Source organism: Hydra vulgaris, chromosome 03, assembly GCF_038396675.1.
Source record: "Hydra vulgaris chromosome 03, alternate assembly HydraT2T_AEP".
In the NCBI taxonomy this organism is placed as follows: domain Eukaryota; kingdom Metazoa; phylum Cnidaria; class Hydrozoa; order Anthoathecata; family Hydridae; genus Hydra; species Hydra vulgaris.
In genome coordinates, this window is record NC_088922.1 from 7,765,388 (window position 1) to 7,837,476 (window position 72,089).

The following is a 72,089-nucleotide window of genomic DNA, read 5'->3' on the forward strand; positions in this document are numbered from 1 at the left end:
TATATATACATATATATTTATATATATATGCAAATATATATATATAGATAAATATATATATGTGTGTATATATATGTATATATATATATATATATATATATATATATATATATATGCAAATATATATAGATAAATATATATATATGTGTGTATATATATGTATATATATATATATATACATATGTATATATATATATATGTATATATATATATATGTATATATATATATATGTATATATATATGTATATATATATATATGTATATATATATATATATAAATATATGTATATACATATATGTATATACATATATATATATGTATATATATATATATATATATATATATATATATATATATGTATATATATATATGTTTACATATATATTCATATATAAAGATATATGTATATATATATATACAACCCGTCGATGTTGTCCGAAAGTTTTTTCGATATTTTGTTGACAAAAAGTAAAAATTAAAATGCAAGACCGGAATTATTTTATTTTAATAATGATAGACTGCCTGACCCAACCAAACCCTCAGTCGATGGTGCAGCACTCCCTTGCGGGTCAGGCTATTTGTCAGTCGATGTAGCAGCACTCCTTTGCGAGTCAGGCTATTTTTCAGTCGATGTAGCAGCACTCCCTTGCGAGTCAGGCTATTTGTCAGTCGATGTAGCAGCACTCCCTTGCGAGTCAGGCTATAAGATAGTCGATGTAGCAACACTCCGCGCATGATTTACAGAAAAAAAATAAAAATAAAAACATTTTATTAAAAAAAATAAAAATAAAAACATTTTATTAAAAAAAATAAAAATAAAAACTTTGTTTATATTGTTAAAAACATTCAAAATGTTATAAAAACATTCAGAATGTTTTTAAAAACATTCTGGTCAATTAAATTTGCGTTTTTGTGGTTTTTTTAAAAAACGATTAATTTGTAATTAAATTAATGGTTTTTACTTTCGTCCAACACGGAAATGTTGGACGAAAGTCAAAAGTAATTAAAAGTGACGTATGTGTTGGCGTAAGAATCACTTTTTTCCTTCCGCTCTTCCTAAAGCCAACAAACTATAGAACTATATATATATATATATATATATATATATATATATATATATATATATATATATATATATATATTATATATATATATATATATATATATATATATATATATATATATATATAATTGAAATAGTCATTTCAGACACATTGACTTTGTGCAGGTACTATCTTTGCATTTATTTGTATGTATGCAAAAATAGTACCTGCACAAAGTCAATGTGTCTGAAATGACTATTTCAATGATATATGAGGTATTCCATGAGAAAGTGGGACAAATTTTTAAGGTTTGTAACCCACCATCTCAGATTCCTTTCATACTTTGTAAAAATGGTCACCTATATAACATAGACTACCTTGCAAAATTTTTAGCACTGATATCGAAATGGTTTTGGAGATATTGTTACATTAAAATCAGCTTTTTTTAGCAGTTTTTTTTGTTCGGCGGCCATTTTGATTTTACTATAGTTTTTGTTTTACAAGTTACAGTTCAACTCTTCATGTGATTAGGGTGAAAATTAGCACCAGCATAGTTTTAAAGACGAGGAATCAGAATATGATATTTGCTTTTAATGAAAAAAATTAGAAGTTTATCAATATTGGGATTGTACTTCACCTAGAGCTATTTTTGAAATTTTAACAAAGGCAGAAAGGAGGTCTGGTAACCATGGTAGCATCAATTTTTTGAGAGTTTTTTTAAGTTTTTATTAAAATAGATATATTAAAGAGTTTTTTGGTACAAAATTGAGAGGTGGGTTTTTTGAGGATTTTTATAAATCATTAAACAAATTATAATGAAAAAGTACATTTGGATATTACTTATTAAGAAATTGCTAATTTTGAAAACGTCAATTATAAGGAAAAAAATCCATTAACCCAATAGTTAATATAAAAAATTCATATTAAATGTAATATAATGAGTCAAAATAATCAAACAAATACATGTTTTAAATAAAAAACTAGTCAATAAAAAACCAGAACTTGCGTCTGAATAATTCATAATTTGCTTATAAAAGAACTGGTGTAATTCAATCATGAGTTAATTTAAAGATTGAATTTTGGGCAAATCGTTTGTGTCTATCTGTTCTTGAAGACAATTGTTTTTTTATCATAATTAAAATATGGGGCTTAGGAACCCAATAACAATCATCTCTACTTGGCCAGTGTAATGAAGTGTTAGGTAAATGAGGATGCATGAATTTTACAAGGGCGTCTTCATTTCTTTCATTAACTTCAAATACCAAACCAACCCAGTTAAACATATCATATTTGCAGATATAATATTTTCCTGCAATGATTTCTTGAAGATATTGATTTGAGCCAGTAAGGTTGAATGTTAGATTAAATTCCTCCTGCTCAGAGACATCCTGCATCCTCCGGAATAAATTGGTGGAAACTTCTTGTACCAGGTAAAGTCTTTGCATTATTCAATCGGAGAGTCAAAGATTTACGTACTGATAAAATATTTTCGCCTTTTAAAATAAAGAAGTGGATGCCAAATATGTTATCTTTTGAAAAATTAAATATTTCTTCAGCGTTCTGAATTTGTAAGTTAATAGGACATTGAAGACTAACACTTAAAACAAGTCTTTTAACTGCTCCAATAATCTCATCACATGGCGACTTTCCATGTGATGTTGCAAAGAAATTCCATTCACATTGCTTCCCAAAATCTTCAACATGATGGCATAAATTTAAAAAATGATTGCAATTTTTGTATTGGCCAGCACAACCATCAGAGAAATAGTGGATTTTTGTGGTATTGGGAAATATTTCTTGTACAAATTGGACAGTTCTTTTTACTATACAATAAATAAATCCAACATCATGTGTTAAGTCATCAGATATAAAACATAAAGAAGTTGGTTGACTTTTAGTAGCGCCCTCATCGTTTTTGTTATAAATAACTACAGGATGTAGTGTGCATTGCTGTTGGTTCCAGTGGTAACTCTGGATTTCGTCTTGTATGACAAATTTAAAGTTTTCTGCGAAATCAACCAAAATAATAATTTCATTTATGGGTATAGATGATTTTAATGTATTTAAATATTTACTTTGTGCTTTAGCAATATAAGAGTGAGATGTTATGCTATCAAGTTTTTCACTAAGACTTTCAATGAATTCGCTTATTGTAGATGTGTAACTTAAAAGCTCTGCTCTATCTGTTGTACTCCACTGTTTGTATTCAATTATTTCATCTTCATCCACTTTGTCATTCTCTTCAAATTTTACTTAAATAGATTTGAAGTTATATAATTTATAATATTTTGAATTCCAGGGCAACAATTACATTTATGGACCATGCATTCCCTTGACTCTCTGCTACAAACAATCTTCTCAATAAGTTCTTGGTAATTCTTCTCCAATTTAACTGCGCTAAGCATAAGTTTTAGGTTTGGTGTATTACACATATACAAACAGCATGGGTTCCTTTTTGACCAGCATAAATTCACCATTTTGGCTTTAACTGAGCAAATTTAGAAAATCCTATTTTGGATTGAGGGTGCTCTAGTTTGAATTCGATAAATAATTCCTTTAAATTGCAAAGAAGTAATGGCTTCAATACATGTTTATTTTTGGATACGCTTACAAAATCTTTTACACCTGGCAACTGCCGCCTAAACTGATCATTACAATAGAAGCTTTCCACCTTATCAATGATATTTAATTCAATTCTAACAATGTTAGTTTTTTCTGGAAGTGTTAATATTCCTTTTGCAAATTTAAGTTTTCTTGCTTCAGTTATGGTTGACTTTGATATATTAAATACTTCAGATGCTTTCCTTAAAGACCACGAATCTGGAACCAATGTTAAAATCTGAATCTTTTCTCTTCTATTTGCTGTTTTTAGCTTTTCTTGCATTGAAAGTATTAATTTATCTAGATCTTCAGCTTTCTTTTGATGTTCAACATTGGGCTCCTCAGTAACATCCTTTTTCAGGTCTGTTACGTTAACATTGAGGATAACTGATAGCTTTTTTGACATAACATCAGTAGCTTGCATTAATTTTCTTTTCCCTAGAGAAATTTTAGCATGTTGCGGAACCCCATGAAATTTTACTGGTGATACGTCTAATTTATCAAAACTGGTGTTTATAAGTTTTTTTTCTTGCGCAATTTCTGTCTTTATCAAAAAATGTTTGTTCCAGAAAATTATCTTCACCATTGTGGTCCTGTAAAGTAGACCAATCATCTATTTTTTTTACTACTTCTTTTCGACATGAAGGACACATTTTAAAACCAGGTGTTGTTTCGATACCAATTGAACACATATTTTTTGCTAGTTGAATATCAATTTCTCGCAAACCACCTATAAACATATTATTAATGAACAAAATTTGTCAAAATTAGGGAATAATAGTTTAGATAATATAATAATGTTAGAAATAAAATTAAAAAATTAAAATTTTTCAAACTAATTGAAAGTGTACTAGCTGTATTTTTTGTAAAAAGACAGCACAATAAGTTGAAAATATATAAATTTACCTTTTATATTAGTTTTATGCCTTTTAAATGGGTCGATGCAATTTTTTTGGGAATTAGCAAACCGGTTAAGTAAAATTTGCTCATGATGTAAACAGATTTTAACATTAAAGTTTAATATTAATAGCCCAGATCTCCATAATAATAAATTTCTTTTTCTCTCTGAATAGCTTAACAAATCTTTTTATCCAATTGATTTCGTGTGCACCATTTTTTGACATTGATCATTTGATAAAATACCAACTGAACACAAAATTATTTAGCTATAAATAAACACAAAATACACAGGCATATACATTTATTAAAAATGGAAAAAACTTTTATCATTAGTATTTTTAAATATGATAATATGTATTTATTTATTTTTTACTTTTATTTTATATATATTTTTTAAATTATTGATTAGCTACAGTGAAGAAACAACAAATGGCAAAATATCATACTAATACAAAGTCTTAATATTGTTTTAATATTGAATGTTTCTTCTGTTTTAGTGAAAGATGACATTATATGACATTAATTAGAAAGCAAAAATTTATTTTAAAAAGAAATATTTATTTGAATTAAAGTTTCTTTAAATAATAGGTTAAAAAGTTTTCTTTTGTATAATATTTGATGACTAATGAAAATTGTCAATGTCAATTAATTTTAAATAAATTATGAACACTGACCTTTAAAACTCATTTTTTCACATATTACTCATATATTTTTACAAAAAATTTAAAAAAACCCACCTCTAAATTTTGCATTAAAACACTCATTAAAATATCTATTTTAATAAAAACAAAAAAAAAATTACAAAAAATTAATGCTACCATGTTTACCAGACCTCCTTTCCGACTTTGTTAAAATTTCAAAAATATCTGTAGGTGAAGTACAATCCCAATTTTGATATAGTTCTTAATATTTTTATTAAAAACAAATATCATATTCTGATTCCTCGTCCTAAAAACTATACTGGTGCTAACTTTCAGCTTAATCACATGTTCAGTTAAACAGTAACTTGTAAAACAAAAACTATAGTAAAATCAAAATGGCCGCCGAACCTAAAAAATTGCTAAAAACTGCTGATTTTAAAATAACAATATCTCAAAAATCTATTCGATACCAGTGCTAAAATTTTCCAAAGTAGTCTATGTTATATAGGTGACGATTTTTACAAAGTATAAAGAAAATCTGAGATGGTGGGTTACATGCCTGTCCCACTTTCTCATGGAATACCTCATATATATATATATATATTTTTTTTTACATATATATATATATATATACAAATGTGTATTTATATATATACACATATATATACATATATGTATTTATATATATATATATATATTTTTTTACATATATATATATATATATACAAATGTGTATTTATATATATACACATATATATACATATATGTATTTATATATATATATATATATATATATATATATATATATATATATATATATATATATACATATATGTATATATATATATATATATATATATATATACATACATATATACATATATATATATATATATATATATATATATATATATATATATATATAAATACATATATATACATATATATGGAGGATATATAATGAGAGAGTTTTAATATTTTTGAGAAAATTCTACCTGGCCTATCGTTGCCATTGCCATACGGCTTTACTATTTATAAATGCTGTGTAAAAAAAACAAAATGTAACTGTAAGTTTATTGTGTGCGTGCTTGTTTATCTTAAAAAATAAAACGGCATCACAAAAAGCAAGTTTTGAAGGTTTTTAGCTGAAGTTAGCAAAAAAAGAAAAAAAGTGAATTCAAAATAAAGAAAATAATAAAAAATTTCAAAAAAATAGAGCACCTTAGAGTGCGGCATTTGTCAGCATATGTTGACGGTAAGGCTCAGAAATATAGTAGAATGGGAGCTCTTACCATGATTAAATTTGATAGTCAAGATAACAAAAATAAAGAACTGATTATGGGCATAATAAAGCAAGCATGTATTTTACACTTTAATACATATGGAATGAGTTGCGATATTATAGCAGGAAATATATATATATATACATATACACACACACACACACACACACACACACACACACACACACACACACACACACACACACACACACACACATATATATATATAACTAAGTGACACCGAATCTGATTTTCACACACACGCAACACACACAGTTATACTAGGTATTTACATCAGTGTTAAACTTTATTAACAAAAATTATTACTTTAATAGTACAATAAAAAAAATTTAACTTAGAACTTTTACTTATGATTTCAAAACAAGAATTTTTATTCGATTTGAAAGGAGCATGATTCAAGCTGACTCAGTTGACAAAGTTTTTCACAGCTTTTTTTCCCTTCTTTTTTTTTTAATCATTTTTATACCAAATACAATTACTATACTTTTTTACTCATTTGTATGACATACACTTGTTGGATAACAAACAACAAGTGCATGTCATACAATTGAGTAAGAGTAATGTTGCAGAATAGCAGTGTAAAAGAATTTTATTTTTTTGCTTGTTGCGCTCTCGTCAGTGGAGACTTTAAATACTAGGAATATTATTGAAAATAATGAATTAAAAAGATTGCTGCCCCATGCCAAACCCTTATTTGATGTAGCGGCACTTCCTTGCAGCAGCAGGCTTTAAGATAGTCGATGTAGCAGCACTCTCCCTTATAGGAACAGGCTATAAGATAGTCGATGCATATATTGAAGCCAATAAATATTCCATTCATTTATATTAGAAACTGTTGCTAACTTGTTCAAAAATTAAAAAGTCTGGAGACTTTTTAATTTTTGAGCAAGTTAACAACAGGAAAGCGCAACAAGCAAAAAAATAAAATTATTTTATGCCCCTATTCTGTAACATTACCATGAGTAAGTATGGATAATATTTCAAATATACTTATTTCGAACAACTTTTATAAATTAAACAATACTTATATTTGTATATTTTTACAAATATAGATTAACTCAATTATGCATAAACAAATTATAATATATAATACAACTTTTTATTTTAATTATTTATTATAATAATATAATAATTTGTCATGAAGCCAGATTTATGAAAAATGGGAATTATTTATTGATACTTTAACCAACTCACAAGAAACTGGAGTTGATGACAATAGAGGAGAAGATGTCAAAAATATTGCACTTTAAATAGTAATATTTTACATTCGTTGGTTACTGTCATCCATCATAACACAGGCACCATCTAAAAATCTAAAGGCTATTGAAGTATCCAAAAAAAAAAAAAATTAGATTCATGTTTAAAATTCTCTTCTTAGACATAGATGTTACTTGGCTAAGAATGTTGTTATTGTACTAATTGCAGACCTAGACATAACTAATAAAGATGAATCCTTAATGATACAGGATTTTCATACTCAATCAATGTATGCAAGATATGCTGTCTTGAATTCCTGATGGAAAATTTGTAGATAATACTTCCAGCTTCAAGTTTTTCAAAGATTTTGTGCCACATTGAAAGTCAGTGACTTTCAATATGGCAGTTATAACAGCTGTTGTCAGATATTTCTGTCAGATAAATAGAATAAAAAAATTGTGTAGCTGAGGTAAATAGAATAGAAAAAGTGTGTACAAGTGAATAAAAAAAAAAATATTTCAAATGAAATAAAAATATTTAGAAATTCAAACAGCCATTTTTTTCAGATTTTGTTTTTCTATTTAAAAACTAGACATTTTTGATAAAAATGAAAATCTAGACTCAATAATTTTTAAAAAGTTTAGAAACCTAAAACTTGACATTTATCTTAAGGTGATAGGTAAAATACTAAAATGTTTCAAGACATTTATCTTAAGTTATTAAATTTAAAATATGTTTCGAGACATCTATCTTTAAGGTGTTATACTAAAATGTTTTGAACCTTTTGATTCTGTGAAAAAGTTGCATTTTTTGCAACTATTAATAATCAACTTTTTGACAAAAATAAAGTTTTTATTAAACCATGATTATTTGCAACATTTTTTATAATTTTTTGACTGCAAAATTGAAAAAAAAAATTAAATTTGCATAAACCAAAATGTTATTTATATGTGTTACAACCAATAATGCTAAAATTTGCTCTAAAAAGTATGAATATGCAAATATATCCGCTTAATAATGAAATATTTATGCCATAAAAAGTAAATCGTAAAATGAGTGTTTTTCTAAAAAAAAAAAATATTTGCATATTCTGACCTATTTATATTCATATTATGCGATATCTTTTAAGCACATTTGCATATTCTGACCTATTTATATTTATATTATGCCATGTCTATTTGCATATTTGCGTTTTCTGACCTATATTTTTATTCATATTATGCCATAAGCATCACGTGTTTCATCAAAATCTAATTACAAATCAACATCTAAATAATTTTTAACAAACATTTCATAAACTTTGATTAGATTAGTATATAAAGTTAAAACTTACAAAAGCGTTATTAAATTAAGATATATTTTAAAAACACCGTATTCTATGCTTTTTTTTTTGTAAAAGCTTACTTTACCTTTTTTTTCTTTGCCAACGCCGCTTTACTAACTTCGTCCGTAGGGAAAAAGAATGAACAAAATTTTCGATGTCAAAACAAAAGATTTTTATAGTTGTTGACACTTCAAAAGTTAAGTATAAACAAAGGACAGTGATTTTTGAAATTAAATGGTAAATAGTAAACATTTTAAACAACTGATTTTATTTAGTGCGTCAGAGGTTTTGTTGCATCCATGCTAAATTGTGTGCGTGATTTCACGTTTGTTTGAATAAAGTGACTCAAATTTTCTTTTTTATTTTGCGTCGTAAAAGTGGAATTGTATATTTTTCACCAAGTGTGAATAAACACTTTCACTAAGTGTAAATAAACTGAAATATTGTATAGTTTTTTTTTTAGCTTTATTTCTAATAGTCTTCTCATTTTATAAGTTTTCCCTTAAGATAAGTTGTTTTCACTTTGTGACCAATTATTTTAAATATAAACTCAAAAATAAAATATAAATAATTTACAAGTTTATATGTTATAAAACACAAATATTAAAATGGAGTAGGGTTACCAGATGTCTGGCTTTTACGAAGGAGAACACAGTAAAAAAATTTATTTTTACAGATTTGGCGCTGTATTCTCCTCCGTAAAAGCTGACGCCTGGCAAGCCTAAAATGGAGTTATTTTGGTTACCAAGTTTGCATAATTATAGGAGAGAGTGGGGAAAAGTGGGACAGTAAAAAATAGTTTTAGAACAACTTTATAATATTTTTTATATAATGTATCTACTGATCGAAACAAGTTTTAACAAATAAAGCACAGGACCGACGATACGGGTGAAAAGCACATTCGTCAATTTTTAAAAAAAGTCCTCTGTATTAAGTCCTCTATTCTTAAAAAAACATAAATAAAAACGAAAGAAAAAACAGTCATTTAGAAAAAAAGTTGAAGGACCCAGTGTCCGGTGTCGTCGGCCCTGAAGCATCATTTCGGGCACTGATTTAATTCCTAACAATGAGACCAGGTTATAAATAAAGTGGATATATTTTTGATTTTTGAGAAACCATGCCTTTGAGTTGAATAAGCGAGTATTTTGTATTATCTCGCAGGGAGATAATGCGATGTCTACTAATTAATGGAGAAGAAATCTTCGTGTTTATATTAGAAGCTTTTATTTTTCACAAAATGGCTCAACCTATAGATGAAACCACTTAGCAATTTTTGTTCGATTTCACGAACAAGATTTAAATGCGAGTTTGCTGATAAGGATAAAGAAATTAAACAACAAATTAAGTTTAGTGCAACACATTTCAAAACTACGCAAATACAGTTTCTAAAATCCTAACATAACTTTACAAAATTTGTTAACTATAGCAAAAACATTCGAGCTGATGGTCAATCAAATAGAAGAACTTGAGAAAGAAACGATAAAACAAAATGAAAAGAAAACAAAAATAAATTTTCACCTATCAGTAAACCACCACATCAGATAGAAACTAAGTCTCTAAAATGAATTTGTAACCGGTGTGGTAACGAATTTACGTTGATGAACGATGCGGGAACACTAATATATGTTTAGCTTTGGGGAAAACTTGCTACTCCTGCGAGAAAATCGGACATTTTACAACAGTCGGATTCAGGATATTTTGGTGTTTGAGACTTATATTTATCGATAGTTTTAAGTTTCATAGTATTATCTGTCAGCGTTCATAATTATGACTATGTAAAATTTGTAAGCCCTCAAATTGAGGAGGGTTTATACTTTACACGGTCATAGTTTTTGAATGCTCACAGATAATACTATGAAACTTCAAATTTATTGATGAATATAGTTCTAGTTGAGTATAGTGCAAAAATATTTTATCAACTTGTTGCCCCTCACGTTTGGGGTAGGGAGGTTGGATGAAGTCAAAAGGTTTTTTCGTTGCCAGCCTCCAATCATCGCAATATTTTGCAAAGTCTCATTATTTGACAGAAGTAAAAACATAAAAATGTTTGGAGTTTGCTCCATGTATGGAAGTTAGCTTACTCAAACACCAAAAAACCCTGGATCAGTCACTGCTAACGACGCATCCAAAAACTTCGATTAACATGTAAAATACCAATAAAATATACCAATAACAGTTTTAGTTGATACCGGAACTTGTATCAATATTCAAAATATTGTTAGAAGTTCAGGTATCTCTGAAAACTGTTATTGGTTTTGAATTTCTACTGGTGTCTATTAGAATAGTAATTGGCTTAGAATTAAGAATTTGGTTTAGAATTAGTTTGAAGTTTAGAATTTCTAAACTTTAAATTTATTTAAAAAGATAAACAATTTTCTTAAAAGACCACAGTGGTCTTTTGTTTGAATTGGTTTTGTTTAATAGTTTCTCATTGACGTCAGTATGCACGAGAGCTTTATTTAATTGTATTAAACCTAGTAATTTAGCGTCGTTTCAAGATTATAAATTATTTTAGTGGGTTGTAATCACGTTAAATGTGGACTGAAGGAATTTGGTTTGACTTTCTTCTTAATCTGCCCTTCTATTTTAAGCTTTGGATTAATTGATCCCCGTAAGTAATAATCTGCGTTTTAGATTTAAGTAGGCGAAGCACTTAGTGCAAAATAGACAGTACAAAATAAACATGATGACAGTAAAAAACAGTTTTACCATTCCAAAGCATTAGCAAGTTAAAAAATACGCTTCAAAACAATTACAATCACTTAAAGACTGATACAAAAGTTCTGTTTTTAACGGAAAATAAGAATTTTTTAACTACCAAGTAAATTTGAAAATTAATTAAAAATTAAAACCAAAAAGAGAAGGAAGAATTCGCTTTGCACTTAAACTTGCAAAAGTTGAAGCAAAAGGAATAATCGAAACTGTAATAGACGAAGCGACACCCTGGATAAGTCCAATGGTAATTGTTCCAAAAAGTGACGGCAACCATAGAATTTGCGTAGACATGCGAGCCGCTAACAAAGCTTTTGGAAGAACGCGCTTTCCAACTCCATCTCTGGGCAATGTTATTATAAAACTAAAAGACTCAGCCGTTTTCTGAAATTCAGATTTAATGAAAGAAATTTCACCAGCTTAAATTTGCGCTAGAATCCAAATCAGTAACTACTTTTCAACTCAAAACTCAAATTAAACGTTTTACAAGACTTAATTTTGGAGTGAACACCCGTGCACAAGAAACTACAAAACGCTTTACAAGAAGTTTTAAAAGATATATAAGGAACTTTGAACTTTGCCGAAGTTGTTCTTCAAATACAAAGCAGAACAAAATAATATTACACAAATTATTAGAAAGATTTAAGCAAAAAGATTAAAGTCTAAATTTTGAAAAATGCTTATTTCTAGTGGGCACGGTAACGTTTAAAAAAAGTTTTTTAGACGTGTATTGGAAACGTTTCTTTTAGGTGCTAAAGGAAATGGTGATAGACAACTTTAAGAAAAGTTCAGAAAATGCTTTCTAGACGTAATAGGACACCTTTATTTTAGATGCTTTTTTATCTAAGAAAAATGGTGATGGGACGGTTTTAGTAAATGTTCAAAAACGGTTTTTGGACGAGCAGTGGATGCGTTTATTTTAGGAGCTTTCTTTTATGATGCGTTTATTTTAGGTGCTAATTCCGTCCAAACGTAACCGTTTGACAATATTAAACCATTTATTTTCTTCTATTAATCAAGAATATTTCTTGATTCTTTATAAACTTTATATAAATCCTTATATACTTTAATAAGAACATGTTTTAATAAGAACATGTTTTAATAATACAGTCTATAATTATATTTCCATTAATTTCATCTGCTCCTGTTGTTTTTTTTCTTTTTAAAGTATTCAAAGCTACTTCAAATTCCTCAAAAGATTATTTTTAGGTTAACTCATCAGAACTAATTCAATTATCCATAGGTACGAAGAAATTATTAAAGGAAGCCGTCGTATTTGGAATCTTATTTGATAGGGAAGGACTTATCCCAATAAAAAAATTTATTAAATTCATGGGATATGGCTTTTGGCTCATTAAAACTTATGTTATCAACTTTAATCATCTGCGGCAGAAAACCTAAGCATGGTTTTTGTTTTCCAGTAATTTCTTTCATAATTTGCCATGTGCGTTTCAAGTCGTTTTTACATTTATTAATTAGTTCTGAGTAGTAATTTTTTTTAGGCTTTTACGTATTTTTTCCAATAGATATTTGTAGCTTTTATATATTTTTTCGCCAACAGGTGTTTTTGTTTTTAGATATTTAATATACAACTTCTGTTTAATTTTTGACATTTTTTTTAATCTCTTTGCTATCCAGGGACTTTTCGAGCTTTTGATCTTTATTATTTTTTCAACAATTGGAAAATTAGTATTGTAAACGGAAAACAATGTGTTATAAAATGTTTCGTAGATGTTATTTGCATTGTCATTAAAATCAATATGATTCCAATGGAGTAAAGATAGCTAATCTTTAAATAGTTCAAGATTTTTTTGTTTGAAAATACGTTTTTTTACAACTATTGGGGTGTTAATATATTTTTCTAAATTTGAGTTTAAAATCAGGAATATAGAAAAATGATCGGATATATCAGTTTTTATGATACCTTTTTGAATATCTTTATATATTGAAAATATCTGTTGTAATATTATCATCTATTAGGGTAGCCGAGTTTATTGTTACCCTAGTGGGGCGATTAATTAAGGATATAGATCCTGTTTAAAATATCATGTCATAAAAAATTTTAACTTTATGGTCATCGTTAAAAAGAAAACAATTCATATTAAAGTCCTCAATTACAAAACTTTTTTTTTCTGCGCCACTTGTTTTCACGATATGTTGTAAAAACATGCTTAGGTTTTCGCTCGCGCCGTCAGGTGGTCTATAACAACAGCTTAGAATAATTTTTTTTTTTCAAGTTCAGTTGTTATAATTTCTTTATCGCCATCGGAGACGCTTCCCAGTGGGCACAGGACCTAAATAAGACTTCTTTTGAACGTTCAAAAGACGTCCAAAACGTTCAAAAGACGTTCAAAAGACGTCTTTTTTACATCTTGTGCCCACTGGGTTAAAACATTTCTCATATTTTTAAAGATATTTTCATGAACATAAATTAGAAGTCCTCCACCCCGTTTATTCGTTTTTCATTCTCGCGAGATAATTTTAAAATGGGGAATATCAAAATTATTGTCAAAATTGTTTAATGTAACCCATGTTTCAGTTAAACAAATGATATTAAAAAGATTTTTTGTTTCTTCTAAAAAATTTAAAAGTTTTTCAAAATTCCGATTTAATCTTCTTATCTTGAGGTGAAGAATTCTAATTCGATTTGAACTTTTTTTAATTGCATTCTGAAAAAGAAAACCTTTTAATTCTTTAGGATTAAATAAATAAGCACAATCCGTGAATGTATCGCAAAAAAATTATTATCTGGATCTATGTTTTCATCAGAGGAAAAGCGGTTTCCTTTGAAAAAATTTAAAGTAATGGGTTCAAAGTCATTCAATAAAGCCATGGTTATTTAAATTAGGTTAAGTATATCTAGTTTTATACATAACTCCTTTTTATTAGATTTTTGAGCTCTTTCCAACTTATTTGCTCATCGATCGATTGTTGCTCGCCATTTTCTCTCTCCTGACTCCATTCTTTACCTCTACAAATATCTTATTCGCCCCGGTATGGAAACTAGATGATAAGTTCCTAATTAGATTATCACCTAGTTGTCGTTATTTATTATAAATACTTTTAATATAAATTTTAACCACTTTAATTTTAACAAAGAAACCCAGAAAATTTAAATGTATACAATTGTATACATAAATTTGTTTTTCAACTGTTATAATTTTTTTTTATAAATGATGCTTGTGTGTTGCCACCAACCTGTTTCAGTCAAATGACTTAAAAAATGCAATAAAGCAGAAATAAAACAAATTAAAATAAACAAGTTAGCCAATAAATAATGTTGTCGTTATCATTTACCTTGCCTTTATTAGTATAATGAAACAGTTACTTTTTTCAAAACATTGTTTTCAGAAATAGTATTTTAATTTTCAGAATAAAGTATTTTAATAGAATTAAAAAAAAAATCATATATAATATTTAATAACACATCACTTGTACTTACATAAACATTTACATAAGCATTTATCTATGTTAACAGTGGCGGATCCAGCACTTTTTGATCTTTGAGATAGCTAACTTCCAGATATGGAGCTAACTCCAAACATTTATATGTTTTACTTATGTCAAATAATGAGGGTTTGCAAAAAATTGCGATGATTGGAGGCTGGGAACAAAAAAGCCCCAAAATTTTTGCAACACCTGCCCCAAACGTGAGAGCAACAAGTTGATGAAATATTTTTTGTATTATTCTCAACTAGACTTATATTCATCGATAATTTTTAAGTTTCATAGTATTATATCTAAGCGTTCAAAAATTATGACCATTTAAAGTTTAAACCCCCCTCAATTTGAGGGGGGTTATATTTTTATATGGTCATAATTTTTGAACGCTGAGAGATAATTTGATTAGTGAACAAAAAAGTTTATCGAAATGTTCTTTTTCATTAGCAAGAAGTTATTTTAGAAGATTAGGTGCGTTGTCTAAATTTCTCTGTAGGGGAGATGGGGGCGCATTGATCGCCGTAGCAGTGTTTTGAAAATTGCGCAGAACCTGAAAGAGATGTAAAAACTTATTAACTACGAAACACATGTAGAACTATCTGGCTTTTGGAATATATAAATATTTTGATTTAAAAAAATGATAAACATGAATAATTTTAACTTTTAAACAACCCTCTCAAAAGATCAATGTACCCCAAACTATGGGGTACTATGATCTCCGACTTGGGGCACATTGATCTTATATGCGTAATATTATCTAAACGTTTAACACTTCTATAACTAAATCTTGTAAATAATTTAGTCAAAGGGTAATATTGTATAACATATAATACATCTAAATTTTTTAATTATTTTTTAAGTATAGCAGTTAAACCCACTAGTCTAATTTTTAATTAAAAAATGTATAAATCACAGCAGCTATAAGCTACCCGCTTTATATACGTTTAAAACTTTACAACAACTTGAAATTTATAAGAACTGAAATATAAAGACTGAAATAAGAATACAACTTTTAAGTTTACAAAACTTGTTAAAAGTACAATATTTTGATTAAGAATATTTCATCATTTGTGAAAGTCGAGTTGTGAAGCAGCTTTTGGTTTACATTGTTTTTTATTCCTAAGCAAGTAATTTTTAGTTTCTTTCTTATCTTTTGTGGAGACTTTTTGTTGATTTTTGGTTTGCTACAAAATTTTCTTTTCTTTTGACAAACGAATTTCATTTCTGACAGGAGTATCAGTCAAGATCCTTGTTTTTAACTGCCTACTTTTAACATTTTTTTTTCTGGCAGATGCTTTTGGGTAAGGTTTTAAAACCTCAGGTGAGATTATAGAAGCAACACTTGTTGACACTTTGTTTAAAATACTTGTTTCAATATTTACTATAGTTATTTCAGACTCTATGTGATTAACATGTGCTGGTATCATTTCAGATTCCATGTTGTTGACAGGAGTGATAGTAACTGTATCTGGAGCAGCTCTATATGTAACTAATGATGGTAAATATTCGTCATCTTTGAAAATTTCAGAATTGAATGGCTCAATGCCAGCTACTCTAAATCCTGTCTGTATATTAGATGGTGAGAAAGCTTTTGTATACGGTTCTCGAACTATTGAAACAATATCATAAATGGTCATTGGTCTTGGGTTTGAAACCATCCAATTATCACATGCAGAATTGTAAAACCTTTTCAATGGTCCAAAAACAGTTCTATCTAATGGCTGCAATTTATGGCTGCAATGGGGAGGAAAACTTATCATTGTAATTCCGTGTTGAATTGCAAGCTCCAAGCCTTTAACAGAAATATGACTTTCATGACTGTCGAGAAGTAACAAAACTGGAGATTCCTGAGAACAGTTTGAATATTTAACAAAATGTTTAATCCATTCTATGAAAATTTCTGAGTTCATCCAACCAGAAGGATTTGCAAATCCCACACATCCAGGAGGTCCTTCCTTAATCATGTAATCATGAAACTTTTCATGTAATCATAAAACTTTAAAAATAAATAATGGAGGAATGGAATTTCCAATAGCATTAGAGGCACAACATGCAGTTACCAATGTTCCTCGTTCTGCAGATGTGATTCTTCCAACTTGTTTGCTTCCTCTACCTCTAAGGTTTTAGCTACCTTTACCGGCTTTTGAACGGTTGTTAAACCAGTTTCATCAACATTATATATACAGTTAGGATTATATTTATATCGATTTCTTACCGTTTTAAGATTTTGAAAAAACTCTCTTACAGTGTGTTTGTTAAAAGCTGTTGATCGAGCGAAGCTCGTTGCTTCAGGTGTTCGTAGAGACAACTCTGGTTGTTTTTTCATAAAACCTTGCAACCAATCAATGCCTGCAATTTTATTTTTGATCCATGATGATTGGCATATCTTATTGTTTTTTAAAGCAAATTCATATGCCAATAATCACGTTGACCTAGTTGAAAGGCCATAGTTCATTTTTGATGCAATTAGTAAATAACTTGATAGACTTTTTTCATCTTCTGCTGTAAAAACTTGTCTATTGTTGTAGTTAGGCTTGAAAGCTTCATTTGGATTAAGCCTCTTTTTACGACAATATCTTTTTAAAGTCATTCTATCTATGTTAAACTGACGTGCTACAACATTCAGTTGTGTTCCTTCTAAAACTTTATTAACAGCTACTTTCATTGTTTCACTTGGTATAGCAACTTTATTTATTTTTTTAATTCTATTTCTAACCATTTTAAGATCTGTAAAAAAATATATCAATAAAAACATATGTTTTTAATAAATACTAATATTTAACATAATAATATTATGTTAAATATTTTTTAATTATTATGTTAAATATTATTCTTTTGATATTATAAAATAATAGTATTATTATTACTAGCTTATAACATAAGTAGATTTAAAAAATGAAATGCTAAAAGCTATTGTTTGTTTATATATAGTTTTTTTTTAAATTATAAATACAATTCCATTCTTTTAACTGTATTGCTTACAAACAAAAAACTTCACTACAATAATAAGTTCGAATTTCAAAATAATAACAGCAAGGTTAGACAAAATGGACGCTGAAATAAACAATAACAAGTTAAATATCAGAAGAGTTGAAAATGAAGTTGAAGAAATAAAAGTCAGCTTAAATTTCCAAGAAGAAAAAGCTAAGGATGAACTTATTCATATAAAAACAAAATATGATAATGAAATTTTGATGTTAAAAAAAAAATCTATTGACTTAGAGAATCGCTCGAGACGTAATAACTTACGTATCGATGGCATAAAAGAAAACCCTGAAGAAAATTGGAGTGATTGTGAGAAGGCTGTAAAAGACATCTTTAAAACAAAGCTAAATATATTAAGTGAAGTAGTTGTGGAACGAGCGCACCGAGTCGGTGCAGTTAAAGATAATAAAACACCAAGATCAATCGTTTTAAAGCTTTTGAATTATCATGATAAAAATAAAATATTAAGCTCAGTAAATAAACTTAAAGGAACCGGTATTTATATTAATGAAGATTATGCAAAAGAAACGATGTTAGAAAGAAAGAAGCTTTGGGAAGAAGTTAAACGATTACGAAACGAAGGTAAATTTGCAGTTATTAAATTTGATAAAATTTATTGTAGAGATTTTAGAAAGTAAACGCGCGAAGTTTTATTAAGCGAACCGCTATTTTAACGATTTTAATTAATGACTAACTTAAAAATAGATTTTGAAAAATTACACTTTAATGTTTTCAATTCAGCAAATGTTTTACTTAATGATATTTCTGACGCTGATTTGCATTTTTTTAACGAAAACAATTTTAGTTCGTCCTTTTTTGAAATAAAAACTTTTAAAAGTGAACTAAAAACGTTAAAGAGTAATTTTACTGTAATACACATTAACATAAGAAGTATAAATAGCAACATGGATAAACTAAAACATTTTCTTATCGAATGCGATTATCTATTCAGTATGATATGCCTAACAGAAACGTGGTGTTCTGACGAATCATGCAGAATAAATTCAAGTTTAGAAATTCCTAACTACAAATTATTATCATCTGAAAGAAAAACTAACAAAAGGGGAGGTGGAATTATAACTTATATTAGGAATGATCAAGTTACCAAAATTAGAGATGACCTTTCGATCTCAGATGCCGATAGTGAGGTTTTTACAATTGAAATAACTAGCAACAAATCAAAAAACATACTGGTCTCCACATGTTACCGGCCACCTGAAGGTGATTTATTTAAATTTTCCAATCATTTAAAACAAATTTTTATAAAAAACAACAATGAGCAAAAAAAAATATTTTGTATTGGAGACATAAACATAGATTGTTTACAATATGATAAACATGCCAATACTAAACTTTTTTTTGACGAAATGCTTCAACATTACATCTTCCCAATTATTAACAAGCCAACTCGAGTAACTCCAACTTCAATCACTGCAATAGACAATATATTAACTAATTCATTGTTTGATACTTCTCTAAAGGCAGGAATAATAAAGGCAGATATATCTGATCATTTTCCTATTTTCTTCTCCTTGACGCAAGATATAAAATCTAATAATAGTTGTAAAATTAAAACTTATAAAAGAAAAATCAACAAATTTGCTATTCAACAATTTAAAGACTCACTGTCGGCAGAAGAGTGGGATAAGGTATACCATGAATGCAATCTTGGGCACACTAACTCTGCTTATAATAACTTCGAAAAAATTTTCCTAAAAAGCTATAATATGCACTTCCCAATTAAAGTAAAATTAATAAAAGAAAAACATTTAAAATGTCCATGGATCACCAAAGGTATTAAAAAATCCTCAAAAAAAAAACAAAAACTTTATATTAAATACTTAAAAAATAGAAATGAGGCAAACCTAAATGTTTACAAACAGTATAAAAACTTGTTTGAAAAAATTAAAAAAAATTCAAAGAAAAACTATTACTCAAATAAAATAAAAAACACAAATGGTGATATTAAGAAAACTTGGGATATCATGAAAGAAATAATTGGGATAAAAACCTGCAAAATAAATAGTTTACCTGCTCAAATTGTCATAGATAATAAAGAGTATGACAATAATAATGCAATTTCAGAAAAATTTAATAGTTTTTTTGTCAACATAGGCCCAAATCTAGCTTCAAAAGTCAATTGTCCAAACAACTCATTTGAAACTTATCTAACTAGTGTCAACAACGAAATAATATTTAAAGAACTAAAAATTGATGAACTCGAAAATGCAATAAACTCTCTTAAAACAAACAAGTCCCCAGGTATAGATGACATTTGCAGTAATATCGTCGTCAATGTTTTTTCGGAGATACGCAAACCTATTTTCGAAATATTTAAATCATCAATTATAACAGGAACTGTACCAGATAAATTAAAAGTAGCTAAAATTGTACCTATTTTTAAAACCGGTGAAACATTTCTAATAAACAATTACAGACCAATCTCAATACTTCCAACCTTTTCTAAAATACTTGAAAGATTAATCTATAATAGATTATATGAATACCTAATTCAAAACAAGTTCTTAAATAAAAAACAATTCGGCTTTCAAGCACAGCACTCAACAGAACATGCAATTTTAGATTTAGTTAATAGCATAAGTGATTCTTTTAATAAAAAGCAATTTGTATTAGGAACTTTTATAGACCTATCCAAAGCATTTGACACAATTAATCATGATATCTTACTAAAAAAAATGGAAAAATACGGAATAAAAAATACTAGCCTAGATTGGTTTAGAAGTTATCTGTGCAACAGACAACAATGTGTTATTTCGAACGATAATAAGTATTCTAATTTACTAAAAATAAAATGCGGAGTTCCCCAAGGTTCCATTCTTGGTCCTCTTTTATTTTTAATTTATATTAACGATCTTCCACAATCACTAAAAAAGCTTGATGCAATAATGTTTGCTGATGACACAAATTTATTTTATTCATCAGCATCAATTGAAAATCTCTTTGAATCTGCAAATGATGACCTTGAGAGTCTAAACATTTGGTTTAAAGTAAATAAATTATCTTTAAATCAAGAAAAAACAAAATACATCTTGTTTCATTCCAACCAACAAAAAAACAAAATACCAAGCATGCTACCATTACTAAAAATTGATAACATAAACATCGAAAGAACTGAAACTATTAAATTTCTTGGGATAATTATTGACGAAACGATTTCTTGGAAACCCCATATAAAAACATTAAATACAAAAATATCAAAAAGTATCGGCATACTTTACAAAGTCAAAACTATACTTTCCCAGGAGAATCTGAAAGTTCTCTACTTTTCTTATATACAAAGTTATCTAACATATGCTAATATTGCCTGGGGAAGTACAAATAAATCTAAATTAAGTTCTCTATATACACACCAAAAACACGCATCAAGATTGATTTATAATAAAAATAAATTCACTCATGCCGATCCTTTACTTAAAAACTTGAATGCTTTAAATATCTATCAAATTAACATCTACCAAAATGTTTTATTTATGCTCAAATATAAGCTCGGACTTGTCCCAACTCATTTTACTAATAACTTTTTTCAAACCAACGCCAACAGATATACCACACGAGGAACCGGAAACTTTACATTGCCCATAAAAAAAGCAAAATTTTCGAGATTTTCAATTGTATACCGTGGTCCCTATTTATACAACAAAACAATACCTCAAAATATAGAACTTACTAAATTGGATAATCTTATTGCCCTGAAGAAAAAACTAAAAGATCTCATAATTAACAAAACCAATTTTATCGATATGTATTAAATATAAAAGAACAATTAATATAATAAAATGTAAAAAGAACAATTTAAGCTATAAAAATAAATAAAAAAGAAATAAAACATAAAATATAAAAAAATAAATAAATAAAAAATGTTAGCAACTATACATATTTAAATTTTTTCTGAACAGTAGACCTCAAAAAATTAATGTGTGTCTTTACTCTTTAAATTTTTAGTTTATTTTGTATTTTAAAGGTTCTCGATGAAAAGACTTTTCTTAGTCTTCTGCGAGTTTCCTTACAACTACATAGTACTACTAATATATGTTGATATATATTTTCAACAAATAACATATATTTTCAACGACAACGACAAGCAAGTCCCTAGTAGCCCTGTGGTGCGACGGACTTGCGTATATTTTTTAAATGCATGGGTTAATAGCCAGCACATTATATTATAAACCACGAATTTATTATTTTAATTCGCATGAGTTAAAATGTCAAAAGCGCATGCGTTAAACAGCATTGTTAACGCTCTTTAGATATTGTAAATATTTGTGGTGGACATTTATATAAACTGGAGACATGTAAATATTATTTGTTTTTGAAATATATAATAATGATTGTTGTAAAAAAAAAAAAAAAAAAAAAAAAAAAAAAAAAAACAATAACATGGGGCACTTCGTCTTCTATGGGGCACTTTGATCCTCCGATCAATGGGCCCCGCATAGTCAAAGATCAATGTACCCCAATAGGTATAGGTAACATATTGATAGCAATATCTACTGTATAAATTGCAGCCAAATAAAAATTATATATTATATTATACACCTAACACTTACAAATTTAAAATAAAATTGTTGTTAACCCATACAGACATCTAAATAAAAATATATTTGAATTATAGTACGATTTAAAATTTTCACTTTTTATGACGAAAAACAATATTTTCTTTATTTTTTTTGACGCTGATAACCTTATGAAAAAATATTACGAACAATCAATTAGGGAAGCATAATGGTTAATTAAATTGCAACCTCACTTCTAGTAAGGCAAAAATGAACGAGTAAAAGCCAAAAGATCATACTGCCCCGGCGATCAATGCGCCCCCATCTCCCCTAATCATTATCATATAAATTTCTAACAACTATTACAAAATTTAAATGCCTATACCTAGGAGCACTCAATACAAAACGTAGCTCAGTCGCTTTCCACCTATTTAACTAAAAAAGACTTCTTGGTTACCTTGAAAATTTACTGGGTAATTTAGCATTCAAACGAAATAGTTTATCAAAAATCTTATTAATCATGATACGAGACTCATTCTGTCTCATGCTTAGTTCCATTAGTATTACCATTTAAAATATAATTTACTATAAGTGTAAATTCTAAAAAATAGCAATTCTTGTTTGGCCACAAGAATCGCTAGCCAGATAAGTTAAAGACTAGTTAGCTATATAAGCTAGCGACTAGCTAACGACAACTAGTAACGATAAAAACAACGATTTGGTCACAATGATTGCAAGCCAGATAAGTTAACGATTAGCTAGCTATATAAACTAGAAATAATTTGTAAAAATAACGACAGTGATTAGCCAAGGCAGGTCGCTAACTACTAAGTAGCAACCAATCATAACAATAAAAATAACTATTTAGCTAGAAGATTATGCAAGACAAATATGTATGATAAAAAACAACTCTTGAATAAGCATTTAATTAAAATTACTTTTATAATTTTAATAGAAATGTTTAATTAAAAGATATCCATTAGATTGCATAAAATGAAATAAAAAATGTAAAAACTCTTTTAATAAGAAGATTGAAATTTCTGTCTGATTTCTATAGAATATAAAATTATTTTGTTATTTTTTTAATATTAAAGCTAAATAATTTAGCTTACATTAACTTTGTAAACACTTTTAAAAAGATAATAAAAAACATTTTGTGGATATTAATTTTTGGCTTTTTTATTTACTTCTAACTTTTAAAAATAAATGGCAAAAAACTTATAACAAATAAAAAAAACAACAAGCATCAGCAAAAAAATAAGTATAAATTGTTTGCCGGAATTATTACACGGTCAATTGTTTAAAACATTCTTATTATCTAAACAAGACTATCCATTAGGGATATGACAATTTTGCAACCCTATATCCCCATACTAAATTTAGTGGAGATTTTGTGCAAAAATCAGAAAAATAACAAGCATTTTTACTATATGTCAAAAAAGTTCAACCCCCAATTAAAAAATATTTGTAAATTTTTTAAAAAAAATGTAGTTTTGCAACACATCTTCCACTACTTTATAGAAACCAATAAACATGTATAATTAAAATTTGTCTACTTTGTATTTGACAATAAGTATTTAATATTTAGTTTTTCTATGCTATGGCATAATGGCATTAAGTCTTGCATCACTTTCACAGCACGTTCTGCACATATATTTGAACGTTGTGTTGGTATTGGTGTTGGCTCAGTGGACCAAAACCTTTTTAATGATTTCAATGCTTTAGGATGCTCATTGCATGCTTCTAATAGATTAACAAAGTCTGCAGGATTGAAGTAGTGACCCCCAAACCATATATCACCCCATGAACCACAGATGAAGTCACATGCTGCTTGAGCTGATTCTGATTCTTGGTATTCTGGTACTAAAATGTAAGCAAGTAGAATAAAAATGGCTCTCGAATTCCACATTGCATTGCTTATAGCAGGAAGTGATTTGAAATTAACTTTTGGAAAGTTACCTGTGCTTTTAAACTTTCTATAACATGCTATTAAGTGATTCAGGAAATCCATGTCATCTCTCAAGCGAGTTCGCTTCACTTTCGTCAGGGGATTTCCAATATTACTAAACAATAGCTTCAAGTTCTCGTAATCTTGCTGCAACCTTGTCACAAAAGGGTAATGGAGATATGGTGACATTGTCGATCCTTCAAAAAGATCATTCATGACATGTTTCAAAAGAGTATCTAGAATATGGTGTTGGCATCCAATAAAAACAGGCTTTTCTAGTCCAATGGTTTTAAAATGTTTCTGTAACCGTGTAACTACACCATTTCTTAATCCTGTATTTGTAGATGTTGTGTCAGATACAATCATTTTTATGGCTGGCCACAGCTCATACTCATCTAGCACATGCTTTATCCCATTATATATTGTTTCACTTTTTCCATTCATCATTTCCAGAACTGCAAGCCTAACCTCTCTATTTTCATTTTTCAAAACAACTACTTGATGTTCCATTTTCTTTATTTGTTTTCCATCAAAGTGCAAAGACCACTTTTCATTTTTTAGGTTTTCCATATAATTTGCTTTCAACTTTTCTCCTTCTTTCATAACACCTTTGTAGATACCACTTTGCGTTGGAGTATGAATAGAAATACCACTTTCTGAAAGAGTTTTACAGACTTTATGTGCTTTTTTGGTACTAATCTTAGCAGAAATCACTAAATTTACTGCTGAATTTGTTTTTTGTTTTTTAGATGATGATGAAGAACCTTCAGCTTCAATATCACTGCTGGAACACTGCTCTTCACTTTCTGAAGGTTCTCGTTCACCAGCTGATTCAACAAAATCTTGTCCTTGACTGATGGACATTTGTTTCTTTATCAACACTAATTTTCTTGGATGAATACCTTCAGCATCTTTAATTGTGGTACAATATCCAGCTCTTCCATTTGTTGACTTTTGAAGACAATAAAATTCTTTATCTTCCTGACACAACCATTCACCTTTCTCATCGGTTATGTCAAACAATCGTGTAAAATTTTGAGTTCCGGGTTTTCGACTATCTTTGTCAAGTTTTTTCAATACATTTTCTATTTTTCTTTCTGCTGCCGATTTCCCTTGTTGAATAGGAACATTTAGCTTTCTCCATAGCAATTTAGTTTCTTCAGCCACAATTGCAAATCTCTCCTTTCTACTTTTCACATTTGATGACAAACTTTTAAATCGATCAATGATACGCTGTTCTGTTGGCATCTTATTCATTTCACTAATACTTTTAACAACAGTAGTACATTTTCTGGAAGTTTTAGCTTTTTCAAACCTTACTAAATTTGATTCCCAAACTTTCTTATTCTTGTTTGAAGCAATTCTATTTTTGGACATAATGTTCAAAACACAAGATAACAGTTTGACAAAGTTAAAGAAGACAATTCAGGTTATATACAAAAAACCAATTATAAAATGCTGAAGCACTTCCGCGTGGTCCAACAGGGTTCAAATCGAAAATTGCAGTTATTAAAAGTTTCAGTTATCTCGTAAAGAAATCTGTAGAATTTATGATGTTTGTGATCACAGTCGTATATTGAGTAAGATTGGGTTCTCTATTATATTTCTAATTTATAACTCACTAAAAAGATAAGAAAAATTATTTTCAGCTTGAGGGGTGATCTTTTTTGACAATTTACATAAAAAAAATATATTTTATGTTTATAAATATAATTTCTCCACTCATGGTTACATGGGGAATAAAAAATTCTTAAATTTTTTTTTTAGTCATACCCCTACTATCCATGCTTAATAAAAAATAATTTCTCTTACTTGATGCAAAATATTGACCTTTTGATTTTTTACGCAAGTATTTATAGCATATTTAAAAAAATCATTTTTTTAAATTCCACCAATTTACTTTCTCTTTCAGCAAAAATAAGATTTTTATCATTTAAATAACATATTTTTCTTTCAAGTAAGTTAAACTCTCCAACCGAGTTCGCAAGGAAATAATGTAAATTATGACTTTTTATGGTTGTATTTCAGTGCGTTTTAGGCATTTAAACGGTTTTCGAACTAATGAGATTCCAATTAGAGAAATTAAACTATAATATCAATATTACATTAATAGCAGTAATAATACTAATAATTAAAATAATAGCTATATTTATAATAAAAATCATAAAAATATTACATTACCATAGCAAAAGTATAAAAGCAGTAATATAACAAAAGTAAAAATAGTATCACTATTGACAAACAACAACAATATATATATATATATATATTTAAAATAAAACCAACGTTATTTATAAAAAGTTAGTATAAGTATATATATATATATATATATATATATATATATATATATATATATATATATATATATATATATATATATATATATATATATATATATATTTATATATATATAATTAAAATAAAACTAAAGTTAATAAACATACTTAAATTATATTAAATAAACTGTATTTCGTTGGTATAAAAGAAAGTCCAAAAACATAATTTTGAAATAATGAACAAATAAGTTTTTGTGTAATAGTTGAAATAAAAGTTGAAATAAAATCGTTGTTTACAAAAACAAACAAACAAGGCTTCTGAAAGAAGATCATAATGATCTTATCATCAGAACCTTTTACTAGTTTTTTACATTAATACATAAACTAGACTAAAAAATTACAATAAATCGTGATATAAATTGAAAATATAAATTAAACCACTTATGCAAGGCCTCCTACATTCTAAATCAGGGCCCTATGCTGGGCTTGTCTGCTGACCTTCTTTTTGCGGGAAAACTTTTTTTTTCCCACAAAGTATTTTTTCAAAAATATTTTTTCTTCTTAAAATATTTTTGCGAAGAAAAATATTTTTCTTTGACAGATAAAATAATGTTATTAATTAACTCCTATAATTAAAACAATTAAAATGACCTGATTACTTTCAACCAAACAAGACAGATTTCTAATTGGTACTAAATTTGCATTTGTCAAAAAAAGTTTTTTATCAACAGATCGTTTAAAAATGTTATTTTAAAAAACAAGTTATATTGACAGTGTACCTTAAGTTATTTTAATGTACTTTGCCTATTAATTCCATCAGAACTAAAAGCCAAAATTTAGGATTTATAAAAATACTGTCTTCATGACAGTAAAAGACATTTAAAGACTGTCTTAATGATAAGCTAAAGTTAAAGAAAAATTTTCAAGATTTATTTGAAAGAGAATATATTTAACAACATTGGTAATATAAAGATTACAAATATTATCTTTATTGATATTTTCGGGTTTTTTTCAAATAAACTTTTCAATGACAACACTAATATCAACTTGTTTTGCTAAATCATTTTCAATATATAATATGGAAAGATGATTTAAGCAATTTTGACAGGTTGTGCTTCTTTGCCATGATTTCAATTTATTTGCCAGTTTGCTAAATGATCTTTCTGCTAATGATACAGTTAAGGAATTGTACAAAACAGTTTAATTGCCAGACAGATGTTGGTAAAAATGCCTTGAAGTTGTTTGTCATAAATTGAATTCAGAAGACAATGGGGAGAATTTTCAACTCCAAAAACTGTATTGTAAATACTTTTCAGATGAAGTATTTCACTAATTAAGTTTTCTGACAGATCTTTCTTGTATGCATATTCAAGTTTGTCTGCTTTTAAATTTAGGTCTACATCCTTATATTTCTGCAAATTCAAAATGGGTGAGAATAAATCACATATTGCATTGGATTCCTTGAATCGTGTGCTCAAATCATTAATTATAAAATAATCTACAGAAGGTAGACTACAGAAGTTTTGAAATCTTGTTTTGGTTCAGTAAAAGAATTTCTTTTTGTAGAAAATTGAGTTTTTTTTTGTTTTTTTTAGTTTATTTCGTCATTTTCATAATAAGTTATTTACAAAATATTTTGAGTTAAGATATGACCGGAGCAGGCAGAAGACAAAAGTCTTATCATCTAGCCCCAGTGTATCGTTTACACTATCATAAATCTATCATAAATTTTTACAATATCAATAAAATAATATAAATACTTTTAAATAAACATTTTACATTTTTTTATACATAAAAAAAAATATTTATACATTCATAAAAATATATATGTATAAAAAAAAAAAGAAATAAATACAAATTTAGATAAATAAGCAAAAAAAAAATATGTTTTACTTTTAAGCAAACGAAAGAAAAGTTAAGAATTGAAAAAGAAGATATTAAAAATAAAATAGAATTTGAGATATGTCATAATCAAGTAACTGTTTTTTTAAAATAACTTTGAAAGTTTGAAGTGAAATTAAGTGTTTTACTTTCAATTGGAGGGAATGAGTTCCACAAATGTGGCCCTCGGTATGCTATTGAGAAATTAGGCTGTTTTAATAAGGTTTTTGGTACCTGATAGTTATGCAATGAATGCTTTGTTTGATATTTATGATTTCTAATAGCAAAAAAGTCGTCAAAAATATTTGGCAGCATACGATATTTAAATCTAATCATGAATAAAAGAACACTGTAGATATTTAATTGATAAACATTAAGTACTCCAAGCTTTTTAAGCAGTGGATTGGCACTGGTGTATTTATTAGCATTTAATATAAGGCGGCTTGCTTTTTCTATTGAAATATTTGGGAGTTTTAGGGGCAAAGTTTCAGATTTGGAGAATTTAGAAAAAAGAATGTATTTGCTTTTAATTTTATATAGAGAGAGTTTGTTGGCTTTCAACCATTCATTGAAGTTGTCAAGCTCACGATTCATAGTGATAAAGATTGACTCTATGTTTGAGTGGGTATAAAAAACCTGAGTGTCGTCAGCAAAAAGATCGAAATTTAATACACTAGAAGTTAAATAAATATCGTTTATATAGATAATAAATAATAAAGGCCCTAGAATAGATCCCTGTGGAACTCCGCAAGAAATGTTTTCTAGTTTCGTACAGGTTTTGTCATAAGATACACATTGTTTGCGATTATTAAGATAGGAAAAAAACCGTTTATAATTATTATTTTTGACACCATAATTTCTGAGTTTGTAAAGAAGAATAGTATGGTCCACAGTATCGAAGGCCTTTGAGAGGTCAATAAAAACCCCAAGAGTATATTGGTTGTTTTCAAATTCGTTTAAAATTTCTTTAACTAATTTAATTACTGCACGTTCTGTCGAGTGCCCTTTTCTTAATCCGTACTGATTATTATTAAGCAATTTATGTTTTATAAAATAATTGTATAGCCTATTATGCATTATTCTCTCTAGAATTTTAGAAAAGCTATTGAGATAGATTTTAGAAAAGTATTGAGATAGGTCTATAATTAGATAATTTAGAAATATCACGGTCTTTAAAAACTACTCTTGCTAGTTTTAAGAGGTTAGGAAAAATACCATTATTAAATGAAAGATTAAAAATAATTAGTAAGGGGTTTTCAATAATATCAAAAACTTCTTTAACAACCCTTGGGCATATGTCATCAAGACCTGAGCTTTTGTTTGGTTTTAACATATTAAAAGCAAACCGAAGTTCATCAGGAGATACTTCAAGCTCGTACATCACACAGTCCTCGTCTTTAATATATGAATTAAAATTTTTATTTCCGGGAGTTATTTTATTTGCTAGGTTTTGACCGACGTTTATAAAAAAATTATTAAAACTCTCTGCAATAACTTTTCGCTCATTAATTACTGTTCTTTCATCTTCAGTGTACACATATTTTGGTAAAGTATTACCATGATCTTGTTTATTTTTTCCTATCACTTCCATTATTATATCCCAAGTTTTTTTGTTATTACCAATATTATTTTGTAGTGATTTTTTATTCTAATAACTTCTGCAACAACTTTTGCCTCTTGAACAACACTTTCCCATGACTTACCTATGTGAGTTATCTACTTGTTAGCTACTTGTCAACTTAACGACTAATAACTTGATAACGAAGATGAGTTTAGCTTCAAGAATTGCTTTAAGAAATCAGCGTAAAAAAACGGCAATATATATGAAATAAGTAAAAAACAAGAACGTTACCTAACTTTTTTAAATTTCTGTTTGTTTTCTACTTTTTAATATTAGACAATATTTTTGGTTCAAAAGTTTTTCTTTCCTTTTCACATTTATTTTTAATTCAAAACAATAATATTTTACTCGGATTTTTCCGGTTACTACCACTGAGGTCCTCTTTACCTCCGGGCTCCAGTGCAACAGTACCGGTATTCATCGCCCCTCCCCATGCGCTTATGTTATATATAATAAGTTGGATCTTCGTCAGAACTTATAATACCCCAAATATATAAATACATATAGGGTAGGGTAAAATAAGCACCTTGGTAATATGAGCATACTTAAGGATTTCTTCGATGTAAGCAGTGAAGTTAAAGTTGCTTTGTATTTTTTTTAATTGACTTTATGTGGTGGTAACAGGAATTAATACAATTAGCGTAAATCTATATGCGTAAACCCTGTGTTTTTCATTGAAATTACCTAGTTTAAAGTCCTAAAATAGCAGTGGCATTAATTACTTTTTGAATAAAAACAAAGCATAGTAAAAAATTGTAATATTTTAACAATAATAAATAATCTTTTGTAATTTAAATTCAAAAAATTTGAATTTTTATCGTTCAAAGGTTTGATTTAATAAAATTGAAAAAATAACGAACTAATTTTTTTTGTTGTTGCGGAAAACATAGTAGTATTGTTTCAACAAAAAGTGGTTCAAAATTTGACCTTTTAATGATAAGTTTTATTAATAATGAATCACTACATTCCAAAAATTAGTTTTTATTGTCAGATTGGTATTTTTTTTACTTAAATAATGTAACTTTTTTGAGCTAATATAAAGTGCTCATATTACCAAGTAGTCTGGTTAATACGAGCACTTTTGCTACTTTTTTAAAACTGAGTGTTTTTAAGAAAAAATTTCGGGTGCTTAAATATCTAAGTGAATCGTGAGTAGGGATCCCTTAAAATTGCTTATTTCTAAAAATTTTGGACCCAGCATAATTATTTATAAAAATATTCAATTTTTGCTAAAGGTGCTTATATTACCCTTATTTACCCTATAAATTTATATACAAAGTAAATACAGGAAGACATCTCTTTATAATAGGAAAGAGAAAATTCAACAGTCAGGCTCCAACACACTAGCCACGGCACTGCGTCAGCATGATATTAAGCAAAATCTTTGTATTTAATCTACTTATTTAAGTGGAACCATTATTAAAGTATTTTGCTAACACAAGTCTACTTAAATAAGTAAATAATGTTTTATAATTCTAAGTTGGTCGTCTGTTTTTGTGGTTTTTGTGTCGTTTTGCAAAGGAAACGGCTTTATTAAATATTTCGGTTGTTATAGATGGATAAAATTCATTTATGTCTGTATGTATTTATGTTTGTAATCATTATTATTTAAATCAATTTATGTCGAATTAGATAAAGAAGCAACTTCATCTAATTCGACATATTTTTATTTGCGATGCTATTAAACCAATTAATAATGTCGGTGGTGTTTTTCCATTGGTTTACTTGTAGATAGTGTTTCTTAAGTGTGTGTTAGTAATGTTGCAATTTTAAGTTATATTATAAACATTAGCATTTAGCCAACCCCTGATACTACGGGTAACAATTACATACATACTATATAGCTCTCGTTTATCTGTTGAGCACTCTTTTAAGTATACAGTATTAGACATGATAATATGAAGATGTTTTCTTTATTCATGTATATACACATTTACGTATTACGCTCCTAGTAGTTGTTAGTTAAGGACTCTTTATTTGTATATTCAATAATGGAATATACAAATAAAGAGTGCCAGTTTGATTATTCTCTTTAAAAAAATACCCACTACGGGAAAAACAAGTTAAAATACAAATTAGTTGAAAAAGGAACAAAAAAATGAAACGAACAATTTTAACGATCAGTTTTAAACAAAAATAATTTAAGATATTTTTAAAATTTTAACCGACAAAGAAGTTCATGTATTTGATGATAATATTAATGATCTATATAAAATTCTACTCTTCAACTTCTACACTTCAAGTCACAATAAACTAACACATACTTAAGAAACAGCCTACAAGTAAACCAATTGAAAAACACCACCGACGTTATTAATTGGTTTAACGGCATCGGAGACAAAAATAGTTGCTTCTTTATCCAATTTGACAAAAATGAATTTTATCCATCTATAACTACCGAAATATTTGATAAAGCCGTTTTCTTTGCAACACAACTTACCACAATAACAGACGACCAGCTTAGAATTATAAAAATAGTCGAAAATCCCTACACTACTACAACAACAACAGGTGGATAAAAAAACTGAATCATGAAAGTTTTAACATATCAAAAGGCAGCTACAATGGCGCTGATATTTGTGAACTTGTAGGGATCTACATACTCAACGAACTATTTAATATAATTATAAAATCCAACATAGGGCTTTACTGTGATAGTGGCTAATTGATAATACGTAGTTCTAACGGCCAAGAAAAGGAGCGAATGCAAAAGAACATAATCCAAAAGTTTAAAGATAAAGGATTTCAAATAGATATAAATACAAATCTTAAATTAGTTAACTTCCTTGATTTCACTTTCAATTTAGCCCAAAACACCGATAGGTCTTTCAAAAAATCCAACGGTAATCTTCAATACATCCACACGTCCTCTAATCACTCACCACAAATTGTTAAGTACTTATCTACTTCAATATGAAACAGACTTTCGCAAAATTCCTCAATCAAAGTTATATTTAATCAATTTAAAAACAATTATGATCACTGTATAGGTAAGCTACAGCTGCACTGAAAATAACAAAACAATTATAAAAAACTACAACAAAAAAATATCTTTTCAAGAATTGAAAATAATGAACCAAAATGCAATTGTCAAAACAAAGCAGAATGCCCCATGAAAAGTGCAAATCCACAAACATTATATACAAGAGCATCATCGCAGCTAAAAACCAACCCAATAAAGTTTATATTGGATTAACGGAAGATGAATGGAAAATCTGATATAACAACCACATATCATCATTCAGTAATGTTAACTACATAAAGTCTACTAAACTATGTCTGGGATTGAAAAATAATTTTCACCAAACCCCTATTTTAAAATAGTCTATTCTATAGTCTCTAATATTTCTAAAAGATGCCCATTATGTCTATTTGAGAAATTTGCTATTATATCGTATACGAAACCTGAGGGACTGCTAAGTAAAAGAACTGAAATTATATCAAAGTACCACAACAAAAATAAATACTTATTAAAAAAATTACAAAGCTTGCCACAAACCTAACTAACAACTAACAATAACTGTTTTAATCTATTTCATATATCTCCAACCTACTATTAATTATTATCACTCTACTTTATATATCTCTAGACTAACTAATAAATTACTGACATGCACAGTTATTGTAATATATTTCATAACATTATTTATATTTTTATATCAATTTTTAATTTTATATTTTTTAATATATAAATAATGCACATTATCACATTATCATAGCAAAATTAAATTTTTACTACTTGCCTGAAGATTGTGGTAACACTTAAAATTCAGAGTTGCAATATTAAATTATATTATAAACATTAGCATTTAGCAATTCCAGGTACTGCGGATAACAGTAACATTTATATAAACTAGCAGTAAGCAACTCGTAAAACGGGTTAGTAATAAATAAATAACAATTTAACTTGATATACTATCTAAAAAATGTAAAATACATTTTTTACATAGTATATGTAATATACTATGTAAAAAATGTATTTTACATAGTATATTATGTGTAAAAAATGTATATAATATAGCTGTCATTGTGCCGGTTTTTCCGCTGAAGAACGCTATAAAAGTTTTAATAAGTTTAGCGTTGCTCTCCTCTCCTCCGTAAAAATCAGGGCAATGGGAGCACTATACATATAATATAATTTTTTTGGTATTGCTCGCTTTTATCGGTCTTGGCATTTAGTAAAGACCACGTAATATAAGATCTTAGGTTCTTTTTAATAGCAGCAAGCACCAGAGAAGGAAAGCCAAGAACAACTTACCAATATCTAAAAAAATAAAAAGAAAGAAAAGAAAGATTGTCTGAAATTACAAAAGCATTATTGTAAATATTTGTTATTTTGTTCATGAATTAGTGACTCATAAAACATTTCTTAAAGATGATCATTATCAATTACGGTACCAAAAAATACATAAGAGCTTAGTAATAACAGAGTGTTCCAATTATGCTCTTCTCTGTTAATAAGCTTTTGTTAAACAATGAGGAGACAGATGTGTTTTAAAGGCATTGTGTTAAAAAAAAGTTACAATTAATTATTATATTCATAACTTAAATTATTGTTTTAATAACAATGACAAAAATATATATATTTTTATGTAATAACACAAAACAGCTATAGCACGATTAACCATTAAAAAAAGGCCTTTTAATGTTACCAATAAAAAAAAATTCTTTTTACCCCAATAGTTTAGAATTCCAATCTCTTCATATCTGCGAATAATGATTAAAAAAGGAAATTTCATATCATATAAATTTACTAAATTAAAACCATGTTTCAACAGTAATCAAACTAATAAATCAATGATAACTAAAAAAAAAGAATACAATGTTTGAACTTCAAAAAAAAAAAAAACTAAAAATATATATAACTAATCTGATAATAGTCTAATTAATTACAGTCATAAAAACTTAAGTTTAATAAAAGTTATTATAATAATCTTTAACTTATCAGTCGTGGTCATGATATCGTAGAATACCTGAACGTATTGAGAAAGTGGAGTATAATAAAAAGTAGATATACAGAAGGTTGAATTTCAATTAAGATATAAATATTAGCGCTTATCTGATGGTTCTAAGAAATTAAAATTGGTAAATTTGAAATAAATAAAAAAAGAAAAAAAAAAAGATTGTATCTTAACAAATTCTAGTGCTTATATTTTGATACTAATTATTGTAAGATTTATAGTTAGTCTTAGTTCCAAAGTGTCTTTATTAAAAAACACTTAACAGAAATAAAGACCACCCGGCACTATAAAGTGCCGAGTAATACCACAACTTAGTAACATCTCTTGACAGGCAAGAAAACATACTTATCATAAACAATTAATTAACAAAATTCGAAAATAAATTTGCGTAATTTTTTTTTACCACACACCGCTATATTGGGTTGCAGGCAAAGGTAATAAAAAGATTTGGTTTACCAGAACTTTTTATTACTTCTAAATGACCTTTTTTTATAACTTCTAAATGACCTTTTAAGTAAATAACTTCCCTGAAACCAGGTGGAACACCATCTTCTCCTATAAAAGTGCAACTTTACTAAATAAAGTTAGAAAATAAAACATTAATCTATGTAAGAAAAGTTGATCGCTATGTTATTGTTTTCTAAGATTTACTGCTGTAAGCTGGTCAGAAATATACAATTGATAATGTTGGGGGAACATCTTGATCTGGCCCAAGATTACCTACACAATGAAAAAACATTACAAAATGTTTTAAAACAAAGCAGCTTATGATTCATAGGTTAAACCACATAATCAGTAAGCAAAAAAAGGCATTATAAATTCTAATATATTTAAAAAAATTGATATTGGAATTATTATATATAACTTCCTGTAAATCTTGTAAAACTTGCGGAAATAGTGAAAATAAGCAAAACCATTACGGCAACATAAAAAATGTGTTTCATCAAATTCGTCTAACCATGCTGTTCTAATTTAGGTATAGATTAATTTCTTCTTGCCAAACTTAAAATAATTGTAAATAAAATTATTTGCTATTATTTTAAGTTTGGCATTTATTAAACTTATGTCAACCAGTACATAATTATCTAAAGTAATGAAAAAGATGAAACCATTAAGTAACAAAATTAAAAATTTTTAATAAATATATATTTAGATACCATAAAATGAAGCATAATACAACATTCTTTTGACAACTTCCAGCAGAATTTTTTTTACTTTGTCTATTCCTTATTATTTTTTCTAAGAGAAAATATACATACAGATATAGAGAAATATAAAATATACTGAAATATAGGCAAACTTATTTATATAAACTTACATGCCCACAAATAACTTTTTCATTTTATTAAACTTTTCATGTTAAATACATAAATAAAGTTTTATTCTCATTAATCCTTCTACAAACAATAATCTTAATCTATAAATAATAATGTTAATTGAATTTACTAAAAAGGTCTCCAGCTTCTTGAACTGAAGCTGAAAAATAAAATAATGCTCGGTTAAAATGCTCTAAAAAGAAAAAACTGAATGAAAAAATTTTTCTAAAAAGACGAAGCTGAAACACTTTACTAAAAAAGAAACTAAAAAAAACTATTTTACAAGTCATTTTATTTCTAACTTCTTCTAAAAAAAGAAAACAGGCTATAAAAATTAGAAAAATAAAAACAACCAACAACAAACAAACGATTATTTGAATTTTTATTTTAATTTTTAAACAATGAACAACATCAATTCTTCTTGAAACTAAAAGTTTTTCAGCCCTAGTTTGCTTGCAGTTCTTCCTTGAAAAACTGCGTGGAATATAGATGCGCGTAAGGAAAAGCCTAGAAACTACATTAAAATGACGTAAGACGACTACTAACTACAGTATTAATATTAATATATATATAAATATATATATATATATATATATATTAATATATCTAGGTATCAATGTCGTAACGATGTCGCGAGTTAAAACGCTGCGATATGTAGGTATCGACTAGCTATAGATTTGTTATTATATTATAGTTAGCTAACTACGACCTGAAGTTATAAAGTTATAAAGCTATAAAGCTGCAATATATAGTTATCGATTAGCAACAGATTTTTCGTTATGTTGTTGCCAACTACACTGTTACGATATCTGGCGATACATCCTAGTAACATTGCTAAAAAGCTGCGATATTCAGATAGCGACATTTCGTAATAAAATCGCAATGTTACAAGTTTACTTATTCTTATAAGTTTATTAGATCCAATGCTAAAAATTGAATTTTTATGACGTAAAAGACAAAATAAAACAATGAGAGAAAAAAAAAATCGTTATCAAGCTAGCTATTCGCCAGCTTCCCACCGATTGTTTACATTGTAGAGAATATTTTTTATAAAATTTATTAAAATATCAATTACTAAATAAGAACTAAAAAAAAACAAGAAAAATTAATTATCAAGCCACTTATCTTGGAAACAACAAACAAGTTCTCAACCTTGCATTGGCAATGTTTGATAAAACAACTGCAACTGCAATATTGAGTAACTTTCCTGAAAAAATAATCCAGCACAATTTTTATCGTTGTTTTATATGTTATTTATCACTCTTAATTCATAGCAGAAACTCAATTCATCCAATCAAATCAATAATGCTTATGTAAAAGATGATAACAATCCACATTTTATAGAGAAATAGCCAACTGTACTGAAATTTGATCAAAATTTAAATAATTTACGTTAACCAAGCAAACCTCTCATGCTCTATTTACAACACTACAAGCAACTGTCTTATGAATGATTTGCTCGAAGAAGGCTATACATTTTTTTTTACTTACAGTTTACAATGTGATCCTTTGGAGCTAGGTTTTAGTAAGTGTATTTAAATGACCAGTGGTAGATTTTTTGTGAGTCTTTTAGAAATATACAATGGTGAATAAATTTTGGCAGAAGCCTGCTCTATAATATTTAGTCAGACATATGATAAGACATTTATCAGACATGACAAACCTATGTATCAGACATATAATAATGCAAGATTCGCTTAGTTGTCAACATAAATACTAGTATCAGCTTTCTGAAGATAGCGTAGATGTATATACTATTGCAAGTTTCAATGGTAAAAAATTAAAAAACGGATTTGAATCAAATTTATAATCAATAAACGTTGTTTTATACAAAGGAGAACCTATATATACAATGCAATATAGACCTATATATTCAGTCTAATTTTGTTATCTTTTTAGTATTTTTTTTTTCTTTTTAGATTTTATTATCTTTTAATATTCTACATGTTATTTCTCCTATTCTAATCAAACATTGCAGTCATTGCTTTTCAATTAAAAATTTGTAAAACAAATTTTAAAGATTTGTTATAGCAGTGCTGATTTTACTAGTGAAAACCACTAAAAGTAGAGAATCAAATATAGATCTCGTATTGATTGTAGTACTTATTATTAAAGTTTGCAAAAAAAAGAAAAAAAGCGAATAAATATTCCTGGTAAAAAAAATTAATTTTAGTTTTAATAAATACAAAACTGCAAACCTTTGACTTTACTTTTAATGGAAAGTTTTAGGCAATCTTAGCAACAAGTAAGTTTAATTTTAGTAGCATGTTGATAAATGAAATAGCTATCTGAAAACTTATTTCCGTATTTTGTTATTGGAATTAACTGAAGCAGGCAATCAGTTAGCAAAAAATCACAAAATAATGTAATAATGTAAAATCTAGCACAAAATAATGTAAATACTCAAAGAAAATCTAACTATTAATTAACTATTTTAATAAAATAAGAAAAAAACACGACTCTTAACAATAACTCAAGCTTTTATACGTAGGCCGTAAAAAACTGACCTCTAATTTTTTTTATACGAAAAATGTAGTATGTCATGATCAAAATTAAAGAAATGTTGCCGTAATGCAATTTTCAAGTGAAAGTAAAACTGGATATGTTTCAACGTTACATAGTTTGAAGTTTATAAGTTTGTTTATAAGAAAATGTGAGCTTTCGTTCACATTTTCTTATAAAAATAGTGCTGCGACTCTTTCATGCCATTAAATCGATTGCAACGGCTGCCAAGAGTTCTGTGTTTTTTAAATTCAGAACAATTTTTAATTTGCAATGTCACTTCGAACTTACAACTACCATAAAATATAAAGTAATTCAAACCTTCTAACTTACCTAAAGTATGTAAAATTGCTTAAATGTGAACTTTAAAATTTGCTATATATGCAATACTTAGTAACAATTATTGGCTTTATTATTATGTCAATAATAAATTAATAAAAAAGGGATAATGTTAAATGAATATAAAAAAAATATATTCTTGTTTTTTATACTATTCATAGATTAGGAATATAAAAATTTAAAATTTTTAACTTAATTTACTTCAAAAAATACCATGTAAACTTGTTGGAGAAGCACTGACTTGGCTGTTGGTAACCGAAAAAAAAGCCACATTAAAAATACTTAGCGTATATAATGGTCAAGTACCACCAGAAAACTTGATCATTTCTGTATTTCCAGCCAATTTATTACATATAAAAAATCTAGATGCCTCTCTCTGTATGTGTGCGTCTCTCTCTCTCTCTCTCTCTCTCTCTCTCTCTCTCTCTCTCTCTCTCTCTCTCTCTCTCTCTCTCTCTCTCTCTCTCTCTATATATATATATATATATATATATATATAGACACGCAAAACTCCACAAATGTTTGGTATAATAAAGGTAAGAGATTCTCAAAAAATAATACAAGGTGGGGCAGAAGAAGTTGCTTATTTGAATTAGCCTTCCTGAAGTGTGATTTGTTACGATAACTGTAAGGAGGGGCTTATACAAGAGCGCAAACTGTAAAGTTTAGTTTATATGATGAGCCGCATTATTTTATTTTTTCTTTGCAGTAGTCATGGAATGGATGAACGTGGAACGTGCTTTTGCGGTTGAGGCATATTTCTCCTGTGGTAAATCAATCATCGCCACACAGCGTGCATTTCGTCGGCACTTCCATGTTGCACCTCGTGGCCGTGTTCCAGGACGACAGTCAATCGCTTCGTGGGTGAAGAACTTCAGGGAATCTAGAGATGTGAAGAAGCCTGGTCTCCAAAGGACTGCAAGATCTCCGCAGAACATCGATGTTCGTGAGGCTGCGCGTAGGACCCTTCTCGACTTACCTGATGACACGCTTGTGTTCTTCAGCGATGAGGTGCACTTCCATCTTTCTGGGGCTGTGAACAAGCAGAACATGCGGTATTAGAGCGCTGAAAACCTACGAGAACTTCACCTACGACCTCTACACTCGCAACGTGTGACTGTTCGGTGTGCAATATCCCGAGTTGGAATAATCGGTCACTGGTTCTTCGAAGAAATTGAGAGGAAAGTTTCGGTGACATCTGAGCGTTACGTGACGATGTTACAAGATTTCTTCCTGCCAAAACTGAACGAGATGGGCTTGGACGATTTGTGGTTCCAGCAAGATGGTGCAACTATGCATACATCAAGAGCATCCATGGTTTTCTTGAACGAAGCCTTTCCTGGGCACGTGATCTCTTTGAGGGACAACCTTCATCCGTCGCCAACATTCCTATTGAGAAGCTGGAAAGAGTCGACACCAATTTCCGGGCACGACTGACACAATGGATTGACAATAACGGACGTCATTTGCGTGATATCATCTTTAAAACTGGCAAATAGTAAAATTTACTTGTTCTAGATTATGCTATTACAAAATTCATTTGTATATATTCGTTACTTTTGTTATAATATATGTTTCAAATAAGCGAGTTTCTCTTCCCCACGCTGTACTACAATCTTGAAGAACATAGAAATAATAGGCCTTCGCTAGCGAACTCAGAAAATCGAATTTGCACATCCTTTCAAATATTAGTCCTTCATAGAGGCTTAAAAAAAATATTTTAAACGAGTTTTTATATCTACACTAACAATTTAAATTTGGCCCAGATTAACAATATATATATATATATATATATATATATATATATATATATATATATATATATATATATATATATATATATATATATATATATATATATATATATATATTTAACTTTATTTGCAACATAAACTTATAATTTATGTTTGTTTCTTATATGACTTAAGTCATATAAGGAACGAACATAAATTATAAAAAATCTACAACTAAAATAATAATGTTATGTTTGACTTTTGAACGTTTTATTCAAACTAAATATTTGATACTATTATAATAATAACAAAGTATTTAATGTTCATTTACTTTTGGAGGCACAACAATTATTGGGATGTGAGCATGATGCAGAATATAATCACTTGTGCTACCAAGGAACACACGACTAAGTGCACCAAGTCCTCTCTGTCCAGTTATTACAATGTCGGCATTGTTACTTTTAGCCAAACTACAAATTACATGTCCTGGTGAATCATGATTATCAGCAAGAATTGTTTTTGAAGTAACTTGGCAATCCTTGCAACGTTGCTCATAGCTAGCAAGCAATTGGTTACTTGTTTCAATACTTGTTCTGATTATAGCTTCATAAGTCTGGGTCATTGGAACAACCCCAATCATCAATCCCATTGTGGGAAGTTCAGGCATTCTATGAACATGCACTAATAACAACGTATCGTCATTTCTGTGAAAATTTTTCAAATACCAGTTAAACGCATTCAAACTTGTTTCACTGTCATCCACAGCCAAAAGAATTGTACGACTAGCAGTAGACATAACTGATGATTTACAAAATAAACTTAAAAAAACAACAACAGTATATCATAACTAAAAAAATTGTATATGACACTATCAATAAATGTGTGTGTGTGTCAATATATGCACACACACACAAGTAAACAAAAATTAAACATAAATAAAATTATACAAAACATATATTATATATAGGCCTCGGCGGGAAGCGAGAGCTTTAACTTTAGGGGAGCAATTTACAGCTCTCGCATAATAATTTTTATTTCATAAACATATACCACCTTTTTTGCTTTTTTCTCTATTAATAAAATTAAAAATTCATGTGCAAACTGCACTGGAAACTGCTCTTTATTTTTATTTTGCTCAAACTCATATATATATTATGAAAATATTACGCACTAGGTTATTGTGTATTACACAATATAAAAACAAAATATAAAAACTATTAGAAATGTGTAATAATAATAATTTATATATTTTGTAATGAATTATATATTTTATATATTAATTATAATAATTAAATAAATTATATAAATATATATGAATTCGTCACAATTTGAGCGAAATAAAAAAAACATAATGCACTGAAATAACAAAAACATAATTAAATGCTCTGCTTAAAAAAATTGTAATTGTATAAACACTTTTATTGTGGAAACTTTTACTGTCTTAAAATAATTTTTATAAATACTAAAATATATAATATTAATAATAAATTAATATTATATATTATAATTAATATTATATATCAATAATAAAAAAATATAATAATAAGTACTAAAATATAAAATATTTTTTATAAATGCTATAAACTTATATAGCTTTTTGTTTAATAAATTTTCCATTGAATGTACACAGTTGTTAACGTGTATATATATATATATATATATATATATATATATATATATATATATATATATATATATATATATATATATATATATATATATATATATATATATATATATATATATATATATATTCTCACGAGACGCGTGAGCACTAGGGTGGTTCATTTTAAACTTTTTGTTTTTTGAAATTTTAACCGAGATTTTTACCAGTGATGACATTATCTAAAAACGCTAAATACCGAAAATTTCGAATTTAGAACGAATTTTACATCCCTTACAAAACATCGGAAGTTCAAGTAATGGATTGCGCAAGTGTTGCGCAAAGTTTTTACTAACAAACTGTTTGTTTTTTTTAAATGGGGTTCACACAATTTATTTGACAATCACTAAGGAATAATTCTACAAAAATTTATTAATTTACGATTTATTGTACTTATCCCACAAGAGATTTGTTTTAATACACCACAGATATTACGTAACATAATTCAGTTTAGTTACTGTAATTCCAATACATTTCAAACATTATAATACCAATACTTTTGTTTTTGCAATTTCCTTAATGCAATTTCACAATATTATGAATTTAATATTGTGAAATTGCATTAAGGAAATGAGTAAGTCTTAATTCTCTTGAGACAACAAATAGTTCTTAAAAACATGCCGCTAAGTTAATAAGTTTAATTTACAACGTTTAAAACGAACCTTATTCTGTATTATTTTAATGTTGCAAAGTTTATATCTAAACGTATAGTCAATAACAGCGCTTATATATTACAAGCTTCAGTTTTGTACTAAACCACGACAATGGCTCCCATACTAAAGAAGATTGGTAGACCTAGTAAAAGTTTTGGAAATAATGCATCTATTGATGCAGAAGAGTCAGTACTTAGATCAGGAAAAAAACGTTTACTACATTCGATACATATTCCAGCTGTTGCTATAAAAAAAAATATTGCCGATAAAAAAAGCAGACCATCTTCCCTTTAAATCATTGGATTGTTGGTTTTTCTTTAGAAAACTTTAAAGGAGGAAAGCTACCATTGAATAGAGCTATATTGAAAAAATATCTTTTTGAGAGAGAAAACAATGGTAGAAAAGAAACAAGACTCATTGCAAATCATCTAGTTAGCGAAATTGTTGAAAACTTTTGGTTACCTGATCGTATTCCAACGAAGCATAACAAGAAGGACTGTGCTGATCAGATTATTAGTCCGGATCCGGACTAATAATCTGATCAGCACAGTTTTTCTTGTTATGCTTCGTTGGAATACCATCAGGTAACCAAAAGGATCCGGTATTAGTGAAAGATAACAGCTACTTATTTTGGGAAAGACTTTAGCATTAGGTGGAGCAGCTTTTAATGATGTTACACTTTCTAAGTCATCAGTTCATAGAGCAAGATCAGCTAACAGAATTGAAGAAGCTAAATTAATTGAAGAAACTTGGATTCCACCTGAATATTTGGAAATTCATTGGGATGGAAAAACTTTCAAGCAAGCTACTGGAAAAAAGGAAGAGCGACTTGCTGTGTATGCAGGGATACCTCCTAAATTGCTAGGTACTCCTAAAATTGCTGACGGAACTGGTCAAACGCAGCTGTTCAGTGATGAACCTAGTTGATAAATGGCAATTAAAAGCATCTGTTGTTGCACTTATCTACGATACAACATCTGCAAACAGTGGAGCATATAATGGAGCTACAATTCTAATTGTGAAGCAAATTGGTCGTTCTCTACTCCAACTTGAATGGAGACATCATATTCCAGAGCTCTTTATAAAAGCAACATCCAATGCTATTTGTGTTCCAAAAAAACCACCAGGAGTTCAGTTGTTTGAAAGGTTCAAAGAAGAATTTCATAACCTTAACAAGAATATAAAAGAACTTAGAGTGTGGGACTGGCCTCATGATCAAAATAGTTTTTTATTTCAACAAGCACTTGAAGTAAAGAAATGGGCAATGGATTGCTTGGACAGAAAAACATTTCCATTTGAAGACTATCGCGAACTAGTGGATATTACTCTTTTTTTTTTTCGGTGGACATATTAAAAGAGGTTTCCGCATTCGGTATGCTGGTTCTGATCATTATGCAAGGTAGATGTCAAAAGCCATTTGTTATACAAAAATATTCCTACTATCTCGTACTTTTGAACTTACTGATGAAGAAGCAAGGAAGGTTGAGAGATTGGCTGAGTACATTTGTCTTTTTTACGCAAAGTACTTTCTTCAATCTGCTGTAACTTCTACTGCTCCAGCTAATGACCTGCATTTCTTTTATTTAATAAGGAAATTTAAATCAATCGAGCTTGAATGTGCAGAGGAAACCATCAAGTCTTTCGAAAGACACCTTGGATACTTATCTGAGGAGCTAGTAGTCTTTTCTTTTTTATGACTCAGTGAGTTATGCAGAAAAGACTATGATGGGTCAGAAACTTATAAACTTATTAAGACCTAAAGTATTTACTCCATATAAACCAAAGACTCCGATTATTATTTGGCGTGATGAAGAAAACCCTTTTTTATTGCCTTTTATTGGCAAAAAGTCATGGTTGTTTTTTTATTTGTTACAATTAAACAGACCCCAAGAATGGCTAAATATTCCATCAGAACATTGGAACAAATTCGAGGACTTAAATGCCGCAAACAATTTTGTTAGCAATCTTTCTTGTGTCAACGATATTGCAGAGAGAGGTATCAAGCTTATAGGAGACATCAAAGACAAATGTTTTGATCCAGAAGAGAAAAACTTGCTCAAGTTGTGGAAAAGCATCGAAACAGCTTTAAAGATGCATATTTCTCAAAGAAATCAATTGAAATTAATTTTCAACAAACAAACAAAATTTCAGTGACGTTATTAATTGTATATTTATTAATATTTTCATAAATCTTTTGTGGGATATGTATAAATAGTCGTAAATTAATAAAATTTTGAATAATTGTTATCTAATGGTTAATAATTAAATTGTGTAAACCCCACTAAGTAACTATAACAATAAGTGGATAAAAAATTTGCGCAACACTTATGCAATCCGTTATTCTAACTTCTAATGTTTTGTGGGGGATCAAAAAATTGTCATAAATTCAAAATTTTTTGTATTAAGGGTTTTTAGATCAAATTTTATTACTGGTAAAAAACCCGATTAAAATTTCAAAAAAAAGTTTAAAATGGACCACCCTAGTGAGCACGCCTTATATTACCACGCATATAATATTTTGTTTTGACAACTTGGTCATGGCTTCTTTCTAAGTTAGCACTATTAAAAATGTGCTGAATAAACAAATGCAATCTGAAACTAAAATTAAACAAACTATAAACTTGAAATAAATAAAAACTAAAACAAATTAAAACTAAAAAAATAAAAATCTTAACGATGATAAAATAAATAAACAATAGAAAAAATAAAATTAATATGATTTTATTATAAATTAAAATTGTTTCACTATAGAAAAAATCGAAGTTTCAAAGCTATTTAATACAAATTTGGGAACAATTAAAAATTTGGTGTTTTGCAAATTCTGTTAGTTTTATTTACTTGCTATAAAAACCAGCGTTCCCAAATCAGAACATTTATTTATATTCTCCAAAGACATTATCAATACTCTTGTTTTGCGAAAATATTTTTTTCCCCTGTGTTCACATACGTGGATTCTAATAGAAAAAAAAAAAAAATTTACAAAAAAAAGGTTCCAAATGGGTTAATTACGTCGAAACTTAGTTAAATAAAAATTTGAAACTATATTTTCTGTCTACAAAGCAAATAAAAACACACACACACAAAAATATATCCATTAGTTGAATTTGAACCTTCATTTAATGCCAATGTAACAGTCGCTCCTCGTGAAGGGTAAAATTAATTGACCTAAGGCGCTAAATCAATCCGGCAATTATTAATAGAAACGCTAAATTAATTATGTTTGAACTATTGAGACGCTACAAAATTAAAAAATTAATTAGTTTTATGCTTTTATTTTCTCTGGTTTATCCTTTATTTAATTTATCATTCGTTAAATTCGTTTCTTTTTTCAGTTTATGTTTTTTTATTTATTTTTAATTTTCTCTTTAAATTAGTTTCATTTTATTTTCTCTGGTTTATCCTTTATTAAATTTATCATTCGTTAAATTCATTTCTTTTTTCAATTTATATATATATATATATTTTTAATTTTTATTTTCTCTTTAAATCAGTTGGTTTTTTTAGCGCATTTTTTAAAAACAATTATTAATATCTAGAAAAAACAGTGGTCAAGTTGTCAAAAAAATTGAAAAAAAAAATTAAAAAAAAAAATGCATGTGGGTCACATACATATGAATAAGAATAATAAAAATAATAAAAAGGGTTCTATCACTATTTTTTAACGATGTGAGAATTTAACTTTCGGTTTTTAATTATTTAAATGTTTTACAGACGTTAGAATAATAGGGTTCTATTTCCCTTTTGTAATGCTAAGAGAATTTAACAAAATTTGTTAAACCCTCCTAATTTTTTAAAAATAAAAGTAAAAATTTGTCAATTCGTTAAAATAAAAGATCAAAATATCAAATTTGTTAAATTGATTGCTTTTAACACACATTTATTATTTATTAAGTAATATAAATTGATATAAGACAAAATAGCATATTGGTAGATGAGAATTATAAGGTTCTATCTCCCAATTTTTATGGCAAAAAAAAATATAATTTTCTGTTTTTATTTATAACATTATTTTTGTGTTTAAAATGATATAACTTTAGTATATTAATCTTATTACTATTATATATATATATATATATATATATATATATATATATATATATATATATATATATATATATATATATATATATATATATATATATATATATATATATATAATATTTAAAAACGTGTTTGTTTTGTTTTTGTTTTTCATTGTTAATTTTAACCTTATTTAATAAAGTTGGAATTAACAATTAATTTGTAAACAAGCAATTTTAAAAATCATAAAACTAATAATGTAAAATTAATTATAAAACATAAATATAAAAAAAAAAACATATTTTATCAATATAAACAACAACAGCTGTAAAATATATAGAGATAAAACCCTATTATTCTAACGTCACGAGTTATTGTTATTTATATTAATAAAATATTTTTTATGTTATTTATGTTTTCTATTTAATCTAAGATTATTAGTTTCAAAATTTTTAAAATTGCTTGACCACAAATTAGTAGTTAACTTCAATTTTATAAAATAAGGTTGAAATTGACAAAAAAAAAAAAAACAATTTTTAAAGTTATATAAATAATAATAAAAAAATTAATATATTAAAACTATATAATTTTGAACACAAATATAATATAATTAAAAACAGAAAAAAATAAGTGGATAGCTAGTGTGAAAACTCAAAGACAACACTCATCTAAATAATTTTTTCACAGCGCAGTAAATGACGCTTGTTACGTATATATTCGTGTAACTTTTACATTACAAACATTTACTTGTAACAAGTGTAAAAGCAAATTTTGTATTTAATTTTTTTTAATGAATAAACAGATAGCTCATGCAAAAACCAAAAGCTCTTGTAAGAAGCTGTTTAGAGGAGCAGCTCGCATGGCTCGCCAAAGATTTTCTCAGCTCTCGTGCTCATTTACTCCCGCCAAGGCCTGTATATACATTTTTTACGTTTATACCATTGACGAAAAGATTTTTAAAAAAATTACTGTGGTAGGAGAATGGGAAGTAGAAACCCTAAAATCTTAGCCCTCCCTACCTTAAACATGAGGACAATGAGTTGAATTATTTATTTTTTCATAAATATAAACTAGTTATGTATTCATCGACAGATTTCAAACTTTTTGTTAAATTATTCAGTATTCAGTTTTTATGACCATGTAAAGAATAACCCTCTCCCCCCTCGATTCGAGAGGGCTACAAACTTTACATGGTCATAAAATCTGAACACTGAATAATTTAAACATAAAATTTGAAATCTTTTTTTTGTGAAGAATTTTTTTGTCACACATGAACGTAAAAAAATTTAGAATTTTTTATTTGTATATATATATATATATGTATATATATATATATATATATATATATATATATATATATATATATATATATATATATATATATATATGTATATATATATATATATATATATATATATATATATATATATATATATATATATATATATATATATATATATGTATATATATATATATATATATATATATATATATATATATATATATATATATATTCCTAGTCAGAGCCGGATTTACAGGCAGGATAAATAGGCCATGGCCTAAAGGCCCCACAAAAAACATTACCTTCTTTTACGACTGTCATGTAGTTTAGCAAACTCTCCTACACAATAGAGGATGTATGGTAACCCTAATTAATGTTTACAACAGTTGTAAACATTATTTATTTGCAAAACAGCCCAACTAATTTTCCAGATTTATAATAAAAAAGACACCATAATTAATAAATTTGTTCTTTTTTTCATTCGTGCATGTTTTAAAATGTTCCATTTAAAATAAAAAAAATGAGTTTATTTAAAGAAAAATTTTGCACGCTTTTAAGTAAAATAATGAAGTAATCGAAGAAAGTAATTGTTTTAAATTTTAAATTGCGTTAAACTTTAAGCAAAACTTTGCACGCTTTTAAGTAAAGTAAATTAATGCACTGCGAAAAAAGTATTCATAATTTTTTAATGTTCATTTTCCTGTTTATTTTTAACAAATGTTTGCTTAGCTATGTAGGCTATTTTACTTAATTTTAATAATAAAAAGTAGTGTGTAATCTATTAGTAAAATCAGAGCTCATAAACAATAGCAATTAAATTAATTAAATGTGTCTATTTTCAGAAACTTTTAACAAATATGGGAAGAAGCTATGAAAATGGAGTTGCAAAAAGAAAGAATTTATGAACGGTGATGTACTCGATGAGTCATCTACTCTTTATCTTCTAGGATCAACTCTTACTTCCAATCTTTCTTGGAAATCATATATCAAATCCATTGCAAAAATAGCATCTCCTAAGGTTACATCTCTTTATCAAGCTTGACACTTTCTTACTCCGGATTCTATTGTCTATCTCTATAAATCTCAAATTCGGCCTTGTATAGAATACTGTTGCTATAACTGGGGTGGATTTTCTAATGATGTCCTTTCTCTTTTAGACAGGGTGCAAAAACGCATTGTAAACATAGTTGGATCTGCTCTTGCAGCCAACCTCCAACCATTATCACATTGTCTTAACGTTGCTCCTTTTTCTCTTTTCTACAAACACTATAATGGGCACTGCTCTAAGGAGCTAGCATCTCTTGTGCCATCTACTAAAATTCATTTTAGTGTTACTTGTCATTCAAGTCTCATCCTTTACTGTGACTGTTTCTAAGTGCTGCAAAAACTCTTATTCATCTATTTTTTTTCCTCGAACAACAGTTCTTCGAAATCCGCTTCCTTCATTTTGCTTTTCTGATTCATATAATTTGCAATCTTTTAAGTCGTCTGTTAATTGTAATCTTGCTTTACTAACTTCATCTTTTCTCTTCCAGTAACTTCCAACTCTTATAGTGGTTGCTTGCAGCCTTATTGGAAGCAAAGATGTAAAAAAAAAAATATCAAAAACTTGATAGTTTTTTTATTAAAAACAGAATATCATGCTAATTCACCAATTTTAGCTAATCTTACAAACTGTGGCATGAGTAAAGAAGCAAATGTGTTGGATGTTTTAGAGGATTCAATAAATGAAACTCAAACTTTAAACAAACAATGGGAACCCAATGAGGAGAGGATATGTTTCCCTATCAATTTGCCATTGTAAAGGAAAAGTGATCCAGGACTTTGGAAAACTCTTTCAGCTGAGGATATTCAATTTTGGATAGAGAACGGTCCGTTAAAATGTCAAAATGCAGATTATGACTTTAAATCCTCTAAAATAACGTATCAAGATTGTGATCAATATTGCTCAAAAAGCTTGTCTGTGGGGCAAAAAGTAAATGGTGAAACATTTAATAGAGAATAGCTGATATATTCCCCAGCATTGGGTTGGGTATTCTGTTTTGTCTGCAACCTTTTTAAACCCTCAAAATGTGCTTTAGCTTTAACGAAATGTAAAGATTGGAAATATTCAGGGGCATGAACACTCACCAGACCACAGAAATGCTTCCTAAGCATACTTTCACAGAAAAAATAACAAGGTTTTATGAAATGATCAACTTCTAAACAAAATTCGCAAAGAAAATAACTATTGGAGAGAGGTTCTAAGAAGAGTTACAGCTGTAATTTGCACATTGACGGAAAGAAACATAGCTTTTAGAGGTTCAAATGAAAAATTTGGGTCCGAGAGCAACGGAAATTTTATTGGTTCGCTTGAGTTGATTGCACAATTTGATCCTTTATTGGCTAAAAAAATAAAAAACTATGGTGACAGCAGTTCTGGAAAAACAAACTACCTCTCATAGAATACATGTGAGGAATTAATCGTATTGGTCGCAAAAAAAGTTTTGCAATCAATCAGCAACGATGCTTTAAAATCTAAGTATTATGGATTATCAATAGTTTCAACACCTGTGAGTCAAAAAGATCAACAATGTGTGATCTTGAGGTACATTGATCAAATTTCTAATGAGCCTATTGAAAGATTTGTCAAATTCATCGACATCAATAGTCACACCAAGGAAAATTTAGCAAATACAACCGTGGACTTTTTAGATGCAAAATTGAACTTGAAAATCAGCAACTGCAAAAGCCAGTCTTATGATAACTCAAGCAATATGAGTGGAAAATATAAAGGCATGAAAACTAGAACTTTTCAATAAGTCGGCAAAATTCTTGCCATGTTCAGGTCATTCTCCTAACTTAGTAGGAGAGGCTGCTGTAGATTGCTGCATCAAGGGAATTAATTTTTTTTGGTATTGTTCAAGAACTGTACAATTTTTTCTCTGCTTCTACAAAGTTATGGAGTGTTTTGGAACAGTTTGCAAGTAGTTCATTGAAATCACTATTGAATACTCTGTGGAGCACTCATGCTGACTTGGTCAAAACCATTCACCAGAACTACAATAAATTAATGGAAGGATTGGTCAAAATCAATGATAGTAATAGTTTTGAAACAGCAAGAGCTGCGGCTAGAAATTTACTATCAAAATGGAAACTTTTGAACTTGCTTTACAAACAATATGGGATCAAATTTAGCAACGAATGAATGCTGTTTCCAAATCATTGCAAAGTGCAATTATTACTCTAGATACATGTGCTGAACTTTATTTATCTTTTGGTGATTATTTTCTTGGATTAATTAACACATTTAATTTAACAAGATGCGAAATTGTTACCAGACATAGATTATTTACAAAAGAGACCGTAATAAGAATGTGCTTCTAGGCGAAAACCGATCAGAAGAACCTAAATAAAGTCCATGTGAAGAGTTTAAGACAAACATTTTTTTAAAAACTATCAATAATTTTACTACAAACTTAAAAGAAAGAGATCAATGCTATCAGGAATTGAATGATAAATTTGTATTTTTAATAGACATGAGATTCAATAAAGATAAGCTGAAGACTTGTGTTAATCATCTGGTGGAAGACTTCACGAAAGACATTGATGATAATTTGACATTTCCAAATACTGAAATCATTCTTAGAATTTTTGTATATTTCATGATATCCAACTGCCCTGGAGAAAGGTCATTTTCAAAATTAAAATTAAGAAAAAATGCAGACAAAAGAAAGTCAATTTGTTTAGATTCATTGTTAACAATATTGATAAACTTGACAAAAAAGTTGTTTGCTTTATGATAAACAGTTTCAACGAAGACATTCCATACATTAAAAAAGCTGTTCCAGTTGTAAAAGTTGATTGTAAAAATGGTTAAAAAACGAGATCATTTAAACTTTGAGTCTTTTTTTTAATAGTCTTTTTGTTGAGCAAGCTATTGTGTGTAATAATCATGTAAGTAGTGTTTCTGCATTTAACAAACTGTTATTAGAATATGAAATTGGCTTGATAGCCTCTCAATTTTATTCAACGCAGAAAGTTTACTTATTCTATGATGTTGTACATTCAATTAAATGTAAGATATAATTTGCTAAATCAAAAGAAATTTTTGTTTCCCCCATTTAATTTGTTCATTGAATTTAAATGACATTTAAACCTGGAGAAGTATCCTGCAAACTATTTCATGATGCCTATGAAAAAGTTCTGACTTTAGATGTAAATTTAGGTAAAGTTCTAAGACCTACATTCAAGGTGCTGCACCCAGGAGAAATTTAAACAAAATATTTAGATTGCCCTTTACTTATTTAGTGAAAGTACAACAGCTTGTTTGAAATCATACTTTTCTTTATGTAAAGATGCTGTTAGCTTTTTAGGCTTGTTTAATAAATGGTGGATTATTGCTAACAATAAAAACTAGTTTTGCTCAAATAACTATTTAGGAAATAGCATCTCGAATGATAAAAAAACTGAATTCTTATAAGCAATAGCATTATGGATAGGTAATTGGGAAAAAAATTTCAACAAACACTTAATTGTCATGCCTCTTTGATTAAAGATATTTTAAATGATTATAAATTTATTATGATTGCTATATTTCAAAGAGATTTAATAGAGAAGGCTTGAAAAGTACCATAAGATTACAGGCACCAAGTTTTTAGTGAGCTTACAGTTTGTTTTGTGCTTAGAATGAATTATCAAACTAAAAAGTTTAGTTAAGATTTTAATTAATATTTGCAATAAAATGTCAAAAATTCTCTATTCTCTTGACTCTCCAGATAAACAATATAACAAAATTTAATCTAGGGGAGGATCCAGCACAAATATGTTTGTAATACTTTTGCAATATACAACTTTACTTTTGATACTTATAGCAACACTGATTTGCCATTCAGAACAACTGCTCAATTTGTTTTGAAAAAACATAATTACTGATGGAAGTTATGTGGATAACATAATTAGTATATATACTAGTTACATATACTTATATAAGTTATATACAATTATATATACACTGTTTAATGTATGTAAATAACAATGCATCATAAGTATTTTAGCACTTTTTGTCCCAACTAAAGTTATAACAAAAAATTGGTCTTCACTTTACCATTAGTGGATGAAAAATGTATACTTAAAAAAAATGTTTTGTACACAAATAATACCTATAAAATCTTTCTACACTATTATAAACTTGAAATTGTATAAATATAAATATAAAAAAGTCACTATATGATAAAAACTTGTGTTAAGATACTGTATTTATATGATAACAATTGTATTGTTGAAAAATTTTATACTTTTTTTTGCTAAAATTTTGTAAAAAAAAATAATTATAATTTCATGTTTGAAACATTATGCATATGCATACAAATTTTAAATATAGCAATCGTAATTAAAAAAATTAAAAAATACAATTTTGGCAACAAAGCACAACTTTATCCAACAGCGTGCATCAAATCAATTTTAAAATCAGATTTATTAACTTTAAAAACTATGGCAGATGAGATATTAGAAGTTTGTTAATTTAAGACTCTTGCTAACAATAGCAAAAAGACTGATTGGCTGATTGGGCAGAAGAGTTAGGGCAAGAGGTCACCAAGAAGGTCATTAGATTAAGGGGGAAGAAAAATTAGAGGATAACTTCTTTCCCTTATCATTGGGAGAGATTATAAGATTAAATCCATGTATAAGAGGTGCAATGTTAGACTTGCCTTTACCAAAGCTTCAATGCCTTCCTGAATACAGGAGATTACATAGGAGGTGCAACTATCAGTAAAGAGACAAAAAACAACAGTCCAAAAACCCTAAAGAAGAAAATTGCAAAAAGAGTTTTAATTATAGTAGTAGAAAGAAGTGTGATGATAGGGTGAGTCTGATAAAAAGTACAAAATTTTTAGTAAAACCATGATGTAGAACACCTAAATAAAACCATACCATGATTTAAAACACCCAAATAACAACAATGAGAAACTAATCACAAGCTAGGGCAAGAAACAAGACACAAATTAAAGTGACTAGGATTGTTTGGCAAAAAAGTTACAAACTAAATGAGTGGTACTAGAGCTAAGCCATTCATTGGGATGAGCATTAAAGTCACCAATAATAATAATATAGCACTATAGGAGCTAATAGATAAAAGCTATCAACACTGAGAATACTAATTTAAAAAAGCCAAACATATATATATATATATATATATATATATATATATATATATATATATATATATATATATATATATATATACATATTACAGCTTCATTATGTTGTTACAGTTTAATAAATTTTATGCGCTAAATAAAAAACAAAATATAAGGAGGACCTTTTTATTTTATTGTTGTTAATTATCTTTTATAAACAGATACGAACCAGTCCACACCTTTAAATGCCAGTAAATTTAAGAAATAGATCTTATGACATAAATAAATCAATAACAAAAAAAAAAAAATTTGTTTTTCTTTTGAAAATTTTTTTTCTCATTGCACTAATAATCCTAAAAAAGCACAAAAATGCAAACCTACTACTTTATTACATTTTTACAATAACATTTAAAGTTTAAAATCATTTATAGATTAAACATATAAAGTTTCGCCATTATTATTAGAAAGTTTAAATAAGAAACTTTATTATTATTGTTAATAAACTTTATATTATTATTATTATAATTTGGAAACATTATTTTAAACAGTTTATTTTTTCTTTTGCTATTATTATTGTACTTTTTATTACTATTTTACATTTTATAGTGATTTAATTGGTATACTTATAAAACATACATATACACGTTACCATTAGTAAAAATAAAGCTAAGCAATTACAACCGTTTTTCCTAAAAACTAAGTGTAATATGCTTCAGCCAATATAAAATCAATTATGAAAAGTAACATTAAAGCCATTTAAACATCCTTACCGTAAATTTAGTTATAATGCAATGACGTAACGTGATCCGGAAAGCAGCCTACGTATGATATACATTGTATACAGATATGCGCAATCTGATTGGCTAATTTTTAAAGAGAGGCAAGTGAAAAATGGAATAAAAATCAGGTTTTTGAAATAAATATTAAAGCAGGAGCTGATCTAGTAATGAGGCAACTTACAGATTTTTTAATTCGGTGGATCCAGACTCAAATAAAGTAAGAGAAGGGAGTAGACAATTTTTATGTTTAAATTGTACAACTTTTTTAGTTAGTTTTTCTAGAGTATTATTCTTACACTCTTATAAAACACCCAGCGGGCGAAGATGGTCTTTGTGACGTCATGAAGACGTCGAGTAGACATTCTGTGCCCTCTGGACATTATCCTTAAATCTTTAAACACTTTGTGAAGATTTAGAAAAAGTTTGGAAGAGTATCTTAACTTGTATTTAAATCCTATTTATATATAAGTTAAGAATGTCCTACAGAATAGTTCTTTTGTAAAGTTACATATAAGCATTGAAATAATGTCAGTGGTGTGGTGGCCCTAGAGACTATGCGGGAATCTCGCATGAGTTTTTTTATCTTAGAAGGATCTTTTAGAAAAAAAATTGTTTTACTATATTCAATGATCAGTGTTTGGAAGAACGCGTTTTAAAAGGAACGAGTTCCTTGAACTAGTTCCTTTTTGGAGGAACGAAGCTTGGAACTGGTTCCTTTTAAAATAGCGGAACGAGGAAAGAGAACGAATTCTTTTTTTGAAGGAACGTGAACGAAAAGTAATAGTTCCTTAAAAATTTATAACTTTACTTTTTGCAATAGTTGTTTTTAAAGTTCAAAATCGAAATAATTTGTTGATGATGTTCAATCCAAGTTCGGATTTAGTTGGCCACATGTACTAATTTTTAAATTTAATCTTACAGTTTAAAAGTTAGTACATGTGCTAACTTAATCCGAACTAAAACCGCGTAAAATAGATAAACATTAAATAAAAGGTCTTTTTAAGTTTTATTTCACGTGGTTTTAGTTGGCGGAATAAATCCGATTATTGATATTGTCAGTGATGTTCCAGTTATTGAAAGTGTCAGAAATTATGCATGTAATAATAATACTGAAGTTAGTGGTAAGTTTTTATAAAATATGCTGTTACTTTCTATCTATTTTATATTGCATTGACTTAAGTTTATTATTTTTAAAGTAAGTTTATTAACTAACGTCCTTAACTTAACTGAGGTCGTAAGTCTATGCAACTAAATTACTCATTATGCTTAACACGAAGTAATGTTTTCTTTTTCTCTTAGATAACAGTTTGCCTTGGAGCGGCTTGGAATCATTTTTTGTATTTAATGGAATGAATGGCAATAATATAAATGCAAAATGTGTTTTGTGTGGCCCTTTAGGAAAATAAATAAGTACAGCTAAAAATACATCATCTAATTTAAAACGGCATATTAAATAAATGTTAGTGTTTCTTACTATTTTGAATTTAACTCAGTTAACTTATTTTGAATTATGCATGAAATAAAATACATACTTAGCATGCATAGTATCATTCTATGTACTTCATACCAGCGGATGCAAAAAAGAAATTATTGTAAACATAAAGTAGCTTGAATAGGTGCATATATTGTTAAACATGCAAATTCAATAATTACACCATGTTGAATAAAGCATGTAACTCTTTGAATTTGCTGAGGTTTCAAATTTGATTTACTTATTAGTAAAAATTGTTAATTTAAATTTATTTTTTTATTAGAGAATTCACCCATTCAAAATGGTTGCTTTTGAAAAAGCTATAAATGAAGGTAAAAAAGATGCATTTGCTAAAAAGAAAAAATTAAGTTCATCAGAGAATGTGAAAAAAGGAGTGGTACAATCTACTCTGGAGAAATATGGAACCAATAAAGGAAATGAGCATTTTAAATTAAATCAAATAAGTTTAGATCAACTTGTTGTAAATTTTATTGTTAGTGAAACACAACCCTTAAATATAGTTGATAAACCATCATTTGTGAATTTGGTGAAATTAGGCCTTCCTAAAGACCTGAAGATTATTTGTAGTAAAACTTTAAAACTACGTATTAATAATCTGTATTTATCAATGATTGAAGATATTACTTACACTTGCAGATGTTATGTATGTTGCAACCACAGCTGATTGTTGGAGTAAAGGTAAAAGGGGTTATATTGGGGTGACTTGCCATTGGATAGATCAGAAGGCTCTACAGCGTCATTCAGTATCTTTAGCATGTAGTCGCTTAAAAGGAAGACAAACATATACTGTTTTGGCTAATGTTTTGTATAAGATTCATACAACCTATAAAATACAAAACAAGATTGTTGCTACAACAACAGACAGTGGTTCGAATTTTGTAAAAGCTTTTAAATCATATCTAAGTATGAACTTTTGTGGTCCATTTGTCAAGACGGTAAGAACTTCAATTAAAACTCGATTTTGTTCTATTTGGGAAAAAAAAGAACTAATATTAGCACCTTGTTTAATACCGCGTTTTAAATTATTATGGCTTGATGGTGTCAAACGTTTCACAGCAGAAACCTGGTTAAAGTCTTTGTTTGAAAATGTGGATCTTAGTTCAACAGCTTGTGAAATCAAATCCTCTTCACATATAGCAACAGGTTCGTCTAAAGAAGACTTTTTCTGTTTACCAGTGGAAATCAACGTAGTTACAAGTTCTGGTATTGAGGAGTTGGAGTTATATTTAAAATCACAGTCAAAAGTGTTTACTGTGTTATTATTATATCCAGCAGTATTAAAAGTTTTTTTAGAACTTAACACACCTCTTCCGTCGAGTGCTCCGGTTGAACGACTATTTTCGACATGGTCTAATGTGATGACTGAAAAAAGACATACATTAATTGACTCTCTACTTGAAAAATTAGTTTAATTGAAACAAAATAATGTTGTCTAAAATTTTTTCTTTGTCTTAATACTTTTTTCTTGTTTTCTAAATCTTTATTTTACAATAACACTTTTATAATGCTCATACTTCCGAAATAGCTGAAATTAATATATCAATTTTATGTGTATAAAGTACATGCAGAGGCAGACTAGGCCGGCAGGACACCAGAAATATTAAAAAAAATTTTAAAAGTAATGATTAAGCAAAACACTTAAAAAAAGCACCCGCTTAGCGAAACAATATATCTACTCTTAAATTTGTCATAAATGTGCAATAAGTAATACCATTTACTATGTAAAAATAAGTTTAAAAAAAGGAACGAAGTAGGAACGAGTTCTTTTTTTTGAGGAACGCGTAACAAGTTCCTTTTTTGATTAAGGAACAAGGAATTGGAACGAGTTCTTGCTTTACGAAATGAACGGGGAACGGAACGAGATCCTTTTAAAAAGGAACTTTCCAAACACTGTCAATGATCTATATATCTTAATTATCAACAAAAAATTTTTTGAGTTTTGAGATAAAACGTTTTAAAAAATAAAAACTTTAGGAGACGGTATATTAAAAGATTTTTATTACATATGTTTTTTCCGCAACTTTTTTGATTTTAACTTAGATTTTAATATAGAAGAAAATCATTTTTTTAAGGTACATGGCACGATCAATAATATAACTTTTTCATAAAGTGGAAATAGAACAAGATAACTTTGTAATAGCTTGAAAAATATACGATAATTTTCAAAACGCTGCACTCAAGTTGAAAATGTTTGATGACTGCCATTTCTCATCAAAAATATATTAAATATGAGTTGTAGCAGTATAATATTCTCCTTGAAATACTCTCAAGCAACTTATTTTCACAAAAATAACCACTTGAAATTGACGAATTTGCAAATTCCGTGCATGACTTCCATGCGTGATCATTCGTGAACTGCATTTAAACGATTCTTATGGTTCTATGATACTTAGTGCAGTCTTTCTGGAAATCTTAATTAATGTTTGAAATATTATTTTTAAAAATATATACTGCTGAAACTTGTACTTTCCTTGGAATTAAAGTTTATTTACCTAGTAACTAAAATTTGCGTTTTTCTGTTCCGTGCGGGATTCCGCTTCAAACTTAATTTATTCTTTGATAACATTACTAATGTATACCATTTTTTATTTACAAAATTTTAATATTGATTAGAATTAAATGAGAGTAAATGGAAGATTGCCAGTTTTTTTTTTATGAAAATAATAGAAAAAAAAATTATTGGAAATGCTCAGTGTTAAACTTTGAGCGCTAGTATATTAGTATTTTGCATGATAAAATGCAAACATTAGCCAGTGTTTCCGCTTTCCATGATTTTCAAAGAGTTTTTCTATTTATTAAATTTCGTAAACGTTTTAATGATGATTGTAATTATTGTTAACTTTGTATATAGTTTGTGTAATAAATAAACCCAAAATCTTAAACATAAGTTAAAACATTATCAACACAATAATGCAACATCTTTATGACAACGTAGCCAATAAAACTGTCTAATTCTGAATCAGATACTGCTATATACAATAATTATAAAACAAAATAATGCAAACATGAAACTATCAGTGTTTTGACTGTCAATACATAGTAGTTACAATTTATAGACTCACAAAAAAGAATAAGTCTTGGACTCTTGGGAATATTAAATAACTCGATTAGCAAGAATTAAATTATTTTAAGTTTTATTTATATAATAAATTTAAACTTATAATTTAACTAGTGAATTCAATTATTTAGTTCTTTTATACTTCTTAAAATTTTCTTAATGTAGCTAATCTCTAACGAACCGTAAGGGTGATTAGAGAGGCATTCTAATATAGCCATTCATAAAAGATGACAAAATTCATTTATAAAACCATTCTATTCCAAGCCATTCATAAAACACGATGAAATTACCGGAAAATGAACAGTTATGAAAATTAATGACTAACTATTGCATGGATACAGTAAATACGGCTGTGGTGATCTAGATCATTTATTTCTAGATCACCAAAGCCAAATCACAGAATCTAGAATGGCTATTTTCATTGCAGAGAACAATTTAGCTTTATCCTTAGCCAATAAACTGGTGTCCCTGGTGAAAGTGTTATCAGCAGACCATGTATATGTCTTCAAAATGGCATGCGCAAGACAATCGGTAGCCTTTAAGACAAGGTATTGTTGAATTTGTAAGAAATATTTTTTCAATGTATTTTAACAGCATTCTGAAACTTTGATTAACTATTTAATTTCCTCGCAGGATTAGGAATCTACCAACTAAAAGAACTAGCAATGCTGAAAAATGTTTATTATTCCAATAAGATTGACAAGACAACTGGCATCACTGTTATGATCATGTATTATGGTGCCATGATCAAGTATTATGACTTCGGTCTTGGTTGTCTTGTGTTGAAGAGACTGAATTTGGCTGAGGTTCAGGGTAGAACTGCAAGTTACTGACATATTCTACGTTAACTTTGGAAAAAAATTACGAAATCAGCTTGGATATAATTGTTAAACTTTGTGCAGTCACCTGCAACACAATGTTTAGCGCACATAACTCAGCCTTCTTCCATTTGTAAGCCGTTGTTCCTCACTTTTTAACTGTGTAATGTTTTTGCCATAAAATTCATCTGAATTCTTCTAAAGCCTGCTTGAAGCTCCCAAAGGAGTTTCAAGTAGTGTCTAGTACATATGATCTACAATTAATTTTCCCACAGCACTAGTAGGAGGGCTGAATCCAGGGACTTACATAAATACGCAGAATATCCAAAACATTTCATTCTAAAGCACAGATCAAACAAGGTGGCTTACAATTTACAATACAGTCTGCGGAATTCTGGAGCTGTTAAATGCACTTATATTATATTTCGAAAAGGAATGTAAAACAAATCCAAAAGCGTCGAACAATTTGATTTTTCTTCTTTTTGTCCGATCTACTGACTGAGCTGTACTTAGAATTGATGAAGCAAATTCTAAGTATGCTGACGGACTTCAACATAATATTTCAATCAGAAATGTTGTTACCTCACGAGGTTCAACTTGTTAAAAAATTTGTTAGGAATTATCTTGTTAAAAATTTGACAAGCAACTTCATCGTTAATGATTATCTCCAAAACTAAAATTGTGACAGAGCAATCAATACCCGTCTTACGTCAAAATATTTACCTTTGAGAAGCGCATATGTAGGTATGGGAGCCCACAGGCTTTTTTGATGTTTCAGATATGACACTTTCACGTAATGTGCTAACTCTAAACTAAAGTATGTTAAAGTATTTTGATGTATTTTTATTACCAGGCCTCCATCATTGCTATACTTTGCAAAACCTCTCATGGCATAGTCATGAACATACTTCAGTTTGGAGTTAGCACAATACGTGAAAGTGTTATGTCTGAAACACCAAAAAACCCTGCGGCCGTCTGTGTATGCGGGTAAATTGGTTTTCCGTTTTTATTTTATCTTATAATTTTTTTACATTTGAGATAAAAATTTAAATCTTACTTTATTTACATCAAGACCTGATGCATTTAACACTATTGATGAAGACCTGCAGTACTCGATAGTGAAAAAGTAGCTATTGAAAAAAGAGCATCCACTCAGAAATCATATTGTCTCTCCACCACAATTGAATGGTAATATGGAATCAAAAAAAACGAGTGAATATGGAGCCCATTTAAATGAAGTACCTTTTGTTAGATAAGTACCTCATAATTGTTGTGAAAAGATTCTCTTTTGAGGATCATTTTTTCAACTTGCAAAATACTTGAATTTCAATTTGTAAACACTATCTTTGAAAATTCAACTTATTCAAAGATAGTGTTTACAAATTGAAATTCAATATAGATAAATGATAGGACACACGAGTGTCTTTTCCTTCAGCATGGAAGTGTCTGGTGAAGCACTTTCTCATCAAAATAAATAAATGTAATATATGCATAAATAACTGATTTCTGAAACATATAAACTCAAACTCAAAATATAATTCCTAAAAAAGATCTTCAAAGGTTAAACTATGCAATTGAGTTCTGGAGCAAAGGAAAATCTTCAAAGACATTCTTCAAGTAAATATTCCAAGAAAAACTTATTTCCTTTCAAAAATGTAACTTTATAATAATTTACCTTGTATTATATACGGTGAGTTATTAATATATATATATATATATATATATATATATATATATATATATATATATATATATATATATATATATATATATATATATATATATATATATATATATATATATATATATATATATATATATACAAACTGAGTATTTTTTTATACTACAAATGTTGCGGAACTTTAGATTTTTTATATGGTTGATAGTGACAGCTGAAATGCCTGGCAACGGTTCAATATTCCATATTTACTAGCTTAAGTGACTTTTTTAAAGCATTAAAGTTATAAATTAGATTAATATTAATATGATAGTCTGATTGAAAATTATTTTATGCATTTAAAAAATTAAACACATACCCAATTACTAAACTTAAGTGTTTTTATACAGTTGCAGGGCATTATTTTATTTTTCAACTACTAGATAGTTCATATAAAAAAACCCTAAAGCTAAACCATTTTGTGAGTATAATAACACAAAAGTTTTGGTTTAAAATTATTTTTCAAATCAAAACTTATATATTCTGATGATTGTAAAACAGCTTTAGCTTATTTTTTATTACCTTGGCGGATCTTGGTTATGTCTGTATGGTTTGGTACAAATGATTGTACCATTTGGTATCGCAGCTTGGGTCTTCAAGATAATTTGTTTTTCATTGTTACAAAAAATTATGAATTTGAAATAGTAAACTTATAAAATAACTATGATGCATATAATTGACTCATATAGTATAATAGAAATTCTTAAGGTTTGTGTGGTATTGTATGACATCATGCTTACTATTTAATGTTTCAAAAAGAATAGCAAAAATACAAAAAAAAAAAAACAACGATGCCACGCAATTTAATTAGTCGCCCATTATTGCTTCCGAAATTTTATTTCTTATCTAATATCGTTACATTAATTAAAGCTCGCATGGTATTATAATTCTAACCTGGTATAATCTTTCGTTATGTGTTCAACATTCAAAAACTAGAGTAAACTAATTTCATCAATCAAGCACCCGCAGCACAGTGGTTAGCCCGCATGCCTCAGAAGGTATAGATCTGTGGTTTAACGCCACCTTTGGGCAAATTTTATAAAACCGGTAATGAAGGAGGTGTGAACTTCCTTTACAAATGTTCTTCCGTCAGCGTAAAAAACTCTTGAGGCACCTAAAATAAAAGATAATTAAAAAAAAAATCGTTCATTGTGCTTCTTCTAACATCATCAACATTATTAACTAAAAACTTCTAAAAATCTTTTTTTAATTGTATTTTTTATACTTACTTTTTCTTACTTTTTACTTTTTTCGTATTTTATTAATAATAAATTCAAAGGTCGCATTTTTGTATCATGACTATGCGACTCAATTCAATTCTTTTTTATTATTTTTATCGTATGGTATCCAACCGATACTGATGGTATCGGCATTAGTATTTAAGCAATATCACACAATACTATCCTTTTCGGTGTTGACTTAAACGATATCGATTATCTAGTGTCTATTATTTAGTTTTAAATTTAGTTATTGCTTGTTTCGCCAGCCACCGAGTCATTTAATTAACCATGGGATAAAAACGATGCCTCACAAGTCCGACCTTTTTGATAAAAATAATAAAAAATGATTTAAAAAATTAGTCTTCTAAATAGTTTTTCTAACAAATGGAAAAAGAAAAACCATTATCTATTATTATTTAATTATTAAAAAATAATTGTGCTATTTGAATAAATAAAAATATAGTTCCCTTAACAAAGAAGATGTTGAGGGAATTGTAAAACAAAGTGATTTCAAAGCATGAATACTATTTTAAACGGCGAAAGAAAAAAAAAGAAGAATCTGGTTTGTGGTTTTGTTATTTCTAACATTTTAAAGTAAATATCTACAATACCTAGGGCAATAAAATAAGCTTTTACTTACATTTGCTCTGAATTTGAGAATGTTTCAAATTACCTAGATTAGCTAAAACAACCAATTAGCAATATTCTCAAACTTAAAAAGTTTTAATAAAGTTTGTAATATATATGTAGGAATAATTAGGGTATAAGTTTTGAAAAGCTATGAGGCAATGTTTTATTAATTTTTTGAAAACTAAATGATAGAATTCAAACAAAAAAAATCATACAATATCTATTGGTATTACTAGATAAAATATAAAACTGTATTGGTAATTTTATCGTATTTGAATCACGGCATAGTCTAATTTCACCATCAGTTTAATAGTTTGTTACAATTGTTGCCTTTTTTTTGTCTTAAGGTTATAAAAACTGTTAGGAAAACAAAGTTTTTAAAATCTTTATTTTTAAGATAATATTTTTTACATTGAAAATCGATGTTTTGAGTTAGGTAGTTTTGTAAAAGTATAAGTAATGCACAAAATTCGATAAAAAAATTATAATTTTTTTGTCATTGTTATATAATTTTTTTTTATAAAATTATTCATTTTTACTTTTATTACTCAAGCTTAAAATCGCCATTTATTTTAATTCTCCCAAGGATTAAATACATATAATTTTTTTTTTGTTTTTTCACAGCATAATTTGTAATAATGTTTTATTTTTTTAAATTTCAAACATATCTTAAAAGTATTTTAACATATTTAATATATTAGAAGCGTCTGTAAATGGAATTATACAGTGGTTAGCCATCACATAAGAGCCACCCATTTTTTTACAGGATATTTCAAATAGATGGCTTAATTTCCCAAACGATAAAATTAATATGATGTTATTTTTTGTTACATATCAATTTATTTCTATTTATAGTAAAGTTTAATAAACATTTTATCAATTGGCAATTCTGGCTGTCAGCAATAACCTGTCATAGCCAATTTTTGGCATTTTGTCGATTTCAGGTTATTTCTATATGTTAATATGATTGAACTTTCAATGTAATTGAGTTTGATTCAAAGCTTGAGTGCTTTATTTCATTATATTTTTGTGAAACTTAAGATAATCAGTAATTAATTATCTTTAAATAAAAGGTTTAATGGTGATTTTTTCAATGTTTAAGTAAACATACCAGTCTTTTTATTTATTGAAATTCTAAATTTAAATTTCAGCTATGGGAAAGAAAGGTGGTATTGCACCAACAAAAATTTGTCAAGTTAGATGTTTTTTACAGAATACAAAATATTCTCTGCGAAAAATTGCGCAAGTTGTAATGGTTTCTCACCAAACCATCATGCAAGTAAGAAAATCAATTGATACTGGATAAGAGTTTGGTGTAAGGAGACCCCTTTCTAAACGCAAAACAACACCAAAGAGCAGACATGATCCTACGGAACATCTTTTTTTTTTTCTTTTTTTTTTTGTTTTGTTATTTCACCTCCCCAAGGCCCAGAAGGCCACTACAGATGAGGAGGCTACTTAATTGTGGTTATAACCCTCTCTCAACTCTATAACTCCGAAACACGAAAGGCCGCTGCGCGGAGAAACAAGTTGAGCGCGGTACTACCAGGGACGTGGTGGGGATCGAACTCGGAACCTCTCGCTTATGAAGCGAGCGCTTTACCACTACACCGCTACCACATCTGCCTGGAGAACACGAAGTATTAACTAAGCTTATTCACAAAGTTGATACTGTTATATGAGATCGGACCATTTGCAGAAGGCTAAAAGAAAATGGATTGATGTGTCATTTTCCAGCCAAGAAAAACAAACTTCTTTCATGAAGAAAAAAACATTTTTCCATATAAAAAGAGTGGACTTGAAATTATTTTCACTGGTCTGTTGAGGATTGAGTAAAGGTATTTTTATTCACATTCTTGTTCATCAATTATTTTACAATACTTTATAAATAAAATAACTTAAAATAAGTATTATATTAGGTTTCTCAGATGAGTCAACCTTTTCAAGTAATGATGGACAAAACAGCTTTTTTGCCTTTAAAGATCAAACGAAAAGTTTCATCTTAACTGCATTGTGAAACAGTTAAGCATCCACAATCAGTAACAATCTGGTTTATTATTTGTGGGCAAGGAGCAGGATGTCTCTACAAAGTGGTTCGGACAATCAGACAGAACCAGTGTATAGAAGTTCTGGAGAATCAAAAAATTTGCCCAAATGGCAAATTGGTCTAAAAATATTTAAAATCTTTTACTTATGCAAGATGGTGCAACTTGCCACGTAGTAAAAAGTATCATGGCTTATTTAAAACGGAAAAAAATTGATGTATTGCATGGCCAGGCAATTCACCTGATCTAAACCCCGTCGAAAACAATCGGGGGCTAGTAAAGATTTGCAATATTTACTAAAAAAGTAAACAAAATTTTTATTAAATTTTACGACAAGCAGCTGAAAAAATATTACTTGCAAATAAGCAGGCTTTATATGGTTGCAAATAAACAAGCTGTTATGTAGTTAAAAATTATTTCGCCTAACCAGGGTAGCAACTGAGATACCCCTTATCTTATAAAACTTAAATAATTCTAAGATTTTATTCATATGCAAAGTTAGTCCGTAGGCGAGATCGCTCCAAGGCAAGATCTCGTTTATGGATTACCGTGATATCGGTAGACCATAGTTCTGTCAGGCAGGGTGAAAGCTCTACTAACGAAATTAAGCTGAAAATTATTTTGGTTGGACTAGACAGTTACGCATTTTATTTCCATTTTTAAGTTTATGATTTTAATTTACATCAAGTAAGAATGGAAAGTTGTTAGATATTTTGTAACAAACCGAATTGTTTTTTTTAAATTTCAATATTTAGTTTTACTTTAAAATCGACACAGATTGTTAAACATAAGCAAATCTTATGTGACCTTAAAAACGGACTGAAACTTTCAGTCCGTTTTTAATCTTAACTTTCAGTGAAAGTTAAGATTTTTTTATATCAACCCTTAAGAAATAGAGGTTTACCGGATATAAATTTACATAACCTAACTTTTTTTTTTTTTTCTTTAATATTTTGCCGTTTAAAAATATTACAATAACCAATTATATTTTACAATTTTTACATTAGTAACGACAGGACTTCTAGAAGATCATGTGGATCTTGTCATGAAGCCCTTTACAATATATGGTTAATTTTTGACTTGTAAATCTATATCCGGCCATATATATAGTTATACGCGAATATTTTTTTTTCAACAAAAAATTATATCGACTATAAATTTTAGTTATGGCGGCAAAGAACAGAACAAGTTAAATTTACATAGATCATCCAGGTTATATTTTGAAAATCTGGAAAACTGTTACGGGTAAAATCTCCGGAAAAAACTCGGAACATATTTTCCTTAATTTTGCTTTTAGCTGAGTTGCTTCCAAGTTTTTTTCAAACTAAACCTAACTTTGTACGAGTGATGAGTGAGAAAGCTTAAAAACAAATATATTACCTAAACTTGTATGTATGGAAAACGTTTTGGATATTCGGAACAAAAAATCCGGAAAAAGATTATCCCTGATTTACAGCCCCTCCCGCTTTTTAAAAGTCCAAGATTAGTTTTTAAGGCGCCCTTGGGGAGTCTTTTAATGTGTCCTTGAGGGAACCGAAGTGAAATATTTATTTTGATTGCAAATGTTTGAGGAACCAAAAACAAACTTTTCCTAATTTTGAAAAACTATCGGAGAGCATAAAACCATCCGGTAAGCACATAAACGTGTTTAATGTCTAAAAACGTATTAATTTGTATTAACAGGTTCTTTAACGTGTATTAACATGTTTTGTGCTTACTGTGCATAACCCCCCCCCATCTTCCAGCGCTCATGCAGTTATCTAATATATATATATATATATATATATATATATATATATATATATATATGCATGTATTTTAGATATCTGTATGAACGACGAAGAAGGGGGCAATGAACAGTAAGCACAAGATTTTTTGATGTGTTAATACACGTTAAAAAATCTTCCTGATAAACCTACTGATGGAGAAACAAGTTGTTGAAGAAAAAAATTAGATTTATGTTTTTACTAATTTAAATATAAATAAATTTATTATTAATTTTTGTTTGAAGAAGAGGAAAACATTATTATTGTAATTATCATTAAATATAATCAAATAATAATATGATATTTTTAAATAAAAGTTGAATGTTTTTTAAATACATAAAACTTAGACTTTATGTGTTTAAAAAATATAATATTGAATCAAAAAACAGTGTCCATCGAAACGGGTCAGTGCAATTATACCACTTTCCATCGATTATTTAAAAAAAGTTTTGAATCCTGTTTGTAGATGAAAACTTGTGCAAGTGCTTGTTTTTACTTTGTGAGCACCCCAGAACTTAATAAAAAATCAGTATAAATCAATATCATGGATATTGCCGGATACCAGACAGTCAGATACTCGGTATTTTAAGTCGGATATCATGTGCACCTTAATAAGAAACCAAAACTCATTAGAAACCTGGGTTTTTTAGGGTTGGAAACAAAAACAACGTGAAAAACATTTTTACAAATATATGACAATATCTTTTTCAATGAAAGATTTTTAATTTTTCTAAAAAAAACCTTTTTAATTCGAATATGTTTTCTACTTATTTACACGACTGTTAAAAAAAAAAAAAACACACAAAAATAAACACCTAATGTAAACCAACTTAATTCTAGTAAATGTTGAATTCATTGCAAATATAAGCCAGCTATAGTGCTGCAGCCAGCTATGCTTTTTTGTCAACAAAAGTAGCTATAAAAATTATTCTTCAAAAAAAACTTTTCTACTTTTTAAATATAACTTTATATCAAAAGGATATGTGTAGGAAAAATATACACTAATAATATCTTATATACAAAGTAGATTGACAAAAGACAATCAAAGAGGATTAGAATATTAAATAACTAATAGGACGAGTTTTAACTCGTTTTAGAAGCATCCTTTATTTAGAAGCGCCTTTTGATTCACTTAGTTCAGCTTGTATTTTCCTATAACGATTCATCCATTCGTCTATCATTTGGCTAACTAAAGCTGGTCTAGGTGTAATTACTTGCTTAGCTGCTAAAATACCAGTGTCAGTTAAGCAGCAGTCGAGTCGCTTCTGTAAAAGTTGCTCTTCAAGCCCAATCTAAAATATTTGGTGGAAACTATTTTTTCATGCAAATTGCTTAATACAAATATAAAAACCATTCATTGTAAAAATTAAAATAAAACAAACCTCATCCATAGTGAGAAAGTGAACTGGAAGAAGATGCCCCTCATGATCAATTAATGGAAGGTATGTTACATGTGTATCATCCTCATTCCATTCCATATGAGCACCTGCGCCAGCATAACTTGAGTAACTAGGGCGTTCCATAGGCACAAGTGCAGAGAAGTGTCCACGGGTGTAACCCAAAGCAATAGGATTTTTCCAACAAAAATCAACATCCCATAATAAAGGCAAGTAAACTCCTAGTAATTGTAATACATGTGTGCATATATATATATATTTATATATAGTTATATATATATATATATATATATATATATATATATATATATATATATATATATATATATATATATATATATATATATATATATACACATATAAACTAATTTAAAACATCAGATAATACGAATACTCTCAATACTTTATATAATAATATATAAATAAATAATTGGTGAAAACTATTTTTTCATGCAAATTGCTTAATACAAATATAAAAACCATTCATTGTAAAAATTAAAATAAAACAAATCTCATCCATAGTGAGAAAGTGAACTGGAAGAAGAAAATTTCAAATAAATTATTTATATAAAATAATTTATTTGAAATTTTCGCCCTGGCATCATCAGCATATAATATAATTACAAAAATTGCGACCGTTAAATAACAAAAGTTTTAAATTTTGACGTCACCTTTGTAATGGTTTCAATTACTTAATTATGAAAAAAATGAAGTCCAAAAATTTGTTTTAACATACTGTCCATTGTCCAAACTCATTCCACCGTACATTAGAGAACATTGATATTTTTGTATCTCTAAAAAAATTTGGGTGTTGTTGAACCCTTGTTCATATTTGAAGCTTTGGTTCACCGACATAGCACTTAATTAAATAGGTTCCTGGTTGGCTGTTGCGGGGTAATTTTGATTCATTTTTAGACGTTAATAGCATTTTTAGGTTAGCATTTAGTTGATACAACAACTCTCATCGGATAAGATTTGTCTTGTTTATGAGCTTTAATTAGCCCATACAAATGTGGGACAGGATCACTCGGATATATGCTTTCATATTCATCTTTAGAAAAACGTTGCTTTTTGTTAAGCTTTGAAAGGAAAGATTTTATTTCAATTGCATAACTGAGAGTGAGATCAATACTAATAATATAATATATACAGTTTTATATAGTGTTCAAAAGTAATTAGACAAACACCTTTTTGGTTTTGATTTTTCATAGAGTTAACATTTTCAAATGAAATTTTGCATAAACATGTCAAATTATACTACAATTACAAAAAAGAAAACAAAAATCCAAATTTGGGAGTAATTACTCATAATTTTAATAAAAGAATGGAAATGATTGGCTCAAGAGTAATTGGACAAACTAAATATGTCGTTTAAAAAAAAAACTTTCTCAACAAAGGATAAATTTTGAGCATTTTTTATGAAGATTGCTAAATAGTATATATGTTATATAGTGTTATATTTTGTTACATAATGTATATAATCTGTGCATAATCCTAGTACTTCGTTGGAAAACCTTTTGCCGCAATGACAGTATTACATCTACGTGGCATTGAATTAACCAAATTATTTAAAACATCGATTGGTATTTCCTCCTAAGTGCACTTAATCAACTCAAACAAATCATGCTGATTAAATGGTTTCCGAACACTAATTTTTCTCTCAATATGTTCCCAAAGATGTTCAACTGGATTCAGGTCTAGAGATTGTGACGGCCGTGACTAACTTGGAGGTGTGTTTTGGATTGTTGTTGTATTGGAAAGTCCAACCAACATTTTATCTTTTGCATGTGGCAGCATTATATCTTTGATTATTCCTTTATACATGTTTTGGTCCATAATGCCTTGAACTCAATAGATTGGACCTACTCCATCACAGCTAAAACATGACCAAACCATTACTGAACCACCAACATGCTTTACTGTAGGAACTTGGTACTTAACATCATTTCGAAGATCTATTGTACATCAAACATATTTAATACCATCAGAACCAAACATATTAAACTTTGACTCATCACTCCATAGTATTTTTGACCATTGGTTTGCTGTCCAATTTAGATGTTCTTTAGTGAATTTTAACCGTGCTCTATGATTTTTTGCAGAAACAAAAGGTTTTTTAACAGGAGGACTGCCAAAAAAGCTGTTTTGTCTTAAGCGACGCTTTACTGTTGCATAAGAGCAAGAAATTT

At 28.1% G+C, this 72,089-nt stretch overlaps 4 protein-coding genes across 5 annotated transcripts in view; all 4 read right to left on the reverse strand.

Moving 5' to 3' along the window:
• Positions 1-9,279, reverse strand: part of LOC100211643 (uncharacterized) — a 14,581-nt gene extending 5,302 nt beyond the window's left edge. Inside the window, exon 1 of one of the 2 annotated variants that reach the window (XM_065792233.1) lies at positions 9,098-9,279. In XM_065792233.1, the coding sequence (XP_065648305.1) occupies positions 9,098-9,264 (167 nt within the window). In that variant the 5' untranslated portion in view covers positions 9,265-9,279. Of the gene's footprint in view, positions 1-8,783; positions 8,813-9,097 lie in introns of those variants that run through there. The other variant, XM_065792234.1, reaches the window with a different exon arrangement.
• Positions 9,280-29,886: 20,607 nt separating this feature from the next.
• Positions 29,887-30,360, reverse strand: LOC136078433 (uncharacterized). Its single transcript, XM_065794207.1, has one exon. It carries the CDS (start codon positions 30,358-30,360, stop codon positions 29,887-29,889), a length of 474 nt encoding a protein of 157 aa, XP_065650279.1.
• Positions 30,361-41,489: 11,129 nt separating this feature from the next.
• On the reverse strand, positions 41,490-55,819 carry LOC100209370 (universal stress protein Slr1101). The gene is made up of 2 exons (XM_065792235.1): positions 55,749-55,819; positions 41,490-42,059 (listed from the first exon to the last, which is right to left on the reverse strand). The coding sequence occupies exon 2, from the start codon at positions 42,035-42,037 to the stop codon at positions 41,558-41,560; it is 480 nt and encodes a 159-aa protein (XP_065648307.1). The 5' UTR covers positions 42,038-42,059; positions 55,749-55,819; the 3' UTR covers positions 41,490-41,557.
• Positions 55,820-69,182: 13,363 nt separating this feature from the next.
• The window catches only part of LOC100199623 (ubiquitin thioesterase ZRANB1), an 18,275-nt gene continuing 15,368 nt past the window's right edge, over positions 69,183-72,089 (reverse strand). Inside the window, exons 5-6 of the mRNA XM_065792236.1 lie at positions 69,886-70,121; positions 69,183-69,795 (exon numbers count right to left, since the gene is read on the reverse strand). Coding sequence (XP_065648308.1) covers positions 69,610-69,795; positions 69,886-70,121 — 422 coding nt within the window. The 3' untranslated portion in view covers positions 69,183-69,609. The remainder of the gene's footprint in view (positions 69,796-69,885; positions 70,122-72,089) is intronic.

Coding starts and splice junctions, on each gene's coding strand:
- LOC136078433 (XM_065794207.1), bottom strand. CDS start 30,360: ATGGAAGTGATAGGAAAAAATAAACAAGATCATGGTAATACTTTACCA.
- LOC100209370 (XM_065792235.1), bottom strand. CDS start 42,037: ATGTCTACTGCTAGTCGTACAATTCTTTTGGCTGTGGATGACAGTGAA.